The sequence below is a fragment of the Magnolia sinica genome, chromosome 8, assembly GCF_029962835.1.
Source record: "Magnolia sinica isolate HGM2019 chromosome 8, MsV1, whole genome shotgun sequence".
Lineage (NCBI taxonomy): Eukaryota > Viridiplantae > Streptophyta > Magnoliopsida > Magnoliales > Magnoliaceae > Magnolia > Magnolia sinica.
This window is the reverse complement of record NC_080580.1, coordinates 14,448,431-14,520,519: the sequence shown is the minus strand read 5'-3', so window position 1 is coordinate 14,520,519 and position 72,089 is coordinate 14,448,431. Positions and strand designations below refer to the sequence as shown.

At 40.0% G+C, this 72,089-nt stretch overlaps 2 long non-coding RNA genes and 1 pseudogene across 9 annotated transcripts; 2 read left to right on the top strand and 1 right to left on the bottom strand.

The window, feature by feature from the left end:
• Positions 1–41,402: 41,402 nt before the first annotated feature.
• LOC131254140 (rho GTPase-activating protein 2-like) lies at positions 41,403–41,937 on the bottom strand (annotated as a pseudogene).
• Positions 41,938–43,125: 1,188 nt separating this feature from the next.
• Positions 43,126–47,109, top strand: LOC131252943 (uncharacterized). 8 transcript variants are annotated; one of them, XR_009174766.1, is made up of 9 exons: positions 43,126–43,198; positions 43,291–43,346; positions 44,558–44,649; positions 44,723–44,794; positions 44,893–45,073; positions 45,999–46,457; positions 46,718–46,784; positions 46,891–46,962; positions 47,075–47,109. It is a non-coding gene; the product is annotated as an uncharacterized LOC131252943 (long non-coding RNA). The 8 variants fall into 8 exon arrangements; XR_009174767.1 differs by having other exon boundaries at positions 43,154–43,198; positions 44,520–44,649; XR_009174763.1 differs by lacking the exon at positions 44,558–44,649 and having other exon boundaries at positions 43,130–43,198; positions 44,678–44,803.
• Positions 47,110–47,220: 111 nt separating this feature from the next.
• On the top strand, positions 47,221–47,850 carry LOC131253875 (uncharacterized). Its single transcript, XR_009175321.1, has 2 exons — positions 47,221–47,442; positions 47,565–47,850. It is a non-coding gene; the product is annotated as an uncharacterized LOC131253875 (long non-coding RNA).
• Positions 47,851–72,089: the final 24,239 nt, after the last annotated feature.

The window sequence follows — 72,089 nt, the reverse complement described above, 5'->3', positions numbered from 1 at the left end:
GAAGAAATATGGCTTCCACTAAAGTAATTCAAATAATACATTATTTTTGAAGCACCAATGGGGCAAGGTAATAGCTTTAATTATATATGTCGATGATATGATCATCACAGGGGATGATAAGAAGGAAATCACTAAGCTTTAGAAATAATTGGCAGTCGAGTTCGAGATGAAAAATCTAGGAGGATTCAAATATTTCCTAGGAATAGAGGTTGCTAGATCAAGGCGAGGTATATTTCTTTCTCAGCGAAAATATATATTAGACTTACTATGTGAGGTTGGAATGTTGGATTGTAAGCCAGCAGACACTCCAATCATTCAGAACCACAAGCTCAGAGAATATCCAAGCCAAATGCCAATGGACAAAGGAAGGTACCAGAGATTAGTTGGTAAACTTATTTACCTCTCCCATACCCATCCAGATATTGCCTACGCAGTGAGTGTAGTAAGTCAATTCATGCATCAACCTAGTAAGGATCATATGGAGGCGGTGATCCGGATTTTATGATACTTAAAATCCTCTCCGAGAAAAGGGCTTATGTTTTCGAAAAATAACCATCTCAGAGTTAATGGTTATACAGACGCAGATTGGGCGGGGAATACCATAGACAAAAGATCCACCTCAAGATACTTCATGTTTGTTGGAGGGAATCTTGTTACATGAAGAAATAAGAAGCAAAAAGTGGTGACATTATCAAATACTGAAGCAGAGTTCCGTGGAATGGCTAAAGGACTTTTTGAACTTCTGTGGCTCAAAAGACTTCTAACTGAAATTGAGTTTGCCCCTACATCTGAGATGGACCTCTTTTGTGATAATGAGGCAGCTATCGCTATTGCTCACAATCCGATCCAACATGATCGTACCAAACACGTGGAGGTTGATAGACACTTTATCAAAGAGAATCTCGACGCTAAAATAATTCGGTTTCCATTTGTGAAGTTCGAAGACCGACTGATGGATATTCTTACAAAGGCTGTATCAAACAAGGATTTCTACAACTCATTAAACTTGCGCATTGAAGATTTAGATGCTTTCACTTGAGGGGGAGTGTTGGCGTGAGTTGTCAAATCAATCAATGAGTTGTCAATTAAGAGAAAATTAGAAAGATTATATTTGTGATTGTACAACTCATTGATTGATTGTACAATATTTATGTATAGCCAAGAATAGGGTTGCTAATCTCCCTATATATTTGTATAATATCTCTGTAAAGAAAGGATGAAAGAAATATGATAATAGAAATTCTGACATTTGTGACCTTATGAACAAGTTGGATGGGAAATAAAACATCACAGTGGGTCTTACAAAAATTTCAATTGTGGGCATTCAATCCCCAATGTTTATGTAATGTGGTCCACTTGAGCTTTGTATATGCATCATTTGTAGGTTAATGCCCTAAAATAAGCTGGCTATACCAATGGACGGCATGGATGAAACATATAAATCACCATCACAATGCCCACATTGATCTTGGGTAACTTAGTGCGGCTAGTGCCACTGGGATATCCCACAGAGTTTGGATCCGCTTCATCTTTGACAGGGAGCCCATTAGGTGCGGCTCTTGCTGTGGGCCCACCTAAATCTACACCGTTCATCTGTTTTGCCAGATCAACTTGGAGCGTGAGTCCAACAAATGAAGGAGATCCAAATCTCAGGTGGACAATATTATAGAAAAAAGTAGTGATTTAATGCTCCACCGTTAAAAGTTTTCTCAATCATACCATAATGTCTCCAAAATATTTATGATAAGGTTACACAAGCTCGAATGAAGGGAAAAATTAATATAAGCTTGATTCATAACTTTTATTTCTCATAAGAAGTTTTTAATAATCAATCACTACAACTTCCGATGGCACGGTACACATGAGATTTGGATTTGCATCTTTTTTTTTTTTTTTTGGCTCATGTTCTAAAATGATTCATCAAAACAGATGGACACCGTGTATATGGAATACATATATCAAGGTGGCCCCACTCATGTAAACATTGTCTTAAGTGAGGTCGGGATCATACCTAATTTACTTCCTTTTGACAGTGCACGTGACCCAGTCTACCCTCACCATGTAGGGGCTCAGGCCCAGCCCATTAGTGAAAAATAGGCCCACGCTTAGCCCATGAGCAATAAGATAGGCTCAAGCCTAGCTTGTAATGTACAGGGCCGAGTCCAGCTTGAGCTAGAGCTTGGCCACTTACTTTTGTGCAAGATTTGAGTTTTTCACTAAGTGCACCCCACCATGCATGATGTATAACAAAAATGTCCTAAAAACATATAGGGCTAGGTTGAGTTGAGGTTAGACCCACTTAATGGGCTTAGATAAGTAGTCAAAGTCCAACCTGATCGCTAAGGGCTCATTTGGATACCACCAAATAAGCTACTTTTTATACTTATAGCGGTAGATAAGTCACTTATTTTAGATAAGGAAGTTTGGTTTATGATTACTTACAAATAACTTTTTTACTTAAGAGTACTAAATCACTTCAGTTAAATATATATATTTTTTAGCTTGTCTACTTTTAATAAGTTGTTGAAAAGAGGCACAGGAGAGATCAAAGAGACGAGAGGCTGATAAGTAGGTTGTTTATTAAACATACTTATCTTTTTAATAAGTAGAAACTAAGATAAATTACTCGTGGCATAAGTAACTTATCTTAATCAACTTACGATCCAAACGCTCCCTAAATGTGATTAAATTTTAGGCCCAAGCTCAACTCACTGGCTAAGCTTGAAACCTGACGAGCAAGCCTGGTCCATTGACAGTCCCACATTTTTGTTAAATAGAATTATAGGTATTTAAAAACATTGCAATTAAAAGTTCATTTAGAATTGCATTTAGGGTCTATTTTTATGCATGTGAACTTGTGTATTGCACATGTTACCTTCTCAAGCATCACTTCACTCTTTTTTAAAGAAAATGAGTACAAGGTATATCACTAATATGACAATTACTAAATTGCTAAGTGTTTTATGTGTATGCATCGCTTGTGCCAAAAGTTCACGTGAAATGTTGGATATGGGCTTCTAAGACCCATTTTCGGGCATCCTCTACAGAATACTCAAAGTGGATATTTTTCTTTCAATTTTCTCTTTAAGCTTGAAATTAGAATTCAAACTCAAATAAAACAGATGATTGAAATGAAGGGGAGAGATCATATGTGACAGGTATAAGCCCTATTGGATCCAAACTCCTTTGGTATTCTCTTGATTGGAGAAATATTTTCAGTAAATGCATCAAGAAATCTCTGGAGAAAAAATTAAAAGAGAAACAATATCCATTATCTATTAGAATTATCTTAAGATGATATGAACCATTGATTGTGTTCGGAAACCACTTTAACCATTGGATCAAAGGGGTGATTAGATCATTTCCGCTCATGTAATAATTAAACAAATTGTTTGATGCAGGCGTCTATTTTTTGCTTTGTGCAAAGGTCCCTAAAATCATGGAGATAGCGTCAAATCTTGTGAACCCACCAATCCAGGCCTCTCACAATCATTCATGCTTAAGCACCAACATGTGTCACACATGTTATGATCAATCTTCAAGTGTATTACATATGTCACCCATGTTAATTAGCATGCAAATGCACTATAATACTATGTTACTAAGCTCTCTACCCCTGCCACTCCAAATGCTATGCTAGGTGCTTAGGGCCCATTTGGATACCACCAAATAAATTACTTTTTAACTTAGGTCAAGTAATAAAGTTATTTAAAAAAAAAAAAAAAAACTTAAGTTAGTTCAGTAAGCATCATTGTAAATGTAACTTATTAGTTAAAAGTTATTTTTAAGCTTTTCAACTTAATATCCTCTCTCTCTCTCTCTCTCTCTCTCTCTCTCTCTCTCTCTCTCCATGCTTAAGAAGGCTCTCTCTCACATGGTCCATATCAAAGGAAGCCCCACATGGTGGACTCTCTACATTAGAGGTGGTGTTCACATAGTGGACGAACCACATAAAAGTGGGCCTCACATGATGGATGACCCTATATTAATGTGGGCCCACATATGGATGGTTTACATCAAAGGGTGGCCCATAATGATAAAACACCAACATCCAAAGTAGGTTGATATGATGGACGACCCACTTTAAAGGTAGGGCCTACATGATAGACGATCCACATCAAAGGTGGGCTCCACATGATGGGGCAACATTGAAGTTAGGCCCCACATAATGGATGGCCTATGTTGACATGGCCCCAAATGATGGATGGTCCACATCAAAAGTCAACTCCTAATGATGAATGACCCACATCCAAGGTGAGCCCCGTATGATGGGCAACCCATATTGATGGTGGGGCACACATGATGGATAATCTGCATCAAAGTTGGGCTCCACATGATGGGTAATTAATAATGGTGGGCCTCACATAATGGATGATCCACATCAAAGTGGGCCCCACATGATGGACGATCCACATCAAAGGTTGGCACTAATGATTAGTCAACCATATCCAAGGCGGGCTCCGCATGATGGACGGCCCACATTAGAGGTGGGGCCCACATGATGGACAGTCCACATCAAAGGTGGGCTTCATATGATGGGCGGTGGATATTGAAGGTGGGCCCCACATGATGGACAGTAACATTGATAGTGGGACCTACATAATGAATGGTGCACATAAAAGGTCGGTCCTAATGATGAATGACCTACATCCAAGGTGGGCCCCGCAAGATGGATGGCCCACATCAAAGGTGGGGCCCACACAATGAACAATCAACATCAAAGGTTGGTCCCAAATGATAGATGGTGGATGTAAGGTGAACTAAATGAACCTGAGCAATAATTATTTATGATGTTGGAAGCTAAACATGTCTTTCTACTTTTTGGCTGATAAATATATTGTTTATCAAACATACTTATCTATTTAATAAGTAGAAACTTAAGTAACTTACTATCTAAACACCCCCTTAACAAACAGGGTATAATACAACGTTGGCATTTATGCATTGCATGACCTATATGACATGTGCATGACAACACGTAGTACACAATTTACATGCATCAAAATAGCTTCATATCATTTCTATAACAAAAATAATTTAGTTGTCTAACAGGTTTGTCAAATGCATCCATCATGACCACGCTTACAGAATCATGGGATATATCGGTGCTTATGTTACTCACCAAATAAGTGGATCATATGAATGGTCTTCATGATGCACTCGCCATTTGCACGTATGGATGTTGCTGGCATTTGGTTTGTTTCCTGTCAAGTGTGGTGTGCATGGGCGTGCCAGAATCGATATGGCAGCTTAATTCAAGCTAATTAACTATGACCCAATGCACCGAAATAAGCAAATACATCTAATATGAGCGTATATGACCAAAATCTAAGAAGATCGGTCGCCTACTCAGCCACTTGCAGAAATTTGTAATGATCAGGCGATAATCAGAGGGTGAGGTTCTTCTTCCGAAATTGGGTTGTGTTTTGCCTTTCACAAAAATAAAGGACTTTTTAGTATACCAATACAATCAGGCAAAAGAAAAAACTCACAATCGGTCACCAAGAGCGATTGCAAGAATGCGTCTCCTGAAAGAATTGCTTGATATTGGATAATGATCGAGTCTAGCATATGAGAATAAACCTGGATTACAACTATTAATTACTTCCACTGGATTATTGCTACTCATAGGATAGAGTAAGATAAAGTAAATTGATATATTTGATTTGGTTTTATTAGTGTGAAACGCATTGTTCTATTGATTTCTTTTGTTATTTGTAGATTTCTCCGGCAGATATTCCTCTTACATTTCTCTTTTTAATTTATCAGTTATAGTGGCTGAAGAGTCACCATCTAGATCCTTCTTATATGTGTGTTTCTCTTTTGACTATTCATTTCTCTCAACCGAACTCTATTTTACTTTCTCAATGACATTTTGCCTTTCGGTCGCACTCCAAGCTTTTATTTATCTCGACCACAATACCTTATTGGGTTTTGTTCTAGTAAATTGGTTTTAATTCCAAAATTGTCTACATCAAAGGGTTTGATTAATTCTAAAAACGGTGTTCCTAATATTACAGTTTGTGTTAAATATTTGATTAATAACAAAATTATTTTGAAATATATTCATTGGTTGCATACTTCTGCTTTAAATAATTTATTCTAAGTTTTGATCCACTAGTAGTTGTTAATTGTTTTAAAGTTTTTTCAAAGTATTTACTTGGTACTAATCCTTCTTGGATATATGCAGTTCATATCTGATTCGGAATCTATTAAAGCAATTGTATGAATATGGAATTCTTTGTTTATGACAATAGTTAAATTTATATGCCATTTTTGATAGTCTATGTTTGTGATAATATTTAATGATTCTAGTTGATTTTTAATTTTTTCTAGATGGTTTTCTTTATTTTGTTCTTTACTAGATTCTAAAAAATATATTTGTTCTTTTAAAATATCCATTAGTTTTAACATTAAGTGTTAATGCATGTAGTATATTTGGATCTCTTAAACATACTGAAAAGTTTGGATAACAATTAAAATAAATTAGTCCATTACATAGGCTGGATTCTATAATGCCTAGTACTAAATCATGAAATTTTAAATATGTACAATCTCTTAAACATATTAAAGTGATAACATTTAATCTTTTTATGGTTAATGGTTTAACTGCTATTTGTACTAATTTTATATGTAGGTAACTACATCTCTTTTTTATATATTGTAGAATTGCTTGTTCAGAAAATAATTTCATTGTTTCATATTCATTATCTAAGCTAATAGTTCGTTCTCTAGTCTTTAAAGAGTAATTAGATATGAATTCGAATTTTCTATTTAATATATTTCTTTATTTAGTACTTTAGGTATTTTTCAACAAGAAATGAGCAATCAGAAGTTCCGATAGAAGAATTAAGAATGACATTACCGAAGAACCTAAAATATAAGGAACTAGAACATAATCTAATATTACCTGACCATATTATACAGTAAATCAAGAAGACAAAAAAAACTTATATCCAACACAATCGCAAATGAACCTAGAAATATTTGTATTAGAAAAAGAATTTATATTAGATGAACAATTCATAGCTGATGAATTTAATCAAGACTATAATAAAAAGAATAGAGAAGAATTCTATAGAATAGTTCCTCAACAATATAAACAAGATTACATGAAAGAATTACATTTTAAATATTATAAACAATATAAAGAAAATATCTCATTCTTTAAATGATTTAGAGATTGGCGAAATAAATCCTACCTACACAATCAAAACCTAAACAAGTAAATGTAACTACAAAAGTAACTCAAGAATTTAAGATGACAGAAAACAAAATTACCATGTCTACACATCCACCTCCATACTCAATTTAATTGCAAGTGAAAAATACAGAAATTCAAGTTACACCTTTTAAAAGTATACAAAATAACGATCTAATCACTCCAACTAATTTTACTATTATGAAAAGAGTTAAAACCATAATAGACCAAAATAATTAATATTCAAACCAATACTTACAAACAATATGAAATCAAACGGATATGATAGAAAATATTACAAATAAAATTGAAAACCTAACTGAAAAATTATACAAAACAAAAATAGTTTCAAATCATAAATAATTTTCATTAGATATTGATAATAAAGAACCATTATTTAAACCACATGAATTTTCAAAAGCAATGCAATTCTCTCTTAAAGATTCAACTAAAGAAATGTTAGAAGAAATCACAAAAAATTTAGCAGCTATATCCATTGTAAAATTCTCAAATAACATATTAAACAAACTTAAGAATATAGCCCCTTTAGACACACACAATTTGAATTAGAATTTAACGAAATTAAATATACAAACCCTTTACGAACAAATATAAATTATTATTCTAGACCAACTCCAGTAGAGTTAAAATTTAAAGAAAGAAACCAAATAACTTAAAGTGCTTATTCTAGCGGATCTATATATGAATGGAATATGGATGGTATGTCTAAATATAACATTATAAATCTAGTATATGAAATGACAATGGTAGCTGTTATTTATAAACACAATATGTCTTGCCCCAAACTTAAAAATCGGGCTTGTAAAATTTTTGATCGCTGAATCCGGTGCCGACAGCCTCCATAGTACCCCATTCTCGGCTCCCGGCACCCATATACTAGGTTCTGATCTTAGTATGTTACAAGGAGAATTTTCAGCATAAATTTATTCCGTAACAAGCATAACCCACGAACAATAATCAGAACATCATCATAAAATCCACTATGATAAAAAACCTCAAGGTACAATGTGCATAAAGGAAGTACAATGATGATAACAACAAATTCCCAGAAGCTCGAATGCATGCTCCTGCTCCTGCTAAGCTACGACTACATCCTGACGTCACCTGCACGCATCAATCATGCATAAGCTTATAGAAAGCTTAGAGGGTGGTGAAAGTGTATACGTAATATAAGCGTGCTTAGAATGCAATATTAGAGTAATGTGGAATGTATTGGTAAGTCCATGAATGCAATCAGTCGTATCAAGGCTACGTGATGTAAGGCATGAATGCTATCGGCCACACCAAGGCCATGCGATGCAAGGCATGAATGCTATCGGCCAACTATACGATGTAAGGCCTACATAGCTAATATCATATGCAAGATGCAACTCAAGCATACCAGTCCACATATCAATCCAGCTCATCTCTGGAGCATCATATATCAATACAGTTCTCTCTGGATAATCACCGGGGTCTAATACACTATACACCACATTGCCGCCCTACACTGGACGCACAACCGTGCAAGCGAAAGAGATCTCACTATCTGCCTGGCCAATTGTCAGCCAATATCTATCTTGCACATCGATAGCGGACTCATTTATGAGCTGGTCATACTTAGCTTAATAATTGCCCCCTACCCTCGGGCAGGTAAGGCCACACCCCCTTTAAACCAACCACGACATAGTGAGAGACGTGGTCTCCTGGTATTTGACCCTTATGCGCTCATGTACCCACTCGGTCTCGACGTTGGAGCGTCTTCCAGTACCATCAGGTTTAGAGACTTTCACCCAGGGACATCCTTCGTGTCCCATGTAAAGAGAATATTTTTGGTGTCCAAACCTGCCACCCACGATATGCTTGTGGAGGCTATAGCCTTGATGTCGCTAGGGCATATAACAATCACATCACACAATGTAAGATGTATGAGTCACACAGTCCAATCATGCATCAATCTTGCGCATACCGTGCGCACATGTGGGATGACTCCACCTATCAGGGAGTCCCATAAACAACCTGCCCTATGACATATGCAATGGTCAAATACATCTCATAACAAACATGCAGATGATGCATATGGGCATGTATCATTATGTTATGCTATCACATACTCATAATCGATATCGATAACCAGCTTATATACAAGGCGGGATCCATATATGAACAACCGATCTAAATCATAATATAAAGATCGACCCTTGACTGTGGATATACCAAATCTGATAGCATGGATCCATCTATCTATGGCGATGATGAACTCTCCTTGTACCAAAGCTGGGCTTAGATGGCCTACCTATAAACCTAAGGATCCAGAAAAGGGTTCCTTCTCCATATTATTATATAGCCCGCTAGATGCCCTAGGGGGCCCAAATGAGTCCTAGACGGACTCCAAGATTAAAAATAAATAGTCCTACAAGCAACCAATAGGGGTCCAACATCTTAGGTTAACCCAATACAAATAGATGGATCATGCAAACATCAATGGACCCCAATGATTTGGGTTAACCCCCTTAGAGAATGATGAGAATGGGCCTAACAAGGCCTAAGCGAAGGTCACAATGTGGACATTTAATCATTATTACCCATCAATGATGACATTTAACCAACATTGCTCTCAAGGAGTGGCCTATTGTAACGCCCTGAAAATTGGGGGTCGCGCATAGACTCGACTCTCAAGTTCTCGGGTATCACTTATCATTAATTTTATGATTTTATAATTAATCAAGTTTAAATGCGTAACTTGGAATTACTTGGAGCATGAAACACAACCACAACTAGTCTGAAACTAATGATTTGTTTTTGTATGATTGTAAAATGTCTCTATTTCTTGTAAGGTTTCTTGTACTTTAAATAACTGAATTATTTTTAAAATTTTTATAATATTTTATCACTAAGTTTAAAGTTATCCCACAAAATTTTATATCATTTAGAATTGTAAATAAATTATTAAAATTCTAGGAGCAATAGCTGTCGGAAATTAATAATTTTTAGATAGTTGGTAAAATATCCTAATTTTACCTTTACGATAATTTTTATTTTATTTTATTTCTTATTTTAATATAAAATTAGACTCATCAAGCTTCAATCTAGCTTTTGAATCACCTAAATCGGAGTTGTAACCAAGTAGATATAAAATTTTGAAGTCGACCTAAAATTTCAAGAATTTTCGGCGGGAGCAACGCCGATCCGGCGGGGGCCACGCGGTCCCCTGGACAAAGGGCGGGGGCCACGTGGGTAATGGTGGGGGCAACGTGGGTCGGATGGTGGGGGCAACATGCTAGGCAGCAGGGGCAACACGATCAAATGGCAGGGACAACGTGCTAGGCGGCGGGGGCAACGCGGTTGAACGGCGGGCAACGCGGATCAAGAGGGCCGCTTCTTTTCAGCATTCCCAGGCATGGATAAGGCCCACTTAGGGAGTGCCATATATTCTTTTGGGGTAGGAGAAGTCGATATACGCAATGAGCCTAGTGGTTTCATGAGATTCACCCCAGTTAGCGGTCAAAATCTGATTTTTCTACAGTTTCACTAATTTCGGTAAATTTTCATTCACCTCTATGTCTTCATCCTCGAATGGGTCGAAACTATCAAATTTGGTCCAGTATTAGGTCATTTGGACTAGGACGATGGCTCCGACCATCTAATCACTCAATCCCCGACTCGTTCCTATCAATGTACTGGGAAAATTTAAAGAACAGAGTGAAGGTAGGTGAAGATTTTAATGAGATAGATGGGAGAGAGGAAATTTAGACTTAGGCCCGTTTGGCTAGTGGCATTAAGCGGTACTAAATGGGATTGCAATGCTAATCCCAACTCAAGATTGGGAATGACACGTCTGAAATGAGCGTGGGATGGGATTTAAAATTAATTTCATAGGCTTTGCAAAGTGAGTCTTGTGTTGGAAGATGTAATATGGGATTTTCAAATCCCATGATGATGAATTTCTAAGTATAATCTGAAAGGATATCCCGGGGTTTACCTTTAATTGAACACATTCCAATAGGGTATCGTAAAACATGGGATAAACTCATTCCAGGGATAATACCTTACACATGCATTTATTATTACTCTTACAATTTATTTCACCCTAATCCCACTTATTTCAGTTGGCCCAACGGGACTTAAGAATTTGGTGGACTAGACTAGCTAAATTTTCTAGTTAATCGAATCGAGTCTTACCGTCAAGTTCCCAATTTCTTGTCTGGGAATTGGTCGAGGCACTGTAAGACTCTCGGATCCCCTTCTCTAGCGTTATTATTCCCTCTTACTACCGGACCCTGACACCTTTGAAGTCTCACCTTCTGTCTATGACTGGCGGTTCAGGGACTGGGGTGGTTCTTAGCATTTCACATTTTCTATTATGTATCCTCTCATGTCAGCGGACGCGTTAGTGAGTTCATGACTCATGGCCCAATTAATTCCAAACTATTGCTCTGATACCATCTTGTAACGCCTTGAAAATTGGGGGTCACGCATAGACTCGACTCCCAAGTTACCGGGTATCACTTATCATCAAATTTATGGTTTTATGATTAATCAGGTTTAAATGCGCAACTAGGAATTACTTGGAGCATGAAACACAACCACAACTAGTCTACTGAAATGAAGAGATCAATATATACAGGTCCAAAAGAATATAAATGGGTCACACAAGGCGTTGCCCAACAAAATCACAAAAAAAGAATATCATGTCCAAAATAATAGAGCTGAGTCTACTGCTCAGTGATCCAAATCCTGCCTATTGGGCCGACGGGGAACTGTCCATCAGCTGAAAATAGGACAGCTCGTCCTCCTCCTCAAGGCTCGCGTCACTAGGCTCTTCATACTCTGCATCACCTGCGTCCACGAGAAAGTCTGGTTGGTGTTTTAAAACACCGTTCTAGAGTGGGAGTGAGTGATCAACTCAGTAGGTGCTATTAGTCTTAAGTTATAACAGACATCAATTATATTATAAATTTAATGAAATGCAAGCATTCATAAACACCTAACTAATCTTGTTAATGCAGGTACACGAAAAATTATATGATGCATGCCCTCGCTACGACACTGCCTCAAGCGACTCCGTCTAACGATCGCGCATGACCAACACTCCCTCAATGTGACCTCGACTGCCAAGCCGCCAACCTAACTAGTGCGATGTGATATGATAGTGTTAACTGGGTTCTTAGCTAATCCCATTCATCCAGCAGGTTGGGGAAACTAATACACCCCACGTGACAGTGCCCTTAACTAGTTGTGATGCCAAGACCCCCTCAATGTGCGAGGCTAGGGCACCATGATCCTTGATTCCGTCGGGTTCTCCATCCCCGACTTCTAGCACATGGGGAGTGCTAAGGAAAGGAATCGCTCGCGGTCACTACGGGGAGGCTCGTCACCCCAGCGTAGGCCGACAGCTCGGACACAGTGTCCCATTCCACCATGCCCGGCTAACGAGTCGGTGGATCGGCCTCAAATGGTTAGCAATGGGCTACAATGGTTGAAGGGTGTTCCAGGTTCCATACATATGTGAGCAAACAGGGTTAACAGACAAGGTTGATCAGTAAGTAGACCAGACCGCATGAGTTTATGCAAGCACATGGCAGGCGACATTGAACACGAGCGTTCTATGTAGTCTAACTACTGTCACCCACACGCACCCGCCCAAATCCATGGGTTTAGCCTCAGGATAGTCCTACCAACAGGACCACCTTCACTCACCTCATATTCCTGACCAACCCAAGGGTCCTGATGGTAATCCATAATATGCCAACGTTCAGGGTTATCATCTAGCATATGCGATATCACACATTCATATTTCTCAACATAGAACTCAAATTTTCTACCAAGCAAAGCTAACATTGTTGTGACATCGAGTGCATGTGTGTTGTGTGGATTAGTGAGGAAGCTAAGCATTTCACACACACACACACATATCATAGGAAACAAATGTACATGGGTTAATAAATCATACATGCTATAAGGTAACATCATGCACAAATCAACAAGACATGCACATGCAACATCAAATTTATACCACTCATGTGGTTGGCAACAACATTCCATAACTATTCTATATCGATTGGAAGAATCAAGGTAAGGTCTTTCCTAGGTTCTCTCTAGATCCTCCAAATACATTATCCAAGCAATCAAAATCATTAAACTCATACTAAAATTGGTGCTAGGCTACCTAAGAATAATAGTCCGCACCTTGTGACGTTTCGCCCAACTCATGGCGCTCCTTGGGTTAGAAAATTGGGAAAAATGATTCCTATATCAATTTAGAAGCAATTAGGTAAGATTTATACAATTTATTTTAGAAAAACCTAGGTTGGGGAGTAGGTTTTGTTTCTTACCTTCCAATCGTGAATGAAGCAAATTCGACGGAGGGAAATGATCGACGCTAGGTCTTGATTGGAGGAGACCGATGAAGGGGAGTACTAAAGCCTCCCCCACCCTACTCTCTCTTCTTCTCTTCCTCTCTCTCTCTCTCTTCCTCTTTCTCTCTTTCTCTCTTTCTTTTCCCTAGGGCAAAATCATATGGTGTAACACCCCGTACTTTCCAGTACTCGAGTGTTACCATGTAATTTAATTAATATAAATACAACCTAAATATATATACACTATGAAGTGTATATACTTTGTAAAGATTTAAAATTTCATGCTAAAATGATACGTGTATACTTAATGTATATAAGACATTATGAAAACAATATTATATTAAATAAACGTAATGAACAATGAATTCACAACATAAAGTCAAATTAAAATGTAGCATTGAATTTTTTTTTATATGGAATTGTATATTATTTAACAATATCATCAAATACAAATATAATTTTAATTAAATATAATGTTGTACAATCTTGAATTCATTTATATGTATAATATGATATTGTATATTATAGATTATGTATATTGATGAATGTGTGAACAACAGTATGTAATTAGTAATATGCTAATGTTAAAATTATATATATATATATATATGAATGAGATTTTAAATATTGTAATATGCTAATGTTAAAATTATATATATATATATATATGAATGAGATTTTAAATATTGTAATTATAAGTAATATACAAAAATAATAAAAATTATATTAATATTAGTCTCTGGTTAGTCACTCATTACATAAGAAATACGAACAGCCTATAGGACCCTTTTAACCGTTGACGTTCGATCTCGGGAAGATCCAGCCATCGGATCGTCACTAGTGACACTTATAAAACCTTGTTCAATTAATATGGCCCACTTAAGCATTGGATCTATCTCATCTCCGGTTTAGATGGCCTAATTAAGTCATAAATCATAATGGACGGTGTGGATTTATCACAAACACCATGACGGACCCCGCTTAGTGGCACGCATGTGCATAGCGGTCGTGCACTCGAGATGCGCCCGGTCTGTCAACACGGTCAGCACAAGATGATCCGTGTTCTTCCAAAAAAAGGAGAGAAATTTTCTCTCTCTCGTTACGCTGGCTGACGAACCACGTTCGTTTGGGACATGTTGGGGCCCACCATCTCAGATCGGATGAGAGATCTGATCTGCCCATCTTGTACAAAATGTCACGCCCCAAACTCGAAAACTGACAAAATTTCCGATCGTCGAATCCGGTGCCGACAGCCTCCGTAGTACCCCATTCTCGGCTCCCAGTGCGCATGCGGCAGATTCCGATACTGGGATCCTACAAAGAGGATTTCCAATGTACTTTTGTCTCGTAATAAGCATAACCACAAGTTTACCCAAATCACAAGAACAACATGATCACCACATATCCACTAATATAGTCATTCGAGTACAATGATAAAAGGGAAATACAATATAAAGGTATCAAAGCAAAACTCCAAAAGCTCCACCGCACGCTCCTCCCTCAGATCGGTTGCATCTTAACATCACTTGCATGCATCTATCGTGCATAAGCTTACAAAAGCTTAGAGGGTGGTGTAACTGTGTGATCAAGATAAGTGCCAAGTATACCATAAAGTCCATAAATCATACATCGTCGGAATAAGCGGAAATACTGACAAGATCATGAATCATACGATATCAGAGTAAGCGGAAATATACTGGTAAGTCCATGAGTGTTATCAGCCGTACCAAGGCTATGTGATGCAAAATATAATAAGATAATAACAGATGCTGAGGATGCAATGCAATATGCAAATCCTGACGAGCCATGAATACCATCAACCTTATCTAGGCCATATAAGTGCAAAAACATAGTAACCCAAAATGCTAAGTACTACGAATGCAATGTAATATGTGGTGTGAAATAAAATGACCATGTTGGAATGTGAAGTCGGGATGATAGTATGTAGTATCGCAGGCTACGGGGTCCACCACAAGGGACTTCTATCCAAACCAGTCTCATACCTAAATTTGAATAGTCCGACTTAATGTGGTAAACTCCTGATCTCAGGTTAGTCATGCGCCCAATCGAAATCTTGGCCATGCGAAGGTACATGTAACAAATAATTACGCACCACCAGCTCGAGTGGATAGTGAATGAATGAATGAATGGATATGCAATTCCTGCTCAATAAGTCCACATATCAATATGGTTACTCTCCGGGAAAATCACCGGGGTCTATTACACTCGACACCAACTGCCTCCTCCCTAGCTGCACATCCCAGCGAGCGGAATAGACCTCATTATCTGCCTGACCAGTAGTCTGCCAATACCTACTCGGCCTATCCATTTTGATGTGGTCCACCAGATTTGGACGGTGGGCCCTATCTTGACTTGATGCATATGCTCATCCATGCAGTCCACCGTTCAGATAGGGACGATGGGACCCACATGATGTGAATGTTTTATCTGTGGCGTCCGTCTGACAGACTGCTATGATGTAAGTGTTTCATCCTCACTGTCCATCTGTGAGATCCACCTGCCACATCATCCAACAACGGTGGGCCCTACCTTATTATATGTGTTAAATACACACTGTCCATGGGACCCACTTAAATGTATGTATTTTATATCCACCGTCCGTCCATTTTCTGGACGTGGGCCCACCATGCTGTAATTGTTTCAACCGCGCCGTCTGTCCATTTTCTGGATGTGGACCCCACCGTGATGCGGCCCATTACGATGTATATTAGGCCCGAGTAATGGGGCCATTATGATATATGAGGCCCATTAGTGCGGCTCATTAATGCAGCCCACTTGATGTGTATGAGGCCCATTAGTGCGACCCATTAATATAGCCCATTTAATGTGTATGAGGCCCGTGTGCAGGGCCCGCCTGTGATGTATATTAGGCCCATGTGTAGGGCCCACCTGTTGTGTATTAGGGCCCATGGGTTGTGGCCCATTGTGATGTAATTCCTGCCCATTTGGTAAAGCTTATAGTGATGTGTTAAGGCCCATTGTGATGTATTTTCGGCCCACGCGATGCGGTCCATAGTGATTATATGTAACCCTTGTGTTCGGCCCAATACGATATATTTACGGTTGTTGTGATGAATTTATGGCCCATGTAAGAGGCCCATTGCGATGTATGTTAGGCCCTTGTGTGAGGCCATGGGCCCACTATATGTTCGGCCCTATGTGGGTTATCTCTTGGGAGCAAGGTTGGTTAAATGTCCACATTGATGAGCAATGATGGTTAAATGTCTACATTGTGACCTTCCCTAAGGCTTTGTTAGGCCCATTCTTATCGAGGTCGATTGTATAGACCGATTCCGATTGTCGAGGCCGAGTATCAAGGTCGATTCTGATTTGTCGAGGCCGATTCCGATTGTCGAGGCCGAGTATCAAGGCCGATTCCGATTTGTCGAGGCTGATTCCGATTTGTCGATGCCGATTGTATAAGCCAATTTTGATTTTTCGAGGCCGAGTATCGAGGCCGATTCCGATTGTCGAGGCCGATTATGTAGGCTGATTCCGATTGTTGAGGCCGAGTATCGAGGCCGATTCCGATTCCGATTGTCGAGGCCGATTCTAATTGTCAAGGTCGAGTATCGAGGCTGATTTCTAGTGTCGATTTCGATTGTTGAGGCCGATTTCGATTGCCGAGGCCGATTGTTGAGACCTATATGATGTATATGCAGCCCATATTTAAGGCCCATCGTGATGTGTATTAGGCCCTTGTGTGAGACCATGGGTCCACTATATGTTAGGCTTTATGTGGGTCACTCCTTGAGGGCAATGTTGGTTAAATTCCACATTGTCGGTGCTGGTTATTGATACCGATTATGAGTATGTGACAGCATAGCATCATGATACATGCCCATACGCATCATCTGCATGTTTGTTATGAGATGTGGTTGACCATTGCATATGTCATTAGGCATATTGTTATGAGACTCCCTGATAGGCGGAGATTGTCTCATATGAGTACATAGTATTCGCAGGATTGATGCATGACTGGATTGTATGACTTGTACATCTTGCATTGTGTGTTGTGATTAATGTACGCCCTAGTGACATCAGGGTCGTAGCCTCCACAGGTATTTCATGGGTGGCCAGATGAGACACCAGAAATTTGTTCTACATGGGGTGCTATAGATATCCTTGTGTGAAAGTCCCTAAACCCTCTTGGTTATAGAGGTTGCTTCAACGTCTAGACACAGTGTGTCATGCCCGAAACTTGGAAACCGGGCTCACAAAATTCTTGATCGCCGAATCCAGCGCTGACAGCCTCCGTAGTACCCCATTCTCGGCTCCTAGTACCCATTCGCTAGGTTCCGATCCTGGGATGATACGAGGAGGATTTTCAACATCAATTTGATTCGTAATGAGCATAACCAAAGGCATAACCCACAAACAACAACCAAAAACTCCATCATATTTCCACTATGATAAAAAACTTTACAAGTACAATGAGCATAAAGGGAAATACAATGATAATGGACAAAAAGCTCCAAGATAATCTGCTATGTGCTCCTGCCTCAGCGCTGCTGCGGTGCAACGTCACTTGTACGCAACGGTCGTGCATAAGCTTATGGAAAGCTTAGAGGGTGGTGTACGTGTGTGCGTAAGGCAGTAATACAATTATGCAGTATCAGAGTAATATGGATAGTTATGCAGTATTAGAGTAATGCAGAACATGCTGATGAATCCATGAGTACCATTAGTCGTACCAAGGCTAAGCGATGCGAGATGCAAACTCAAGCATACGAATCCTCATCTAAGTCCACATATCAATACAGCTCAACTCTGAAATATCACCGGGGTCTAGTACACTCCAAACCAGATTGCCGCCCCATTGCGCGCAACAAGGTGAGTGGAAGAGACCTCACTCTCCGTTTCCCAATATCGGGCTCGACTTGGTGATAGCGGACTCATTCCTCGAGCTGGTCAAACTCAGCCTAGCTTTGCCCCCTCCTCTAGGGTGGGTAAGGCTACACCCCCTTCCAACTGACCACGACACAGTGGAAAGCGTGACTTTCTGGTAATCGGCACTCGACGCTTATGCACCCACTCAATCTAAACGTTGGAGCAACCTCCTGGTACTATAAAGGTTTAGGGACTTTCACCCAGGGATATCTATAGCACCCCATGTAGAACAAGATTTTCGGTATCCAATCCTGTCAACCACGATATGCCTGTGGAGGCGATGGCCCTGATGTCGCTAGGGCATACAGTATACATGTCACACAATACGAGATGCATGAATCACGCAATCTAGTCATACAGCAATCATGCGCGTATCACGCACTCATGTGGGCATCTCCCTTCACCAGGGAGTCCCATAACAATCTGTCCAATGGCATGTGCTATGATCAGTCACTCATTTCATCACAAGCATACAGATGATGTGTATGGGCATGTATCATGATGTTATGTGGTCATATACTCACAATCGAAATCGAGAATCACATACAGTGAATGGGGCCCACTTATTTGGGTTAACCCACGAAGAGAATGAGCCTAACAAGGCCTAAGGGAAGGTCATAATGAGGACATCCAACCAACATTGCTCCTAAGGAGTGGCCTACATAAGGAATTTATACATAATGTAACGGCCACACATACATCACATTGGGCCTCGCTCATAGGCCTCACATACATTGTATCGATAATCGGCGTCGGCCATGGTTATGAAGTCATTCGTCTACAGCGAATGGGGCCCACGTATTTGGGTTAACCCATGAAGAGAATGAGACTAATAAGGCCTAAGGGAATGTCACAATGAGGACATCTAACCATCATTGCCCATTAATGTGGACGTCAAACCAACATTGCTCCTAAGGAGTGGCCTACATAGGGCTAAACATATAGTGGGCCCATGCCCTCACGTACAATCATAATGGGCCTCATTTACATTACATAGGCCTCGTCATATGGACCAACATACATCACATCGGGCCTCAAATACACAACAAGTGGGCCTCACACCTGGGCCTTAAATACATCATATGGCCTCATCGCACAGGCCTCAAAATTAGGCCTCGTATATCAAGTGGGCCTCATGTATATCAAATTGGGCTGCACCCATGGGCCTCATGTATATCAAATCGAGCCACACCAACGGCCTCATGTATATCAAGTTGGGCCCACCCTTATGTGTTTTTGAGATCCGACCCATTCATAAGTTAACATAGAAATGGATGAAATGGGTACACGTACGGCCTGCCCTCTCATAAAATATATATATATATATATATATATAACAAAATCAGCTGCTGGACAAGCAGCTTTTCTGCATTTAACAGAGATAGGTGGGTCCCACGTAGGGCCCACCACAACTGGTATATATATAATATAATATATAATATATATAAAACATCTAACGTCCAGGCTGTCCAGGGCCTGGACAGATACATACATCAGGGAGTTGGCCCACACGTGGGGTGAGTCCCATGTAGCACGCATTGTGGTGGGCCCATCTAAATGGAAGGACGATGTAGATGGGTCCCATGAACCCCATGCCAGCTGACACTTCACTGTTGCCACCGCCACTAGGGATGGATGCGAAGACCTCAGCATTGAAATGAGGTATCTTTCACACAGTCTACCACGTGAGCTATGGGGGCCCACCGTTGCAACGAGGTATCTCTCACTCAGTCTACCGTGTGAGCTATGGATTTGGGTGTGTCAGGGAGGGCCCCCACACGGACGTGGGTCCCACCGTCCAGGGGTGGTGGACGGTCTGGATAAAGCACACACACCATGGTGTGGCCCATGAAAGGGAAGGAGGACGTGGGTGGGTCCCATGGACCCCACTGCCAGTCCACACCCCATTATTACCACACCCCTCTGTCAGTCCACACTTTACTGTTACCGCACCCCACGTCAGTACACCCCCACTATTAGTGCACGCCCACTGTCAGTCCACTCTTCACTGATGTCCAGCATCCCTTGACGCTGGACGGTTGTGGATACAACACAGATATCATGGTGGGTCCCACATAGATGTGGCCCACCTGATTTAGATGGATCTGATATTTGTGTTTTCCCCCTACATCCAGCTTGTCCAGACGGGATGCCAAGTGGGTCCACTCGATGGACGGTATGGATAAGATACATACCTCATGGTGGGGATCATCCGGGTGGGCCGCAGGGCCATATCATCATCAACAACAATAAAAGGGAGGGAGAGAAAGAGAGGAAGAAGCGTGTAGGGGAGGGACCCCGCCACTATTGGGCCCTCCCTTGAACAATACGTACATCAAGTGGGTCCTACAACAAGTGGAACCTTAAATCACAAAAAAAAGGATGTGGGTCCATGATCACCCACCGCCTTCTTCTTGCTCCCTTGGCTTCCTTTGCTCCTTAGCTTCGATCCTAACGGAGGAGATGGAGTTTGGATGGTTGAGATGGGAGATGAGGGGGGTAGGAAGTGGGCCACACTTGTAGCTTGGGAGAGATGGGAGAGGCTTGGACGTGGGATTGTTTTTGGGTTGCTTGGAATGAGTTGAAAAATGGGAGAGAGAGGGTTGCTGGAGTGATGGATGGGAGAGAGAGGAATGGGTGTGTAAGGGCCTTTTTGACTTTTGTGGTAGATTGTGTAAGAAAGGTATGAGTGGTGTAAGAAACTTTGGCTATGGGGTTGCTTGGGGATGGGTGAGAGGTGATGGTGTACTTGACATATACTTAACATGATGAGATTGATTGATTGATGTGACAAGTCGTAGAGATTCTCTCAAAATTTACACACGTAACGTTTTCCTTGCACTGAACGCAGACCTACATCTCCTGACCAGGGTATCGGATCGGCGCGCGAGTCACGGCATCGGAACTGCGGCGACGGCGCGGTCGCTAGGGTACAAGTCTCGGGTTGAGTCAACTCAGGTTGACAGCATGTGACTCATGGTCGCGCACAAATACCTTTTAAGGGTCGAAGGTTGCCGAAATTCGACCGGAAAGATCGCGAAAGTCTATGGAACAGTACGGTCTAAGATATGGGGCTTACAAAGTGGATGCATGAGCGCATGAGGGCCGTATACCGTTAGGCCGCGTCTCTCATTGGGTCGTGGTCGGTTGGAAGGGGGTACTACCTTACCTGCCCGAGAGGAGGGGGCAATGGTAAGCTAAGTCTGACTAGATCGAGGAATGGGTCCGCTATCGATAAGCCAGACCCAATATTGGTAGACAGATAGTAAGGTCTCTTCCACTCACCTTGTTGCGCACGATGGGGCGGTAATCTGATTTGGAGTATAATAGACCCTGGTGATTTCTCAAAGAGGAACCATATTGATATGTGGACTTATTGAGTAGGAGTTGCATACTCATGCACTCATTTCATTTAGTATCCACTTGGGCTGGTGGTGTGTAACTAATTGTTGTGTACCTTCGCATGGCCAGGATTTTGGTTGGGCGCACGACTAACCTGAGATCAGGAGCTTACCACACTGAGTCTGACTATTCAAATTTAGGTATGGGACTGGTTTGAATAGAAATCTCTTGTGATAAACCCTATAGCCTATGATACTACGTACTATCATCCTAACTTCACACTCCAGCTTGGTCATTTCATTCACATTGCATATTGCATTACATCTTCAGCACATAGTATTTGGCTTACTATCTTCGCATTGTATAGTTGATTTACATTGCTTCCTCAGTATATGATGTTGCTTTATTATATTTTTACATCACATAGTCTAGATAAGGCTAATGGTATTTATGGGCCTATCAGTATGTTTTCGCATTATTCTGATATTGTATGATTTATGAGTCTGTTAGTATTTTCGCTTACTCCGCTTACTCTTATTATTCTGATATTGCTTACTTGGCACTTACCTTGGGCACACACTTTCACCACCCACTAAGCTTTTTATAAGCTTATACATGATAGATGTGTGCAGGTGGCGTTAGGTTGCAGCAGCGTTGAGCTTGGAGCATGCAGTGGATCTATAAAGCTTTGATTTTCAATATATATATTTCCCTTCAGCATTGTATTCAAATGATTATATTAGTGGATATGTGATGACGATGTTGTCTTTGTGATTTGAGTATACTTGTGTTATGCTTCTTACGAGATAAATGTACATTGAAAAATCTTCCTTATAGGATCCCAGGATAGAAATCTGGCATATTGGCGCTAGGAGCCGAGAATGGGGTACTACGGAGGCTATCAGCACCAAATTCAGCGATCAGGAATTTTGTGAGCCCAGTTTCCGAGTTTGGGGCGTGACACGAACGGTGATTGGAAGACAAAGGATGAGAAGTTGATTCCATACCACGTTTATCTCGAGAATCTCATCGACGAATTTCGTAAAGTCACTTTTCCATACATGCCACGTGCCAAGAATCAATTTGCTGATGCCTTGGCCACATTAGCATCTATGTTAAACATTCCCAAGGGAGCAGCACAATGGGAACTTACAGTCGAACTACAAGAAGATCCAGTGTTCTGCCTGCAGATCGAACAAGCCAAAACGCCACCTGACAAGCACCCTTGGTATATCGATATCAAGAAATACCTAGAAGATCGAGTATACCCAGAAAGCGCTACGCCAACGGATCGTCGTATGATCCAACGATTAGTTACACAGTTTACTATTAATGGTGGCATCTTATACAAACGATCCTTTAATCAGGTTTTATTATGATGTGTGGACGAGGTGGAAGCTGCGAAAATCATGTCCGAGGTCCACGATGGAATCTATGGCCCACACATGAACGAACACATGGTGGCTAAGAAAATCCTACGATTAGGATACTACTGGCTAACTATGGAGACCAACTGTTGCCAACACGTCAAGACGTGCTTTAAATGCCAAGAACATGCAAATCGGATCAATGCGCCTGCTTTCAAGTTATATAACCTAACCACACCCTGGCCATTTTCAATGTGGAGCATCGACATCATCGGTAAAATCAACCCCAAAGCTTCCAATGGCCATGAATATATCCTAGTAGTAGTTGATTATTTCACCAAGTGGGTGGAAGCGGTATCTTTTACAACCATCAACGCTTCTCACGTGGTACGGTTCCTAAAAAATAACATCATCAGTCGATATGGAATCCCACATGCCATCATCACAGATAACGGGACGCCTTTTGTGAACCGAAAGGTGGACAACTTCCTCGAGCAATTTAAAGTCAAAAGGCACCAATCTAGCCCCTATCGGCCGCAAATGAATGGAGGGGTAGAAGCAGCCAACAAAACACTCGTTCATATCCTCGAAAAAATGGTGAAAACATATCATGACTGGTTCGAAATGCTCCCATACGCGCATTAGGCTTATCGAACATCCATACGCACCGCAACGGGTGCCACTCCATACGAACTCACATATGGAATGGAGGCAGTTCTACTGGTTGAAGTCGAAATTCCCTCATTACGCATTCTGTTAGAAAGTGAAGTGGAAGAGGGAGAATGGTTATAAGATCGCTACGATCAACTGCGTCTAACAGTCGAAAAGCGCATGCGAGCTTTATATCATTCCCAAGCCTATAAAAGAAGGATTGCACGAGCTTACAACAAGTGGGTTCGTACAAGAACATTCAGAATAGGAGACGTAGTAATGGAGAAGATCCTACCTCCTTATCTACCTGACCCAAGAGGAAAATTCAAACCCACCTGGGAAGGCCCGTTCGTTGTACGTGAAGTGCTCCCTGGAGGTAGCACTCTGCCTCACCAACATGGAGGGGCAGGATCTAGTCGAGCCCATCAACGTCGATCACGTCAAAATACACTATGGATAACGAGTAAGCTAAGGAAATGTTTCATAAGATCGAATCTTACAACTCCCTACCCGATTATCCTTAGCAACAAAGTAGGACACAAAAAAAGACGTATGTACATATGACGATTCAAAATTTCCAAAATCCAAGAAAAAAGGTGCAAAAAAAAAGAGAAAAAAGAAGAAAAGAAAACACAAAAAAAAGAGAGAGGAATGAAGAACCAAATAGAAAATCTAGGGTACATATCCATCAGCCTTACTCCCCCTGTTTTTAAGAAAATTTTCAATCTTGGAAAGCATTCCGAAGCCTCTCGTTACCATAGAAATCATTATCGGCCAACATTGAGAAAGTTTTTAGACAAAAAAAAAAGAAGGGAAGAGGTGTGTCTAAGCAAAATACGCAAGGTGAAAACCTGCAAGGGCGCCTCTGGTAAAAATAATGGATACACAGCGGACTTGGTGAAAACCTGTAAGGGCACCAGGGGCAAAAAAGGCATAGCTGCCAAGGGGCAGGCAAGAGCAAATACCTGGGATGTGGTGAAAACCTGAAAGGGCGCCACAAGCAAAAATAACGAGTTAAGCCAAACGTAACGAAAACTCGTAAGAGCGTTACGGGTTAAAACGGCAAGAAATAAAAAAGAAAAAAAAAACAAGAACAACAAAACACTTCAGTCACGGCGACAAATTCGTATCCGAAGTCAAAGACGTGACGGCCACGATGTTTCAAGAATTATCAAGCATGGCCTAGGCCAAGAGACATTGATTCTCACTGCGTACTCTCGAAGATAATTTCAAAAATCTTCAAAAATCAATTTGGAAGTCATATAGGATGAACAATAGAAAAGTTAAGTGTCTAATCCCTGGCGACCAAAATATAAACCATGCTCATAAGACAAGTTTGGCCACAAAACAAAAAGGGAAGAGAATTTCCATTTTATTCATTTTCTTTATTTACATGCATCCAAAAAAAAAACTAAAAAAAAAAAAAGAAAGAAAAAAAAGAAGAAGAAAGAAGAAAAAAAACTCTTGCAGGTTGCAACATGAAGTTATGATCGCCTTTTCAAAACACCCGACCCGACAACAACCTCTGCTGGCTACTCAGGTTAGTTTCACTCCCTTAGCACCAAACTCTTTGATCGTTCTATTAAGCTCTCTATCTTTCTTTACAAGAATCGAGGCTCTCTCAACAACACACTAACATAAGCAACACACTTGGAGTTGGACACTGAGCAGAGAACGTGCTTCAATAAGAGCCAACTTCGATAAGGATCGTCGAAATCCCCAATGGAAGTGATCGGTCAGACCTATTTTTTTTTTTTAAAAAAAAGAGAGGCCAAAATAAAAACCGCCTGATATCGCCTCCCCGTAAGATCAAGCAGATCTTTTCAAAATAAATGGCCTGAAAAAAAATCTTTCAAAAAAAAAAAAAAACACGACGCGTATGGTATCCGAGGCACTGGAAGTCCTCCATACTTTCTGGTGGGTACCAACGCAATAACAATAATTGATTTTAGTTTTATCCAAACCTTCGATTTTCTCTAAAATCAAAATGGAACATGGGACGGTGGGAGTAAACTTTCAGTGTCACCCCGATCGTCTTGGAATGCGAATTGAATATATCTAAGTTAGTGTAACCATACTTTAAGTCGTGGGAAAAACTATCACAACCATAGTGTCAGACTCAAAAAATCGAATGGCGAAGAAATAACTCAAGATGACTCTAGTCCGGGACACTTGTCAGCCTAGTATATTGTAATGTGGGAGATCCGTAAAGCCGCAAAAAGTGCAGGCAAACTGCCCACTAGAATTACTAATCTTATAGGTAGTCCTAGGGGATTACACGGCATCGAGAATTACTCTTCAAAATCAAACATATTAGGCAGATCCCCGTAAGGCCGCGAAAAGCGCAGGGGCACTAACCAGTAAAAAATTCATATTTACAAACATCTATCGATGCAAACCGTCAATCACGACATGAAAAGGTTGTGATTTGATGCCCCGTAAAGCTGCAAAATGCGCAAGGACAAATCACAACATTTTCCTCAACCCTCATGAGACACCTGAATTACTCTTTAACCAAACGAGTCTTTCGATAATGACACTTTAGTGGAAATAGACTATACCACATCTACATATGGAAGGCAGGGTATCCACTTGCTTTGACATTCGGTTGCCCACAACCTCTGCCAAAGAGGGGCATCTGTAGACACCCCACCTAAAACAAGGATACAACATTCTTTGAGTTTCAACTTGACTTCAATCAATTGTCTCTTGTGGACTGAGAAATCATTGAAAACTCAAACGGATCACGGTGGAAGCATACTCGGCAAGCGTCAGAAATAACCAACGGAATAGACTGGCTGACACCAAATCCAGTAGCGATTCGGTCACGACCGAGCGTCCAAACTCCAAAACCCCTGAAACTCTCTGTATGATGCAACTGACAGGTGAAAATGGATAAAATAAATACTCTCTACCCACGAATCACTCTTTGTATCATTCAGTCTTTGCGGGTAGCATTGTGTCGAGGTTAAAAGGTCATATCTTCGAAATCAAGGAAAAATACGGTTGCCCCGATATATAAAATGGTCCTGGTATTATTTGAGGCAAATCCTGACCAATTAGGATGATTTATGATTCATTAGAAAGGTGGTCAAATGATCTTCCTTATAAACTTAAGTTTCTTCCAATCTGAGTCATGATGAGGAAGATCCAGCCCGTTGATTAAAATCATGCATTATCGATTAACCAAAATCGGAAAAAACATTGGCTGCACTTTAAACTAATCAAATGGGATCTGATCGAGATGATTTCAGTTACAATGAAAAGCTTATTAGATGACGTTTCCAATAATCCTAATATCATCAAAGGCAGACCATTGGTCAAATTGCAAACAACCGATTTCATATATTGGACGAACGTATTTTTGGCACATCAAACGAGATCCGATTGAAATGATCCTAGTCTTGTTAGAAAGCTTACCTGATTACCTTTCCAACAAGATAAACATTACCCAAAACGAACAAGTAACGAAGAAGATGTGGGCATTTGAACATTTGCAATTAAAAACAAAAGGTAATAATAACTTTATATATATATATATATATATATATATATATATATATATATATATATATATATATATATATATATATATATATATGTAATATATATATTTATAAATATAAATAAAATAAAAAGTAATCATTATACTTTAACTTTTATATATAAATATATTTATAATATATATATATATATATATATATATATATATATATATATATATATATATAATATCTTAATACATGCAATGTAACGTGCAAGACCCACCAAGTCAGGGCGGGCGCCCACAGCAGGACCCTGTGCAATGTCGTCCGCAACATGGGCTGCTGCCTATATAAAGCACCCAGGATAGACGAGGGAAGGATTGAAAAAAAGGAAAAATCAAAGGAAAGAGAGAAGCTAGGGAAGAGAGTTTAAACAGATAGAGAGAAACAGAGGGGGAAGAGAGTTTAAACAGATAGAGAGAAACAAAGAGGGAGAGAGAGAGAATAGAGAGTAGAAAGAGAGATAGAGAAATACAGAGAGTATCTAAGGGTCGAAGTTTGCATGGAGGTGCTACCCAAAGTACCTTAAATATTTCCAACGTCCCAACATACTGCCCAACACAGGAGGCAAAAATGGTCATCAAAGGAGTCAAAAAAGCTCAGAATCTGTCCATTTCTATTTAATTTGCATTCTACTCCACATATTTCTATTGCATTACTCACTTTCACATTTTATTCTGCATCATTCTCCATCTTCCATTTTTCACTTTATTTGCCTGCCCAGGACCTTAAATCCTGTGAAGTAAGGCTAGTTAGCGTTTATTTCCATTAACTGTTTTTGCTTTATTTGCCTACCCAGGGCCACTTGGCTCTGTGATGTAAGGCTAGATAACTTCTTTTTTCTTATCTCTGCCTGCCCAGCCCACCTGGGTTATGTGAAGCATGGCCAAGTATAAAATGTCGAAATTCCGTTAAATCTCTAAAAATTACAAATCTTGTGAAGTAGAGACCGCACATTGTGCGGGTGAAAAAGGGTACTTAAACCCTTCCTTTTCCGTCACCGAGGCCCTTACTCAGAATCTACGGCTGCAGACCAACCGCGGGAGTCACTTGAGTTAGAAAATCATGAGATTGCCTAACTCCTAAGTGATTCTATGGTTCCTAGCCGGCCATAGATTTTATGCTTCCTTTGGCTAGTGGCGACTCTAAATCAAATGCATTTTTACACCTGAGTCAATAGCACACATCGCCCACAATAGTAAAAATTAATACAAAAGCCAACAAAGCGATGCACTGCTATGCTCGTGCGCACGTGTGAGGAGAGGCGTTCACAGCGGGGCATATAGTATGAGACAAGTAGATGGAAACCATCCATTTGTTTCACACATTATAGCTCACCTAATGAGTGGATGGCCTCATTTTTTGGGCCAGGGTCCAGAAAAATCTACATGACGAAGTCCACATGATGCATAACCCAGATGTTTACCACATGGTGCCAACTTGACATGTGTGCTGGAAGGTAGAGGGGCTGCATTATAGGCACATCAAATTTCTGTTTTTGCTTTTTTCCCTTTCCCTTTCTTACAATTAGCAGTTGGGAAGGCATCAAAAACAGAACTTGCATGAAGTTGGCTTCCTTTTTCTTGCTTTTTCCACCCAAATCAAAGGAGAGTATGTACTGGGAGACACTAAACATACCTCACGTGTTTTGATGATAGTTCTTGAAGCCCAATGAGTTGTTGCATGCCACATGCAACTATGTAGTCAGACATTGAAAATAAAGAAATGAAATGATCTGCAAGGAACCAACTAAATGGAGATGCAGGATGTACCTCGTAAAGCCCAGCACAATTAGTTATCTAGCCTAAAAAACTGATCTTAGTGAGACTTAGTATAACTCAGGCCTAGCCCAATTAGTTATCTAGCTTGAAAACCCAGCTTAGTGTGACTTATAAGCCTCTAGGCTAAGCCCAAACCTGGCCAAGGTGGACTCAGGCTTGCCCCAGGGCAATCAAGTCCAGTTGCACCTCTAGCTATAGTTTTGGGTTCTAGGAAGTAGCAACAGTACTACCTAAGTCTTAGATGGTGATGCTGCCTTCACGAGTTCCGGCTAGTTTTTTACATGCATGCAATCATGAGAAAATACCCACATCCAAGTAGGGAAAATGTGAACCCATCATTTCTTCTTTTTTTTTTTTTTGTTTTTTTTTCTTTTTAAACAAAGCTACCATCCAAGTGTCAAGAATTTCCTTAATTTATGTTATCAAGTACCTCACAGTCCCATTCATTTTATATGCTTTAGTTTTGGCTGGATTAGATTTTCGTTAGTCTGGTTCTATCGCATGTGTCACGCACCTCACAAATTTATTTACTAAATCTAAAGTGAAACCCAAGCCTTCTTTTCGTTCCTCATTTTATCATATATGCAAATGGTACAGTCTAGATTTCTCTTTTTTCATGGTTTAATTTGTCAAATTTCATATTAAATGATTATTTTTCTTCATTGATATGAACGGAGTAGGAAGTGGGCAATATATAAGCTTTATTTGTTTGTTGCATGAACTTAATGTTAGTAAATTATATGAACCTACTTATGAGTAACTAAAATGTACTTGTAAGTGTTCAAGGCCAAGCCACTTTGAACAATCCTATTACTGAAGGGAGGCATTATGGAAGCAACAATACAAGCAGACATCAAGAAAAGCAAGTTTCAACCTAACAACTAATCAACATCTTTTCATTAATCAGCACCAATTGAAGTAAACATAAGATGGTCAAAGGCTAATGCCGCATTGTCCCAAGAGCTACTCTTCACCCAATTTACTCAGTTGAATAAAGCTGCAGTTCCACCATTGCATGCATTTGTTGAATCAGCGCCTTTGATGTTCGTATTCCCCAATTCCTGTTTGTTATTCACATGAATAAGGGGACAATGCAATCCCATTCTGAGAAACATAAAAAACAAGAAGATGCTAACACTCCAGGATGAAAAAGTGCTCAAGTTTATGGGCCTTTTCAAGAACAGAAGGAACCATGAAATGTTGCACTCGTTTTACTCTAAAGAACATGCATAGCCAAAGGAATTGGAAAAAAAAAACCTCGAAGATTTGCATCAGCCAAGTCTGTATGGATTTGCTCGTCTATCACAGTCTCACTGCCCACTTCCAGGCGACCAATTTATCTTGGGTCAATCCCATATTTCTCAAGAAGGGAAGTAACAACTGTCATGCTGAACAAAACCTTTTGTCAAGAATCAAATCTTAACATAATACACAGGCATCCAACTAGTCATGGGTCATGATAGGCTTTTACAAGTTATGTATCATTCAGAAGACCATAAACCTCAGTTAACTGGGAATAGCTCTCAGTAAAAACGGTCTACATGTGGACTATAGATACATTGTATTGTTATTAAGTGCATTTTTCCATGAAAATGTTAAAAGGTCAACGATTTGCAAGAGGTGTCTCTTGTTACCTAGGAAGCATTTAATAGCTTTTATGAAAGATTTCTATATCCATGATTTCTGAGTAAAACCTTGGAAATCGAAAACCATTTCTGAACCTACTTTTTTTGGTAAATTGAGGAATGGTAGGTTTCCATGGAAGATATTTTCATTTCCAAGATTTTCAATGTTCCCAAACAAGATCTAACAGAACTCTCTTGTAAAATCATAAAAATGGTTTATTGCTTGCAACCTTTTCTGACTTTGGAGAAAAGTTCATATCCAGCCACTTGATAATGGATCATCTGGATTACAGTACAGAAGGAAATTGAGGATTAGAGAGTGGTCCACAACCTCATAGAAATGACATCTTCCAACTTCGTACAAAAGGCCATGCAATCTTGCCCAAGTCCAATAGTGTATTTCCCTTTACTTGCACCATCATGATCCTCCAGAGCTTCTTATGGTTGCATGTGAAAAAAGACAATAAGAAAGAATTTAATAGTAAATACTTTCACCATCACGATCCTCATGCGCTTCTTATGGTTGCACATGAAAAGGACTATAAAAAAAAATCAATGAAAAGTACAGCAATTTAAAATATTCAAAGCACATGCCTACAACACCATTTGCATCATGCATGCATGAGAGAGAGAGAGAGAGAGAGAGAGAGAGAGAGAGAGAGAGAGAGAGAATAGGAAGAAGGTTGATCTGATCAAATTCTCCTATACTCTCCTATACTCTCTCCTCTTTTCCTTTTGAAAATTGAACAACATTAGGGTGATGGTTTACCACCATTTTCAAAATGGAAGCTGATCCAGTCTCCTTCTCTCCTCTCATGGTTTCTCTGTCTGGTAGATTATTACAAGGTAACGGTTGTAGCCAAGGATAGTTGCTAATTCGTGGTACACAAAGGCAACATCCAGACCATTCATAAGGTGGGTCCCGCCATTAGCATTCCATGGCCCAAAAGACCAGTCTAGTCCACTCATCATTGGACTCCATGTCTACATCACTACCATCAATCATTCTTGTCTAAGCGCCCATTTTTACCTCAAACAACTGTAGTCTGCTTATGAGTGGACAGGTCTTACCTTCCCAAACAGGGATTCCCACATACCATCCACATGTTGAATAGCCCAGATCTCTCTCTCTCTCTCTCTCTCTCTCTCTCTCTCTCTCTCTCTCACACACACACACACACACACACACACACACACACACACACACACACACTTCAATTGACATGTGGGCCACAAACCCCCTCTTCAATCTAATCCTCATGCAAAATAAGCTTAGCATTTCTCTTCAAAAATTTCACTCTTTCTTCAACAGGACAAAAACAACAGAATCAACTAAATTTTGACAATTCACGATACAAATTAGAGAGACAGAGAGAAATTCAATGCAATGGCACGTTTGGTGGCAGAAAATATCATGAAATTTCTCACGATTAATCAGTCTAATTTAGTGAAAAATGTCATGATATTTCATGAAATCTGGTGAATCAAAGAAACCCTGAAGCAAGAAAATAGTGCCAGTGAAGTACATTGGCGGAATTTTAGAAAGAAGAAAAGAATAAAAAAGAGGAATGAATGACTCTGAAGGCAACGAAAATAGATGTAGAAATCCAATTCCAATCTATTCGTAGGGGATACCAAATAAGTGAAAAATCCATCCCATGCAAGAAACGATTCTTGAAAGAGAAAGCGAAGAACCCTAGGAAGCAGTTACCTGTTGAACGCAGGTAGGGGGGAAGTAGATATCCATGGCGAGAATCCCAACGTCTTTCTGAGAATCCATTTCCCTCCTTGGAATAGAGAGAGAGAGAGAGAGAGAGAGAGAGAGAGAGAGAGAGAGAGAGAGAGAGAGAGAGAGAGATCATATCTTCTTCATGGCTAGTGAAGGATTGATGAGGTGCGTCTATGGAGGGTCCATCGCAGGATAGGACATGGAGATCGATGGAGGAAATCTAAGGGGCCGTTTGAATGTGGGCACTCGTCGGAGGATTTCTCGATGGAAGATGAAAGAGGGAAAAGAGGAAAAGAGGGAAAAGATGGGTGCTCGATGGATTTGGAAATCTTCTTTCAAATAAGATAACTCTTTGAAATCCGTATGTTGTGAGTTTTCCATTAAATAATAACACAAACTCTATTAATGGTCGTACATACATGGGACCAATTTCTAAATGGTTAAGATTGTATTATATAATAAAAATTTATAAATATTTACCATTTACAACTAGACAAATTATTTGGATGGTCTGGATAACTCTATATCTTAGCCACTATTGTTATGAACAAGTCCCCACTATTTTACATTAAATACAAAACTCACAGTGAAAAACAGAAAAATAAAAATGGTAAATTAAGCTTTGGATTTGGTATGGCGCTGTGGGCCCCACCATGATCGATTTGTTTCATCCATGCCGTCCATCCGTTTCTTAACATAATTTTATCATTTATCCTAAAAAATGAGCCTGAACTAAAGCTTGGGTGGACCACACAATGCGAAAATAATAGTGAATTGGACGTCCACCATTAACAAATTGGTTTCCCTGACGGCCTATTTGGCTTTAGCTACGGCTAAAATCCATAGCTATAGTCGACGGCTAAAATCCGTAACAAAAACCTTCCAAGATCCGTTGGTTTTGCCTTGTTTTTTGGTAGTGGATAATCAATGGGTGAGTCCAACTCAGGTGGTTTCTAAGAAGTCCAGAATCAACATCGTAGCCAATGCCAACAATGAACTCATGCCAACTAGATTTATTACTATTTGGAGAATGTGCATTGACTATAAGAAATTGAATACTGTCACAAGGACGGACCACTTTCCTTTGCCCTTCCTTAATCAAATTTTGGAAAGGCTAGCTAGTCATTCCTATTACTGTTTCCTTGACGGATATTCGGGCTACAATCAGATCGAGATAACCCTTGAAGATCAAGAAAAGACCACGTTCACATGTCCTTTTGGCACTTTCCTTACCGAAGGATGCCATTTGGACTGTGTAAAGCTCCTGCCACCTTTCAGCTATGTATGATGAGTAATTTTTCTGATATGGTGGGACAATATTTAGAGGTCTTTATGAATAATTTCTTGGTTTTTGGTCTATCCTCCAGCGAATGCTTGGAAATTTCGAAAAATGTGCTGAAACGATGTGAGGAAAAGAACTTGGTATTGAATTGGAAGAAGTGTCACTTCATGGTTCATAAGGGAATTGTCCTTGGACACATCATCTCGTCCAAAGGAATCGAGGTAGATAAGACTAAAATTGATCTTATCTCTGACATACCTCCACCCAAGAACATATGAGACGTGCGATCCTTCCTAGGATATGTTGGGTTTTACAGAAGACTCATAAGAGACTTTACTCACCTCTCTTGTCCTCTATGTAATCTACTTCAAAAGCACTACGCTAAAATTGCAGATTTGCGATGTATTTTTGCGACGGATTTCGTCCGTCGCAAATATTGCTCGGTTTAACGACGGATTTAATCTGTCGCTAATGGAAAAAGTTTGTTGCTACGCCCATCATTCTGGTCTTTTAAGTCCAAACGTCGCGGAATTTTGCGACGGACCAAAATCCGTCGCTAAAATCTGATTTGTGACGTATTTACGACGGATATTGGTCCGTCGTAAGTTTGTGACGAACTAAATCCATCACAAATTTTGGTTTTGCGACGGAATATGTTCAGTTGCAAATTCCCGCCCAAAATACCAAATGGCAACGCTTTTCAGTTGCTTTTGCGACAGATTATGATCCGTTGTAAAAGGACTTTTACCTTGACATTTATTTTATTTTTACAATATGGTGGAAAATCATGTTTTTTTCTAGTTTAAGAATTGTTTTTTTAATACAAATTCAGTGGTTTAATTGTACATATTTGTATCTAATATTATTTTTTAACAACTGATTAAATGCAAAATAAATAAATAAAAATTATTTTTATATCAAATGAGTGAAAATTATTAATTTTTTAAAATTTAAAACTAATATTTAAATGATTTGTAATATGACAAGAAAAAAAAATATATTGAGAAGTTAAAAAAAATTAACAATGTTTAAGAAAAAAAATGAGATTTTGAAAAAATAAAAATCTATTTTGTGGGGAAAAAAAAAGAATATTGAATAAAGTTGATAATTTGGAATTTGATTTCGAGAAAAAAATAATATCCTGAAAAAGAAAATTAAGAAGATTTCAAAAAATGTGAAAATTTTGACGATGTTGAAAAATGAAAATATTTTGAAAAAGAAAATGAGAGTTTGTATTTTGGAAAAAAAAATAAATTTGAGAAATTTGAAAATAAATGCTTAAAAAAAATGGAGTTAGAAAGAACTGAAAATTTTAAAATTAAACAATATTAAAGAATCGATACTTTAACAAAAAAACAAACATTTTGAAACAAAAAATAAAGAAGTTGAAAAATTTTGTGATTTTAAAAAATAATTGAAATGTTAAAAATTTGAAATTAAAAGAAAAAGTTATTTATAAAAACATTGAGATTTTGAAAGAAAAAAATATCATTTTAAAAAGGAAAATTAAAAAGTTGAAAACAAAATGATATGCTCCTGAAGAAAAAAAATCGGCAATTTGGAATTTTTGAGAAAAAAATAAATTTTGAGAAATTTTTTGAGATTTTGAAAATAAAAATTCAGAATTTGTATTTTATTTTTTTAATATTTTATAATAAAATTGATATTTTGTTAAAAGTTTTCAAAGAAAAATTAAGCGTAAAAAATATATATTTTCAAAAAATGTTATTTTTAAATGGAAATTAAAATTTATCTGTGAAAAAAAATATGTAACCTAATCGAGGCGAGTAACTAGTCAAATTGAAGGTATTGATTAGTAAAATAGATTGAATGGACCAAACATATAAAATGGGCCAAATATTCTGGTCAAAATTGTGACCCAACTTATTGACCTCGTGAGAACCTAAGAATTAATGTTAGTAAGTTTTGTGGGGCCCATCATGATGTGTGTCGAACATCAACACCGTGCATTTGATGTGTCCCTTTTAGGTTACGAGATACCTTAAAAATCATCCGTATACGAAACTCAGGTGGGCCATAGCATCTAAAACTATGTGAAGACATCCTAAAAAATATAAAAGCACTTGGTGGGGCCCACATGAGTTTTGGATGCGGCTGAAACTTGGTCTGACCCCTCATCCAAGTGGGACACACATAATTAGTGGGTTGGATATGTGAATCACATTTAGGTGAGCCCAACATATGATTATAAATGTTTTAAGGAAACCCCTCGCTATTCCATTTAGGTGAGTTGCTAATTACCCTTAGCATACTCAGTAAACTCTGTGGGGTCCACCACTATTTATTTATATTATCCACTCCGTTCATCCATGTTAACAGATAATTTGAGGTCTAAAGAACCAAAAAGAAGCATATCTAAAGCTTAAGTGGACCACACCATAGGAAATAGTGTGATTGAACCTCTACCATTGAAAAATTCTTAGAGACCATAAAAGTACTTTTAAATTAAGCTAATGTTTGTATTTTCTCTTCATTCATATCTTTTTGATATTATGAATAGGTTGGATGACAAATAAACTTTACTGTGGGCCCAAGGTAGGTATAACGATGGAAATCATTATTCCACACTGTTTTGTGTGGCATGGTCCACTTGAGTTTTGGATTTACCGAAAATTTGGGATCAACCCATACCGTTCATCCATTTTTTGAGATCATTTTAGAGAATTATCCAAAAAATGAATCATATCCAAAGATTAAATGGACCACACCATAAAAAAGGAGAAAGGATTGGCTACTCCCCCTAACACGAGCCAATGACTGGCGGTCGGTGCTCTGTGGGTCCCACTATGTTGTATGTGTTTCATCCATGCCGTTCATCTATTTTTAAAGATCATCTTACAGCATGAGACAAAAAATGAGGTATATCCCAATCTAAAATGGACCACATTATAGGAAACAATGTTGAATGAGCGCCAACCATTAAAAACATTTTGGGGGCCATAAAAGTTTTGAATCAAGATGATTTTTGTTTTCCCCCTTCATCTAGGCCTATATGACGTAATAAACAAATTGAATGCCAAATAAACAGTACAGTAGGCCTTAGGAGGATTTTAATGATGGATATCCAATCACTATTGTTTTCATGTGGTGTGGTCCGCCTATGATTTATATACCTCTCATTTCTGGAATAAATCCCTAAAATGATCTTTAAAAATGGACGAAAATAATGGATAAAATACATACATCATGATGGGCCCACAGAGCACCGACCACCAGCGACGGGGCTGGTGTCAGGGGGATAGCGAGACTAGCTACAGAAGTGACGTCAGCAAGTTCCATGGGCCCCACCATGATGTATGTTTTGTATCCACACCTTCCATCCATTTGGAGATTTCATTTTAGGGCAATAACTAAAGAATGAGTTAAATCCAAAGCTCCAGTGGACCCAACACAGAAAAACTGTGGGACAGTGACTTCCACCTTTAAAAACTTCTAAAGGCCACAAAAGTTTTAGATGAAGCTAATATTTGTGTTTTTCCTTATTTCATGTCTTCTTTTTTTTTTACAAAAAACATTTGAACAGGTTGGATTTTAAATAAACATTATGATGGGCCTTAAGATAGTTTCAATGGTGGGAATCACCCTCCCCGCTATTTTTTGTAGTGGGGTCCACTAAAGATTTTTATCTGCCTAATTCTTTGGCTCATGACTTAAAATGATATCTCAAAATGGATGGACGGTGTGGATATAACACATATTTATATGGAGCTCATTTTTTGGCGGACGTAGCCAAAGGTTTGGCTTTTAATGGTGGACGTTCAATCTCAACTGTTTTCCCATGGTGTGGTCCACTTGAGATTTATATCGATCTCATTTTTTGATATTGACCCTAAAATGTTATGGAGAAGTGGATGGATGTCGTGGATTAAAACATATAAATCATGGTGGGGCCCGCAAAGCACTATCATATGGAAAGTGCAAGTGACGTTAAATATTTTCTGAGACAATATGTGAGTTTCGTATTTGATGTAAAACAGTGGTGACTCATTCATATTAATAGTGGTAATGCTATAGAATTATCCAGACCATATAAATAATGGGTCTAGTTGTTAATGGTTAATATTTATATTTTTTCCTATATAAAACTATCTTAATCATTCAGTAAACGGTCCCTTACATGTATGGGTATTAATGTAATTGATCTGTTAAATTATGGAAAACTCACAGCTTGTGGATTTGAAACTAATATCTCATTTCAGAAGAGGGATTTCCAAATCCCTCTTTCGAACGACGCCCGAGCTCTGCTTGGTTTCTCATTTTCTTCTTCCGCTAGTGGGTGAGCTCCGAATCTTTGAAGGATTTCAGGCATATCTCTCCTGCCGTGGGTGAGCTTCTCTCAAAATCCCTGTTTTTATTCCAAAATCCATTCCATTTGTCATAGCTTTCTCTTTTCTTCTCATTGGGCCATGGTTCCGGTTAGAGGTGGGAATTTTTGACTCGATCCGGTGGATCCGACCCGATCCGAACCGACGGCCTGGTTCGGGTAAGATCATTTAGATCCGACTAGTTTTCGGATCAGGATCGGATAGTGGTTAATCCGGACCGTTCCGATCCGAAAACCCGATCCGAATAGATCCGGACCGTTCCGATCCGGCCAGATCCGGAGTAAAAAATCAATATTTTTACTTTTTCTTATGATGTGGTCCACTTGAGCTTTGAATATTCATCAATTTTGGGTTCAACAGCTAAAATAATTTGAAAAAACAAATGGATGGCGTGGATACACCACATGCATTCACGGTGGACCCCAACAAAGTTCACTCACATATGAGAGTTACTTGCACGGCACGTCAACAGGCGGGCAACAGCTGTTTACTTGCTTTGCAAGTCAACATGGTAGGTTGTGAGAGTATATATTAAAGTGGCTTAACCAAGTTACTTGGGCCCCACCATGATGTATGTTTTGTATCCAACCTTCCATCCATTTGGAGAGATCATTTTAAGGCAATATCCAAAGAATGAATGAAATCCAAGGCTCCAGTGGACCCCAATATAGAAAGTTCCATGGACAGAGACGCCCACCATTAAAAACTTTTAAAGGCTACAAAAGTTTTAGATCAACCTGGTATTTGTGTTTTCCCTTATTTCTTTATTTTTCAACTTTTGAAGAGGTTGGATTTCAAATAAACATTATGGTGGGCCTTAGGATAGTTTCAACGGTGGGAATCATTCTCCCCACTTTTTTCTGTGATGTGGTCTATCACAGATTTTTATCTACATCATTATTTGGCTCATGCCCTAAAATGATATCTCAAAATTGATGGACGGTGTGGATATAACACATACAGTGTAGTGGGGCCCATAGAACTTGGTGACGTTACTTCAGTAGCCTGCCCGATGCGACAACACATGCAGCAGGCGTTGATACAAATTTTTTATAGTCATGTGGGGCCCACCTTGATGTATATATGTTATCTAAGCTGTTCATTCTTTTTGACATATCAATTTAGTCGTTGAACAAAAAATTATGATACATTAAAGATTGAAGTGGACCACACCATATGAAATGATCCGAATAGTGTCCAACCCGATCCGCCTGGGTTTGCCTCACCGAGTCAGACTCGGATCGGGTCAAATAATTCAAGCATTGGATCTGTCCGAGTCAAGTGACCTGAACTCGGTCTCGGATCGGATCGATTTCGGGTCAACCCATTAGAATTTCGGATCTGACCGGGTTAGGCCGAATCCGGTCTGACCAGGACCGATGCCCAGCTCTAGTTCCGGTTGGCATTGATTGTAACAATGTTGAGATTCGGCAATGTCGAATGGATGCAACTTGGGGAGGATGAAATGAATTTGTCTTTCGTAGGAATATATGTGATGTAGCTGTGATTAAGGCCAACAGGCATTTGGAAGAACTAGCTTTCTTTCCTAGATAGTGGATCTCATGGATTCGCATTCATTCACTAAATTTGATTAGAATATTTTTCTATTATCTTTTGGATGTGCATTCAATTCACTGTTTCTACTTTTTGCAACGCATTGCTCGGTATTCCTTTTCCTTTTAGAAGGTGCATCATAAGGATCTTGTCAATGTTAACTAGTAGTGATAATATTATAGTTCTACATTTGGCATTTTTGTAAGCCTGTTGGAGTAGAAAGGGTCCAGTTGTATTTCAAACAGTTCTTCTCCTTCGTTTAGATAATGTTTCATACATTCTCCTCACACCACAGAGGCTGAGGGTATGAGGAATCAATACACTGGCACCTTCACATCACATGTTTAATTTGTGATCGATATTTATTAAATCTCTGGCTCTTCCATGTTTTGTTTGATGGTATTTGTTCGTCGGCTTACAAAGTCTCATATAGAGTTAACAATTTGTTTACTCTTGGGCAGAAGCAACAGGTTGCAATCCCCTCTCTGTATTTGGGGAAGATCCTCCTTTTTAATCGGTCTTCTTGTTCCTTTAATCTGGCCTATATTTTCAATCTTTGGACCTTTTTTTTCAATAAAATTTACTATTACTGATCCACACAGAGAGAGAGAGAGAGAGAGAGAGAGAGAGAGAGAGAGAGAGAGAGAGAGAGAGAGAGTTGGCAATTAGCTCATCTTTTTTCCTTTTTATTTTTATTTTTCTAAATTTATTTACTGAAACCTTTTGTGACCCATTAGAGGGAAGATAGTTTAAGGTTGACCAATGAATCAGATGAAACAGTAGTGATAATTGTGAATGCTGAAAAAAAAAAAGAAAAAAAAAAGAAGAAAAGAAAACCCCTCGTATTGTATGGTTCTAGCATATAACGACCTAGCCTAAAAAGCCCATTTGGATTTCTTCTTCTTGTTCTTGTTCTTCTTCTTTTATTTATTTATTTATTTGATGGGTCCTTCGAATTTTCTGTCTTGAGAAATGGGTTCTTGGCATTTTGGTTTTTAGGTCTGTTTTTTGCTTGATTTTTTAGGAAGATCCAGTCCATTCCTTTCATTTTACTGCATATATGGCATGTGTTTGATGATCCGAACCGTTGGTTTATTGTGGACAAACGTGAATGGATCATAGGCTGAAAATTACACTGACCACTCAATTCTAACCATGTGAAAAAGTAGTGTACAAAATCACTAAACTGTAGTTAATGGCTAGGATTAATGGATCAGGATGATGTTTGGTTAATGGTCCATTGGTGGACCTTAAGATGAATGAATGGCTCGGATTATCAATACATGTGCCAAATGTATGTAGGTGGATTGGGTCTTTTCCCTTCATTGAATATGCTAGCTATTACTACTGTGACACAAGCATTGCTGTGATGATAGAAAACCAGAAAACGAGAATGCTCTGTCAGATGTTAATCCTGTGCTATTGGACATAGTTGTGATCCAAACCATTAAAATAATGATAGAAACTATGGATGGTCCATCATATCAATGTCTAAAATATGTCTATCCTTACAAAAACTTTGACAGTCTAGATGGTGTGGCGTGCATGTGTTCTACAAAGTGTAAAGGAGCTACATACAACGAACAAATGCCCATCATACAGAGGCCAGATATGTCCAACAGATCTGATTTTACCTATTACTTCTCATCTAAGTTAGGGTACAGAATAAGATGAGTTACTTCAACAGATCTGATTTTACCTAATTCTCCTCATTTGCTATTTAAGTCTTCATTAGCTCGCATATCTGTTGAAGTAGAAGAGAAGGGTGAAGACTCTCCTGTCCCAGTCTCTTCACGTTCCCGTAGGGTCTTCAAGATTAAGGTCTTAAGAAGATTCATTCCTTGAACAGCGTGCATCAAAGCTGTCAATGGATCGGCCATCTGAGTCATGTTGGGAGCAAAGACCATGGCAATGTTTCTTGCATTCATCTTGTTAGCTTCTTCCTCTTTGACGACATCTGCCATAAGATCAACGGCCCAGTTGAGGAGCACAGCTTGAGTTGGGAGGAGCAGTTTCACAAGTTCCACACTCTTCCTCTGTTTTGCATTGCAGAACTTGTTTGGGGGAAAGGCCATTAAGTACTCCTGTAGGGAGCTCTCTGAACCAGGCCTTAATTAGACCTGCTAGGCAGTGAACATCAATGTCATCAGGTACAATGCCCTTGTTCAGCTGGTCCCTCACATTTTCTTCCTTACTATTCTCGGGATTAATCACGTAACAATGCTTTGTATACAGATTGGCAAGTTATTGCAGTGTGACTTTGTTTCTGGTTGAGATAGTTTATGTTATTTTTTGTGCATGTTGATATCATTGAGTTGGTAATAATACCATAGTGTATCCTGCAAGACCTTCATGAATTGTCTTACAAATGTTGTTCATGTGTTATTCTAATGTTAATGTTCATGCAGAGTCACAGATAGCATATCTCCATTTATTTACTGTAATAGTTTGTAAATCCCTCATAACAATGCCATAAAAAGTAAAAAAGAAAAATAAAAAAAATCCTTACAGCCACACCCAAATTGTAACTTAGTTGAGCACTCTTTTCAGTTTGACTCGTGGCTTGATTTTTACTTGCTTATGTTGCAAAAGTTGAATCCATTAAAGTGGGGAATGTGCTCTAGTCACACTTCCTATAGGGGTGTTGTTGTGTGTAAAGTAGGTATATGATTCCATTCCATGAAATTTGGTGGCATATTTTATTTACTGTTGGATTTGACCGTGATCAAGCAATCTCTTTCAGATTATTTTAATGTTCGTCGGGTGAAATAGCTTTCCATCATTTGACAAAGAATGCAAAAGGTTCCTAAGTCATTCATGGAAGTACATGTAAAACTATTAGCATTATGAGGATTAAATTGATTGCTGGGAAGGTGTGTGCTTTCTATGTGGAATCTCAGAATAGATGATCTTCAGTTTTTCATTTTTCCAATTCATAGTGTCGATTTCTTTGCTTTCTCTACAATTGCCAATGTATAATTTTACATCACAAGTGTTGAATGAACATCTGGCTATGGGGAAGGTGGATGAGTTGCATCCTGACTTGACAGTAGACGCTCTTGGAATCTTGCGTCCTGCAAACAATATTTAGTTTTGTTGGGCCTCTGTAAATGCCAACTTCTCATATTGCAGGTTTTCTCAAAAATTTCTGCAGCAACAAACATTGTAGGGAATTGTGATAACAACCAGTATACATGGTCCTTGATTCTTTGCTACAGCTATATCGCTTGGAATGTCAATTACCATCTATTTAGAATTGAACACTTGTTTTCATTTATCATAGACATGGCTAGTATTATTCACTTAGTGTTTCTTATGAGGCTTTTCTGAGCAGTTTTGTATGAAGAGGGAGGCTAGGCTATTTGGGTTGCTTGATGAGTGCTTCATGAATTGATGCTTATCTGCTCTTACTTTATTTTATTTCAACTCTGTTTAGCCTGGAAATCTTCTTATTGATTCCCAAGGCAAAACTTCAGATTTTGGCCTTAGTACATTGCCCCAGCAAGTAAGTTGACAGTCTGTTGCATCCATGAAGGTGCTCCAGCCATTTGTTATTCTGCATGTCTAATTGCCATTTGTTTCTCTCTCCATGTGCAGGTTGTTGGACTTCTTCAAGAGGGACGTGTGGAACTCCAAATTATGTTGCCCCTGAGGTACTCACTCTTTAAATACTGCTCCAATGCAAAATCAGTTCATCTTCTGGACAAGTGAAAGTTCTTTTACTTTTTGCAGCCTTCTATGGCTATTCACAACAGTAGGATTTTGAATCCTACTCTCTCAAACATGCCAATATGGTACATTTATGCGAAGTCTGATGATGCAGGACTATTTGAGCCATCAGATGGGGTCCACGGTTGACCCCACTGATGCTTGGATGCAAATCTGGCCATGATTTATGGTCCAATTGGAATGTGGGCATACCGATCGAACCAGATGTTCTATCCAACATGGCGCACAATTAAGTGGACGGCTAGGTACACCATATGGTTGGATTGTGGGGCTGTCAAGTCCAACTGGGTAGTCTTTTGGGACTTGTACCAATAGAGTGCTATTAGATAGGCTTATATACTAATCAGTTTGGTACTTATGACTATTGCATAAACCATATGGCTCCCTTGTGTATCTAATCTAATACGGTCAGTCCATGAGGCATGTTTTGCTTCATTATCGGGCCATCCATCAGATGTTTGAACCTTTTATGTGATGCCATGCCAGTACAATCATTAGGTGGGTCACATTTATGATGGATCCGGTTCATTTTTCAAAATTTTTAACCGTCCATATTATCCTGGACATAGATCCACCTGTTGCATCTTCTCTGGCTTTTTTTTTTTTTTTTTTAAATTTTTTAAAAATGTTTGCCATACTATTTATTAGAGAATGATTCCCTGTATTGAGCTTTGGTTTTTCTTTCCGAAAGTTTGCATGTTTTCTTATCTATTAAGATGAACTGATTGACAAATTGAAAATTCGATTTAGTTGTTATATGGGGCCTAAAGTGATGTATCCACACAGTCCAACCTGTCTATCAGATTCTTCACCTCAGAAAACACTTGGGACCGAAAACTCGGCCCAATCCAAACTAAGTTGGTCCACAGCAAAGCGAATGATCTAGGTCAGATGAACTCAACCCAATCCTTTAGAAACTATGTTAGATACTCTCTATAGCTAATGTCTTTGTTTTGATGCACTTTTTGATTTGCATGTTGGATCTTAGGTTTTTGAAAGTTATTTGCAAGGTGGACTGTTAATGTAATCCAACACGTTAGACTTGGCACATCCTTTATGAGTTTTTATTTAGTGGCTACGACCTTTTGAAATGTCAGGTGTCCACTTTGCAGTTTTGGGCTGATAGTGTTTGTAGTTTCATGGGATTTCTGAGGATGGACGTGTGCTTTGACGAAAGACACCGTCGTTGCATAGGCTGAGCAGTATGCTAAAAAATAGACACTGAAAGTAAGAAACGTTAATTCAAATGGTGCAGGACTGGTTTTTCTTTTGAAGGACCGCTTACAGATATTTTCTTCAGATTTGGAAGAATTATGTTGAAGGACAGGAAGTTGCAGATGGTTCATCTATTGTTGAAAGCAAACAGAAGGAAGTACTTCAGGTGCTTTGTCACATTTGTTTATCTGTCATATTTCTTATTTCTTTTCTTAAATCATATAATTTATGTATCTTCCTGGCCTTTGCTTTCAGTTGGTGGTAACTGAAGTACTTGGACGTGGCAAGTTCTACATCCAAACAGTTGGCGACCAGAAAGTGGCAGCTAGCTTCGTTCAACCTTCCAGAAGCCCCTGTTATTGGTGCTTTTAATCCTAAGAAGGGAGATATAGTCCTTGCTCAGTTTAATGCAGATAATTCTTGGAACAGAGCCATGGTAAGATTGACACTCAAGCATCCTTATTTCAACTTGGAATACATTTATAATTGTCAAAAAAAAAAGCAGAAGAAAAAGGAAAAAAGCCTGCCAAAACCATAGTTCATCTTATACGCAGTTGAAAATTGGTGGTAGTCACATTCGGTAATTTATATTTCTTGGAGCGTTTGCTATTTGTCCCAACAACTTGGCTAAACTCTTCTATTTTAGCCAAACCCTTTTCTGAGTAAAATTACAATCTACCTTAACTCTGTGAAGATAATTGTTATTTTATTCTTGTTTTAAATCTTTAGACTCGGGACCTCCTTTATGAGTTCTATTTAGTGGCTACGACCTTTTGAAATGCCAGGTGTCAGCTTTGCAGTTTTAGGCTGATAGTGTTTGTAGTTTCATGGGATTTCCAAGGACGTGTGCTTTGACAAAAGACACAGTCGTTGGGGGTCATGGATTAAGTGAGGCAGGGTAACAGTTTAACAGTTTAGTGAGTGAGGCCCTGAATGTGTGGCCCACCTCGATGTATGTGTTGTAGATGCACATCGTACATTTGTTTTTTCAGCTCATTTGAGGGCATTATATCAAAATTGAGGTAGATACAAAATCTCAGGTGAATCACGGTAGGGATTTCTGGGGGCCACAGAAGTTTTGGATCAAAATGCTATTCTATGTTTTCCCTTCATTCAGGTTTTTGTGACCTTATCAACAGATTAGATGATAAATAAACATTATAGAGGGCCTTAAGAAATTTTTAATGATAAACTTATTGTCCAACTGTATGGTCCAATTTTTAATGGTTCATCTTCATAGTTTTTCTTTTCCTTCACACAAGACAAGGATGCTAATGTTCATTTCATTTTCCATGTTAATAAAGATAATGGCAATTATATTTTGAAATCTATGTATCTTCTACTAACAGAACAATTTACAGGTATATTGCTGTTGGAGATGAACCATTACTCTAAAGCTATGGAGAACGCCCTTTATCGTTGGCGCAGCATCAAATATCCATTTGGCGCAGCAACAACTACAAGCACATTTTAGATTATCATAACATGCGATGGTCCTAGAACATACTGCCCAGGTATCTCTAGCTAGCAAATGTGCTTCCTCGAGCCTACTATTTCGGCCAAGCAAATCAATCAAACACCCATAATGCTCGATCTTTGGATCCATCCCAAAATCTCTCTTCATACTAAATTTTGCTGCATATTTTGATCCATTCTCTCTCTGAAGTTGCTGTTAGCTGTTAGCTGTGGTAGCTGTTTCCTCACTTGCTAAATTTTGCTATTAGCTGTGGTAGCTATTTCCTTGACCCATAGCAGGAAATAAAGCAGTCGTGTGATGAAAGTAGGGCAGACCTTTACAATCGAACCCATGATCAATGCAGGTATCCTTTTGAGATTTTAGCAAATGTTTAGCATTTCAATACCTTTGTTAAATTCTTTCTGATAAAAGCTTCCTTTGTAGGAATAGGATCATTTGATTGGAGTGTTTTATGGAATGTAAGTTGACCAATTGGATGGTCCAGATTGATCAACTGACCACATGTCCAAATTCAACTCATTGTGCTTGAAGCTCTAACACTATCTTATTTATTTATTGCTTAATTACAGCTGATTTACTTTTTTTGCTTTATGGCTGCTACAGGATGATCCTGTTTGTGTTACTGCTCAAGGTGATGGCAAGATTCTTATTACAGATATATGGGTTGATGGTAAGTTTTTACATTCAGTATATCAAATTTGTTGCAATTATTTGGTTCTCATTCTACAAAAGAAAAAGTTGCATGATAGTTTCAAATGAAGATATTAGGCTAACAGGTATGTAGATCTCAACTAGATAAGCAGTGCAGGTGGATCCTCTCCCGCCAAATAAATCCATTGCATTTCCAGGTATGTGGATGTCGACCAGATAGGCAGTGCTAATAATTTCATTATTTATCTATTTATTTGAAACAAATATATGAATATAATCAGATTGTTCGGACTCCTGATATTTGTGTAGGCCTTGGCACGCTTTTAGGAAGTCACCAACAGATACACAGATTTCTTTTCTTGGCAATGTCTTGATTCGCCCAACATCTTTCCATATACATTGTTTTATAAAGCAGAATTGTATTAGAAATTGCAGTCTTAATTGAGTATGGAGTCCTGATGTTACTTGTAATCATAATTTGGTTCAGACCAGAAATTAAATAAGAATTCGAGTTGTTAATGGAAATGTGCATCTAGATATTACTTGCCTATAACATTGGACTTGCTCTTGTACAGACATTGTGCCGAATGTTTATCATCAATGCTGGCCCTGGTTTTAGGCTGCTGTGGAGCCAAGTGAAGTCTTTTATCGATACAAAAACCACCTCAAAGATTCATGTACTCTCAATGAGGCTTTTCTTCTATTTGTATTTAATTAATTAATGTTCCATCTTCTAGAAATACTGTGACAATGTGTCTAGCAGTAGTTTTTGACATGCTTCTTTAATTTGGAAGGGCAGGGTTCTCAGAGTCTGATGAATATGTTCCCATGGTAACCAAAACTGTAGATTCAAGTTGGAAGAAGTGTCCCATCAAAAGCTCCCGTCTCCTAGAAGTATGCAAGTATTATTAGATTTCATTAGGGAGTTGCAGGCTTTTGCGAGTCAATGGTTATATGTTGTTATATGAGGTATCATATTTAGTGGATTCCATTTATGTGCATGTATTTGTTATATGAGGTATCATATAATGCTTTGGCAGAGGGGAGTTTTTATTTTCAATATGATTGAACTTTTGTTTGATGAATAGGATTTTTATTAAACAATCATGTGAATAGAAATCTTATTAAACAATCGTACAATTATTTTTTAAATGACTATCAAGTGTAAGATTAAAATAAATAAATAAATAAATAAATCTGATGATATTTTTTTTGATTTACGGATATTTTAGCGACGGACCAAATTCGTCACTAATTTCTATATGTTGAAGATTAACGACAGATTTGAGTTCGTCGCTCTCCTCATATTAGCGACGGACCTTATCCGTCGCTAATAGTTTTAATGACGACGGTATTTTTGAATTTTTGCGACGGATCTTATCCATTGCTACTATGCGACGGATCATATCCATCGTAGATTAAACGACGGATTTTATCCGTCGAAAAAAAACGACCCAATAAACAGCAATGGAGAAAATCTTTTTTTTATTTTATGACGGATTTGGTCCGTCGTAAATTCACGATTTTAGCATAGTGAAGGATGCACCATACGAGTGGACTGAGTAATGCCAGGAAGCTTTTATTAATCTTAAAGGCATGTTAACTACTACACTTATCATGAAGTCACCTGACTGGAGCCTTCCTTTTGAACTTATGTATGACGCGTCTGACTATGCTCTTGGGGTGGTTTTAGGCCAGAGAAAAGAAAAGAAGCCCTACATTATTCATTACGCAAGTAGAACTCTAAATCCTACCCAAGTGAATTACTTGACTACGGAAAAGAAACTCTTAGCCGTTGTGTTTACTTTGGACAAATTTAGGTCCTACTTAATCGGATCCAAGATCGTCATTTACACAAATCATGCGACGCTCAAGTATCTTCTTTCTAAGAATGATACTAAGCTCCGCCTGATGAGATGGATCCTCCTACTCCAACAATTTGATTTGAAAATAAAAGATAAAAAGGGAGTAGAGAACATAGTAGCTAACCATCTTTCCCGCCTTGATCTTTCTGATTCCCTTGAGACGACATATAAATGACATGTTTCCCGATGAACAATTGTTTAAAGTCTCTCATTCACCTTGGTTTGCTGATATTACTAATTATCTTGCCACAGGTTTCAAGCCGACATATTGGATTGCGCAAGATAAAAAAAAATTCTTTGCTAAGGTTTGTAAGTTCTTCTAGGATGATCCATATTTGTTTAAATATTGTCCAGACCAAATCTTAAGGAGATGTGTGCCAGACAATGAACACCAAAGTGTTATCTCCTTTTATCACTCTCAAGCCTGTGGTGGTCACTTTTCTGCTAAAAAGACCACGACCAAAATCTTGCAGTGTCGTATTTACTGGCCCACTATGTTCAGGGACACTCATGAGTTTTACAAAGCTTGTGAGCATTGTCAAAAGTTGGGAGTATTGTCCCGTCGAAATATGATGTCTCTGAATCCCATTCTTATCATAAAAGCACTTGATTGCTGGGGCATCAATTTCATGAGACCATTCCCTCAATTTTTTAAAAATCTATATATTTTGCTCACCGTAGACTGTTACTAAATGGGTTGAAACGATTCCATGCTGGAACAATGACCATCAAACACTCATTAAATTCTTAAAAGAGAACATCCTTTCCCGATTTAGAATACCTCGAGCTATCATTAATTAGGGATGGGGGCTTACATTTTTGTAATAAGCCATTCGCGAACTTAACGAAGAAATATGGCATCTCTCATAAAGTGAGCACTCTATACCACCCACAAACAAGTGGTTAAGCTGAAATTTTCAATAGAAAAATTAAACATATCTTGGAAAAGACGGTTAACCCTGACCATAAGGATTGGTCAATCCGTTTGACTGATGCCTTGTGGGTTTACCGTACCGTATTTAAGACCCCTATTGGAATGTCTCCCTTTAGACTTATCTATGAGAAGGCTTGCCACTTGCTTGTGGAGTTGGAATATAAAGCCTACTGGGTGATTAAAAATCTAACCTTTAATTTAGAAAACGCTGGCTCTCTATGCAAACCTCAGTTGAATGAACTCGAAGAAATCCGGAATGATGCATACGAGAACTCGAGAATTTATAAGGACAAGATGAAGGTATTTCATGACCAACATATTCTTCAAAAATCATTCACACTAGGTCAAAAGATTATCTTATACAATTCTCAGTTACATCTCTTTTCGGGTAAACTTTGATCTCGTTGGATCGGCCCATTCAGTGTTACTAATGTTTATCCTTATGGGGCTATTGAGATTCGCAATCCAAACAATGACAAAGATTCTAAAGTAAATGGACATCAATTAAAGCCATTTGTTGAGAAATTTGATTCAAAGGACATGTCCATACCTCTGATTGATCTTGTATACCAGGATTGACCTTCTAGTCTGACGGAGGTATAATTAGGTTTATTGCCTTCTGCCGTTCTAAGGTAGTTTGCTTTCTAACGTTCTAGGATAGTTTGCTTCCGCCGTTTTAGGATAGTGTCACGCCCCAAACTCAGAAACCGGGCTCACAAAATTTCCGATCGCCGAATCCGGCGCCGACATCCTCCGTAGAACCCCATTCTCGGCTCCTAGCGCCCATTCGCCAGGTTCCAATCCTGGGATGCTAAAAGGAGGATTTTCAACATTAGTTTGATTCGTAATAAGCATAACCAAAGGCATAACCCACAACAACAACCAAAAACTCCATCACATTTCCACTATAATAAAAAACATTACAAGTACAATGAGCATAAGGGAAATACAATGATGATAGACCAAAATCTCCAAAAAGATCAGCTACGCGCCCAAGCCTAAGCGCTGCTGCGATCCAACGTCACTTGCACGCAACAGTCGTGCATAAGCTTATAGAAAGCTTAGAAGGTGGTGAAAGTGTATGCTCAAGGTGGTAATGCAGTTATGCAGTATCAGAGTAATACGGAACATACTGATGAATGCCAGGAATATCATTGGCCGTACCAAGGCCATGTGGTGCAAGAATGATGTCGGCCATACCAAGGCCATGCAATGCGAAATGTAACTCAAGCATACAATTCCTCATCTAAGTCCACATATCAATACAGCTCAAAATCTGAAATATCACCGGGGTCTAGTACACTCCAAGCCAGATTGCCGCCCCATCGCACGCAATAAGGTGAGTGGAAAAGACCTCACTATCCGCCTGCCAATATCGGGCTCGGCTCGTCAATAGCGGACGCATTCCTCGAGCTGGTCAGACTCAGCCTAGCATTGCCCCCTACTCTCGGGAGGGTAAGGCCGCACCCCCTTCCAACCGACCACGACACCGTGGAAAGCGCAACCGTCTGGTAATCGACACTCAGCGCTCATGCATCCACTCGATCTAGACGTTGGAGTAACCTCCTGGTACCATAAGGGTTTAGGGACTTTCACCCAGGGATATCTATCGCACCCATGTAGAACAGTATTTTCGGTATCCAATCATGCCAACCACGATACGTCTGTGGAGGCTACGACCCTGATGTCGCTAGGGCGTATAGTAACCATATCACACAATGCGAATGCATGAATCACACTATCCAGTCATACAGCAATCATGCGCGTATCGTGCGCTCATGTAGGGCAACACCCCCTGTACGGAAGCCCCTAAACAATCTGCCCGAAGGCATATGCTATGATCAGCCATTTCTCATATCAAGCATACGTATGATACATATGATCATGAATCATGGAATTAAACATGTTATATGGGGTGGATGATGTTCATAACGAAGATGGGCCTAGACGGCCTACACATTACACGCATGGGCCCAACAATGGGCCTTAGGGAAAGGCATAATGCGGACATTTAACCAATATTATACTTGCAATGTGGACGTCAAACCAACATTGCTCCCAAGGCACGACTGTCATAAATCATGTTGGGATTGCACATTGCAATGGACCTTTGGTATATCCCATTGGGCCTTCAATACATCAAATGTGCCGTATCATATGGGCCTATATTTATTAAGTGGGCCACATCATTGGGCCGCACCAATGGGCCTTATGTACATTGCAATGGGCTATAACCCGTGGGCCTTAGAATGCATCAAATGGGCCTAATCTTATGGGCCGTATGCGTATCAAATGGGCCTCGCCAATTGGGCCCCATATGTACATCAAATGGGCCTAAACCCATAGGCCCCAAAACATTTTTAATGGGCCATAACCCATGGGCCCCTAATACCCCAAATGGGCCTCGACCCATGGGCCTTACATACGTATCAAAGTGGGCCTCATTCATGGGCCAAAATAATTGAGATGGGCCTCCCATCATCATTATATTAAATACGATATAATATATATATATATATATATATATATATATATATATATATATAATACATATAATATTATATATAATATAATATTATATATATATATATATAAATATATATAACTATACACACACGCACACAGCACACACGCACACAGCACACACGCCATCACAGTGGGCTCCACCGTCCAGGCGGACGGTGGACATGAAACACATACATCTGTGTGGGCTCCATGTGGGGCCCACCGTAAGGTTGATTTTCCATCCAAGCCGTTGATAAGGCCACGTGGGCCTAGATGAAGGGTGAAAACAAATTTCACCCTGATCCAAAACTTCTGTGGACCCAAAAATGATTTCAAAGGTAGGGGTTCAATCCCACTGTTTCCCACGGTGTGGGCCACCTGAGTCTCGGATCAGTCTGATTTTTGGAGTGGGCCCATTTCAGTGGGTGGCCCACCCTATGAACGGATTAGATGGGAGATAAACATTAAGGTGGGGCCCACGGCTACAGCCGTGCTTGGCTGTACGTGCGTCCGTCCGGGCGCTGGCGTGCGCAGGCAGCGCTGCTGCCTTCTGACACAGCAGCAGCAGCTGCTGTGTTGTTTTAAATTTTTTTTTTTCTGGAATTTCTATGGATTTTACAGGTGGGGTCCATATCCAGTGAATCCACTCCGTCCAGTAGCCCTCTATGGCTCAAGACAAGCAAACCAAGCCCAATATTGGGCATATTTCAACGTATAAAAGATTTAGGGAAGGTTTCAATGGTGCAAACCACCATTTGCTACGGTATGGCCCACCAGGACCTCGAGTTGGCACCATATCTTGGTTTAACGCTTGAAATGGGGTCAAGAAAGGAATGGACGGCGTGGATTGAATACATGCATCAAGATGGAGCCTACATAAGTGGACCACCTCATTGGCTTGAAACCAAGCTATTTTTTTTGCATTTTCCAATAGAAACGTCCAGCGTCCGTGGACGCTGGACTTTGTACATACATTAGAGGTGGGCCTTGCTTAGGTGGGCCACCTCATTGAGGATGGTGTGGATACTAAGCACAAAGTGGGCCCCACTTGTAGATGGCTTGAGTAGGATGTATGCTTCAGGGTGGGATCCATCCAAGTGGGCCATACACGCATGATATAATCACACATAAAAAAATGAAATAGAGAGAGAGAGAGAGGTGGGACCCGCGTGATGGAGGGACCCTGGCACTATGGGCCCTCCCTTGCACTAAATCATACATCAAGTGGGTCCCATTACATGTGGGTCCATGAAATCGAAATCCAACGGTGGAGATCCCTTCTCCACTAAAAGAGACGGTCTAGATGACCCTAAGTATGCAAAGAAATAAAAATCATGATGGGGTCCATGGAGAATGGCCCCATCATGGAATGATCATGATGATCCAAGTGGGCCATCGGCCACATCTTAGGGTCCAAAGTGAGATCCAAACCATTGATCGGTTGGCCTCACTTGGCCCATCTTAAAAATATCAAAATCTACCCTATCAAGGTACCCACCACTTGATCTTCTTGCTCCCTTGGCTTCCTTAGCTCCTTGTGCTCCTCTTTGATCGAGGAAGATGAAAAATGGAAGGTTGAGATGAGAGATGAAGGGGTAGGAAATGGGCCACACTTGAAACTTGGGAGAAATGGGAGGGGCTCATACGTATGAATTTTTGCTATGGGAGAGTTTGAATGTCACGCCCCAAACCCGGAAATCGGATTCATAGAAATCCCGATTGCCGAATCTGGTGCCGACAGCCTCCGTAGTACCCCATTCTCGGATCCTAGCGTTCACACGCCAGATTCTGATCCTGGGATCCTACAAGGAGGATTTTTTTTTTGCCAATGTACATTTATCTCGTAATAAGCATAACCACAAGTATACCCAAATCATAAAGGCAACATCATCATCACATATCCACTAATATAATCATTTGAATACAATGCTGAAAGGGAAATACATATATCGAAATCAAAGCTCCAGAATACAACTGCACGCTCCAAGCTCAACGCTGCTGCAACCTAAAAACACCTGCACGCATCTATCGTGCATAAGCTTATAGAAAGCTTAGAGGGTGGTGTAAGTGTGTGCACAAGGTAAGTGCCAAGTATTCGATACAATGCCATTATCATACAAACTGGAAGTACTGGTAATCCATAAACCGTACAATATCGGAATAAGCAAAGATACTAGCAAGATCATGAATTATCTGAGTAAACAGAAATACTCACAAGATCATAGATCATACGATAACAGAGTAAGCGGAAATATGAACAAGTCCATGAGCTAATCGATATATACGCAATATATAACAGCTACGCAAACGAGGAGTCATATACGATAACAGAGTAAGCGGAAATATGAACAAGTCCATGAGCCAATCGATATATACGCAATATATAACAGCTACGCAAACGAGGAGTCATAAAGAGCCAAATATCAAATGTAGAGGATGCAATACAATATACATTTCTGATGAGTAACACAAATAGCATCAGTCGTACCTATACCATATAACCATATAAATGCAATTGGGTATATAATTCCTTATGGGTTCACAAATACGTCAGCCATATCTAAACCATATAAATGTAGAAACACAGTAACCCAAGATGTCGTATGCCGTGGATGTAATGCCATATGCGGTGCGGATGGAATGACCATACTGGAGTGTGAAGTCGGGATGGTAGTACGTAGTATCGCAGGCTATGGGGTCCATCACAAGAGATTTCTATCCAAACCAGTCCCATACCTAAATTTGGATAGTCAGACTCAGTGTGGTAGACTCCTGATCTCAGGTTAGTCGCGCGCCCTAACCGAAATCCTGGCCATTGCGAAGGCACACGTATCAACTAGTTGCTTACCACCAACCCGAGTAGATAGTGAATGAATGAATGCATGAATGAGTATGCAACTCCTGCTCACTAAATCCACATATCAGTACGGTTCATCTCTGGGATCATCACCGGGGTTTAGTACACTCCAAATGGCACTGCCGCTCTCCCAGCCGCACAGTCCAAGTGAGCATAAGAAACCTCACTATCCGCCTTGCCAATAGTCTGCCAATACCTATCCGGCACGTCGATAGCGGACCCATTCACGAGCTGGTCAAACTCAGCCTAGTATTGCCCCCTACCCTCGGGCGAGTAAGGCCACACCCCCTCCCAACCGACCACGACACAGTGGGAGACGCGGCCTCCTGGTATTCGGCACTCGGGCGCTCATGTATCCACTCGGTCTCGACGTTGGGGCGTCTCCTGGCCACGGAGGTTTAGGGATTTTCACCCAGGGACATCTATGGCGCCCGTATGCTAGAACCAAATATTTTCGGTGTCCTATTTGGCCATCCACGATATGCCTGTGGAGGCTACGACCCTGATGTCGCTAGGGCGTATAGTAATCATAATGCGAGATGCATGAGTCATACAATCCAGTCATGCATCAGTCCTGCACATACCGTGTGCTCATGTGAGATAACCTCCACCTATCAGGGAGTCTCATAACAACATGCTCAATGACATATGCAATGATCAACCACCTCTCATAACAAACATGCAGATGATGCGTATGGGCATGTATCATGATGCTATACTGTCACATACTCATAGTCAGTATCAACGATCGGCCTCGACAATGTGGACATTAAACTAACATTGGCCCCAAGGAATGGCCCACATAGAGCCAAACATATAATGGGTCCACGGTCTCACACAAAGGCCCGATATATAACACAGTGGGCCTTACTCAAGGGACACATATACACAACAGGCTGGCCCTGCTCATGGGCCTCACGTACATCACATCGAGCTCCATACAAGGGCCTGAAATGTATTACAATGGGCCACGCCTACAGAACTCGAATACATTACAATGGGCCTTGCCCATATACCACGAATACATCACAATGGGCCTTGCCCATGAGCCTCAAATACATCACAATGGACCTCAACTACGGGTCGCATATGCATCATGTAGGCATCAACGATAGGCCTTGACAATCGAAATGGCCTTAGTAATTAGGTTCGACACTCGAAACCGGCCTCGATACTCGGCCTCGGCAATCAGAATCGGCCTGTACAATTGGCCTCAACAAATTGGAATCGATCGGTAAACGGAATCGGCAAATCGGTCACGTCAATCGGCAATCGGTCACAACAATCGGGGTCGATCGATAGTCAGAATCGGTCATGTCAATCGGCAATCAGTCACAACAATCGGGGTCGATCGATAGTCAGAATCGGTCATGTCAATCAGATCGATCAATAATCAGAATCGGTAAATCGGTCACGATAATCGGATCGATCAATAATTAGAATCGACAAATCGGTCACGATAATCGGATCGATCGATAATCAGAATAGGCAAGTCGGTCACGACAATCGGGATCGATCGATAAGCAGAATCAGCAAATCGGTCATGATAATCGGATCGATCAATAATCAGAATCGACAAATCGGTCGCGATAATCGGATCGATCGATAATCAAATCGGCAAATCGGTCACGATAATCGGGATTGATCGATAAGCAGAATCAGCAAATCGGTCATGACAATCGGATCGATCAATAATCAGAATCGGCAAATCGGTCACGATAATCGGATCGATCGATAATCAAAATCGGCAAATCGGTCACGATAATCGGATCGATCGATAATCAAAATCGGCAAATCGGCCACGACAATCGGATCGATCATAATCAAATCGGCAAATCGGTCACGACAATCGAAATCAATCGATAATCAGAATCGGTAAATCGGTTACATCGATCGGAATCAGCAATCGATCATGACAACGTGGACATTAAACTATCATTGCCCAACAATGTGGCCATTTAACCAACATTGCTCCCAAGGAGTGGCCCACTTAGAGCCAAACGTATGTGGGCCCATGACCTCACACAAGGGCCTAATATACAATATCATGGGTCTCATACACAACAGGTGGGCCCTGATCATGGGCCTCAAAAACATAACATGTGGGCCCTATACGTGGGTCTCATATGTATCAAATGGGCCACGTATCTAGGCCTCGAATACATCACAATGGACCTCACTCGTGGGCCTTATATACATAGATGGCCCCGCACATGGCCCTCAAATATATATCGATGACCTTCATTACATCATGTGGGCCGCATCCCATGGGCCTAATTATATCATATTGGGTGGGCCCTACACAACCAGTAGGTGGGCCTGTACCTTCCAAATGGGCCCACCAAATGAACAGCATGGATGCACAACACATATATCATGATGTCCCATGAGGCTGAGTACGACGCAGATGAAATAGATGTACAGCGTGGCTTAAATACATGCATCAAGGTGGGCCATACGTCCATCGAAATGGACAGACGGTGGGGATATATCCATACATCATGGTGGTCCTCACCGCACTGTCCAGAATGGATTGTGTGGAGACATGATACATACATCAAGGTGGGTCCATGTGGTGGCCCACAAAATTTTTAAATCAATTTGGTATTTGTAATTTCCCTCCATCAGTAGACATATACAGTACGCATACCATCTGGGCTCCACATCCAAGCCATGGACGGTGTGGATGTTGTTCGTAAAACGTACATTATGTGGGATCCAGAATTTGTTGATGTCAATTAGCATGGTGGGTCCCACGGGATGGACGGCTTGGATTCCATACCTACATCAAGGGTGGCTTCCAACGGCCAAGCATCTGGATGTGTGGCTACAAAAAAATACATCACAGAGGTCCTCACCATCCAGATCACTGGACGGTGCGGATTCAACACATACCTAATGCATGGGTCCCACAGGACCGTCCAGGCACATATGGACGGCCTAGATATGAAACACATATATCTTGGTGGTCCTTACCAACTTGCTGATGTCAATACATCAGCCAATCGGCTTTCTCATAGGTGGGGTCCACTGCACGGTGGACCAACATGCACATCATAGTGTAAACCCACCGTCCAAATAGCATCCAGCGCCGTCCAAACATTATGGACGGTGTGGATCAAAACATACATCATCAGGTGCCCACAACACCATCCAACCACAGTCCAGCACTGTCCAAATGTTGTGGACGGGGTGGATGAACTACGTGCGTCACGTGGGCCCTACTTGCCATCTCAAAATGGCTGGACAGTGAAGGTATAAAGATACATTAAGGTGGGCCACGTCAGAGTGGATGGACGTTGCATATACATCACATCCAACCAAGGTGGGACCTCACCGTCCAGGAATGCTGGACGGTGTGGATGAGACCCAAACGTCATACAAGGAGGGCCCCACGAGCTGCAACACGGCGGCTGTATGACCGGTGTGCGGCAGATCATCCAGTCCGTTACCATGCAAGGTGAGCCCCCACGTCCCTGAGATGGACAGTTGGATGTAAGGTCCATACATCAAGGTAGGCCCCACGGAACTTGGTGACGTCAGCTGCTGATGGGACCCGTGGAGCTTGCTGCGTCAAAGCAGCAGCTGCAGCTGCTGGGACACCGCCAAGTGGATGGATGGGAGGTAACATATACGTCCAGGTGTGGCCCACCGTCCAGATCTGATGGACGGGGAGGATCTGCACATACATCACAGTTTGGCCCACCGGCCAGCCATCTGGACGGTGGGGATTTCAAAACAGGTGGCGGTGTGTAGTAAAGCAGATGGACAACGTTGATACAACGTAGGCACCACGGGTTTTCCACGTGCGCGTGGGTCCCACGGCTGCAGTGCAGCCTTGATAAATGAATATATCACAGTGTGGTACCACGTGGGTGGCCTACCAGCGTCCAACCCATGTCCAGCGCCGTCCAGCTTGTTGGACGGTCTGGATATAGGCAGACAGTCAGTGGGTCCCATATCCTGATGGACGGTGGTGGTGCACCATATCATGGTACGTCCCTCAAGAACGGACAGTCCAAGTAAATCACATACAACATGGTGGTTTCACGTAGTGGCCCACCCGAGCCTAGATCAAACTGGTACTTATGTTTTTCTCCCATCAATCCAGGCACTAGATGTCCAGCGGACGGGCAGCCAGGATGGAATAGTACAACATGGTGGGCCACGTCCAGGGGCTAGGTGGACGGACTGGATACATTTGTATTTGGTGGGCCACACATCAAGAGAGAGAGAGAGGGGGGAGAGAGAGAGAGAGAAAAGTCGGATGGTGGAGGGACCCCACCACTATGGGCCCCTCAATACAATACACACATCAAGATGGGTCCCACCACAAGTAGGCCCTTAAATCATCAAATCATACAAATCAAACCTTAAGAAACACCCACCTCGAGATCTCTTCTTCCTTCTTCCGCCAATGCATGATAGAGCCCCAAAGAAACAATTTCAATGGTGGAGATGATCATTGGATGGTGGAGATGGGAGATAGGGAGGTGGGCCACACTAGCTCTCTCATGGGAGCCATGGACGTGGGTTGCTCCATGGAGGGATTGCTTGGAATGGAGAGAAGTGAAAGAGAGAAATGATGTAAGGGAGTGATGGGAGAGAGGGATGGTGAGGTAATGGGAATTAATGAGTTTGACTTATGGGGAAAAGGGAAGGTAAGGTGGTATGGTAGGGTGATGTCACCCCTAGGGTGACATCATAGTAATTAATATTTCTAGGGAAGTACAACAATAGGGATAGGTGGGTCCCACAATCAAGCGATTAACGGCCTAGATAATGCACGGGCCGGATCTTATAATCTGAGCATCGTATTGACGCACAAGACGCATCGTCGGAACCGCGGCGACGGCACGGTCAAAATGACATAGGTCTCATTTTGAGTCGGCTCGGGTTTACAGGATGTGACTCAAGAGCATGCGCCAATGCTATCTACTCGTCCCGGGTCGCCGAAACTCGACTAGAGGGAACCGTAGAAGTTTATAGAATGGTACAGGCTAGGTTACGGGTCTTACATTGAATGAGAGAGAGACTTGTAAGGGAGAGAGAGAGAGGGAGTGATGGGTGATGGAGTGATGGATGGGAGAGAGGGATGGGAGTGTAAGAACTTTTTTGACTTTTTTGGCTAAAGGTATAAGAAAAGCATGGGTTGTGTAAGAGCTTTTTGACTTTGGGGGTTGCTTGGAAAAGGGTGAAAGTTGATGTGTACTTGACATGATGTTATTGATGGGATTGATTGATTGATGTGACACCTTGTAGAGATTCCCTCGGAATTCGCACGCGCGGCGTTTTCTCGCACCGAACGCTGGCCCACATCTCCCGACCAGAGCATCGCATCAGCGCGTGAGTCGCGGCATCGGAACCGCGGCGATGACGCGGTCGCTAAGGTATAAGCCCTGGGTTGAGTCGACTCAGGTTGACGGCACGAGAATCCAGGTCGCGCGCAAATACCGGTTAAGGGTCGAAGGTTGCCGGAATTCGACCGGGAAGACCGCGGTAGCCTATGGAATGGTACGGTCTAGGATACGGGGCTTACAGATAGTTTATTTTTTGTTGATTAACTCTTATGCTTACTACCTTCACGCTGAGATCCTTTGGAAAAAGCTTCAAAATTCCTTCATCAGGTACTATCTTTCCATCACTTCTCCTTCAATTACGTTGTCTCTTTTGCAAATCATGCTTATTTCTTTTACATTGAGGACAATGTAGATTTTATGTTGAGGGTGGGAGATTAGGTAAACTAATCAGTGTTTTCTCAGTTTTGAGTAAAATTTGTAAAAATTTTGAAATTTTTTCAATGTTTATCTATTTAGAAAGCGATAAGTTGTGTAGTTAAGACTGTTTTGAGTATGATGATAGGATAGAAATCAAATTTTTAATTGTTGGAGTTGGAGCAACTAAGTAACCAATCACTTATGGTTCTTACATTCAATTGATTAAGAGGAAGTTTCAATATTATATTATTCAAATTGTTTTCGGTGAATAGTACTAGATCTTCTGACTGTTAGTATGATGATCATTGAAAGATATTGAGAACCGAGTCTGGAGAATTTTATCCTCCTTAAAAGAAGAAAAAGAATTACTTAAAAAATATGATATTGACAAAGAGGTCATAAAGAATGAAAAATGATAACATTTTTTAGGGAAATGAAAAATGTCTTTGAAAAGGATGTAATGTCTAAAGAAGAAGAATAAATACAAATGATCGTCGATATAAAATAAAAAACTGAAAAAAGAAGAAAAATGGGATAAGTTCGGAATCAGTATTCAAGTTTTCTATCAATCTGGAAGTGATAAGCATGAATAACATTATGAAAAGATAGTATTTTCACTGAGCACGTTGAAAAACTTAATATGCGAACTATACTTTGACTTAATGGATAAAGAACTTATTTAATTGGTTGCTTATGTGATTCAACTTTAGGTTTTCAAAATCTTAATTTCTCATCTTGAGTTTACTCATTCATACTTAATTACACAAAAGAACATTTTCTGAAAGAAGGTTTGAACATTGCGCATTAAAGTTCATTTCACGCATACTTTGCTTGGGACTAGCAAAATGCTGGTTGGGGATTGTGTTGAGGGTCAAATATTATATTTTATCCCCCATTTATATCTTGGATTGAAAATGGTGCTAAAAACATGGATTTAATGCTCAAGAATTACCAAGGCAAGGGATGAATCTTAGAAGGCCAATATTGAAGAATTCACATGCTAAATATCTAAGAAAACGAAGTGAGGAATGAAGAGAATCAAATATCTGAAGTAAAGAAAACGAATCCTGAAATTGTCCTGAAAACAAACATATTCCTGAAAGTGTCCTTAAGAAGCATATTCTGAAACTCTGGGTCATTTTGTGAAATTGTAAAGCGTGAAGTCTATTTTGAAAAACTACGTAAATTTAAGACGGTTTCTAGATTCTTCCAAGTTTGTGCGAAAGGAGGTGCTGCAAAACTATAAATAAGAGTCCCTAGCATCATCAAGGATTTGAGGAGTAGAGCAAAAGCGCGGAGAAGCCATCGCCAAGAGTTTTTCTTTCTTTTCCTTAGCGGTTTATATGTTTTTCTTAAGAGATTTTAGTTCAATCATGTCTATAGTTGACTAAACCTCTTAGCTAGAGCTAAGAGGTGAAGCTTGTAGCGTGATGAGATGTTTCTATTACTTTGATTCATGCTTATGATGAACTTACTTTGATTTTAATTTGATATTTAAGGAATACTTTCAGTTTTTAATGGTTTATTGTGACTCAAATTACAGTAGATTTACAATAGCTTTAAGTATTTTTTTTTGTATATTTAGAAATTATGAGATTGATAAATCCTGTTATTTGCCATTGTCTCATGGGCATGGTTTGGTGATGGAATCCTTGTCAATTATTATAATTCTCCTCTTTTGAGAATTAGGTCAAAGGAAGTTCAGATTGATTTTAATTGTTATATCTTCCAACTGGATAAGATAGGACTTTGATTTTAGTTGTGTCATTGTTTCAAGTAATAGATTTCCCTGATCTTCACAAGTGGATCCTTAGAAACCCTAGTTCCCACCTTTGAATTCTTAGTTTTAATCGCTTTAATCAGAATTACTCTTTCAATCACTTTAGAATTTGTTTTACATCTTTTTCTAGTTCTACTTCTAGTTACTTTTAGAATACTCACGAGATTAGTCCCTATGGATTTGACTTCAATCTTACCGAGATTATTACTACATCGCGACCCTACACTTGGGGTTGTGAATAACTCGAATAATAAAATCCACCATTCACTTGGTTTACAATGCCCCGTTGGATGATCCATCCTTTGAAAACACAAATCAAATTATTTGGCCTCATATTCAATGCCTAGATCACATCTAAACAGTATTTAGGACCCTTAAGACTGTTGGAAGAGATTACCATCCATAAATCAAGTGATCTGTCCATTAATTTTAAAGATGTACCATCACACCTTAGTGAAATTATTGCCAAACATTAAGGGACCTAAGTATGGTAATCTGATTGCGACGAAATATCAAGTAATTCTTTACTTGAACAATTGAACCGTAAATCGTTAAGTTTCTGGGCCCAAACCAACAAATTCACCGTTCATTGGGTCCATGATTCAATGCAAGATGATTTAACACTTGATTACGTGACTAAGCCACTAGATTTGGAAAGCAGTTGTAAAAATCTATCCATATTAGCTTGGGAACTTTAAAAGCGTATGTATCATATCAGGAAATGATTTGATTGTTGATGGTCGGTAATCATAAGTGAAGCCCATAAAAATCAAGTTATATGGTCCACGTGAGCATTGGATCTGCCTCGGCGCAAGCCAAGTGTCCTATTTAGGCTTGTATAAGTGAATGGACGTACTGGATTGTACATAGCATCATCGTGGACCCCACTTTTAACTTGAGTATACATGAGCATTGCATGCACTCGTGGTGCACCATACGCGTTTAAACCGGCTGGTCTTATGCGTGATTTCTGGCCCACCTCATGCTCCATTCTCCATATCTGAACCATCCATCATGTAGCCCAGGAAAATTTGATGAAACCCCAAATACTTATGCATGTTATTACCTGTTGCTAAGTTCGCAGAATTAAATGAAAACGACTGATGTGCCAGTGGACAACGTGCATTCAATCTAGACTTAGCCCACCATTTAGGGGTCATCAAAGAGATCCAAACCGTTCATCCTACAGAGGACCCAATTCTGACCCAACTCCAGGAATTTCACATATTACGTGTGGGTTCATGCACACAAACTGTGTTGCGAACGAAACGTGCATACAACTCAGTTCCAAAAACGGAAATCTCACCACTTATAGCTGCCAATCTGGCAATCCGCTTGAAGGATTCCCTCTCGATCCTAGCCCTTTGTGCGAAAATATCTAAGCCCTCCATTCTTTCCTTTTGTTTAGGGTTTTATCATCTCATAAGAGGCGCCGCACCCAAGTAGCTCGTTCACCACTGAGATATTAGTGTCATTCCTACATTTGGTGGGTCCCACAATGACCCTAGGACCTATCCGGACCATCCATGTGCCTTAGCACGAAGGATGGCCCACCCGATCGAAATTCGCCATGAACAGCCCATCTTCTTCTCCATGAATCGTGAAAACCCATCACCTAGTGATGGGGCCCATTTTCTAATCAGGGTCGTCCATTCAATGGGCCATGGTACCTGAAGTTCATTTATAATCTCGGATTGCAACCGTGCAAGCTAAATCCGGTTTTATCGTCATAAAAACCTGACGGATTAAACAACTAAAATTCGTAATTAATCCCATCGATTAGTTGTAGTCGAACCGTCTAGAAGGGGACTAATAGAGCCTTCCTAAAAATGGAAAGCCTAACAGGGAAAGAGAAATGCGTCGTCTGCCATACCGCAATGGGTTGAGGAAATCGGATTGCGTACTGAGTTACTCAGTACGCTTTTATCGTACTGAGTAAACTAAGTTGGTCCAACTGTGAACGTGTGTGGATTATCCATGCCGTCCATCCGTTTTTCCATATCATTTTAGTAGTTGAGACGAAAATTGAAACATACCCAAAGCTCAAGTGGACCACACCACAGGAAAGAGTGGGAATACTGAATTCCACCGTTGAAACCTTGGTAAGGCTCACGGTGATGTTTATTTGTCATCCAACCTGTTCATAAGATTAAAAAAACACATGGATTAAGGGAAAACAGAAATAAGAAATTAATCCAAAACTTCTTTGCCCCCAAGAAAGTTTCGACAGTAGAATTTCAATTCACAATGTTTCACAATGTTTCCCGTGTTGAGGTCCACTTGAGATTTGGATATACTTCGTTTTTGGGCTACAGACCTAAAGTTATCTTTTAAAATGGATGGACGGAGTGGATAAAATATATAATTTATGGTGGACCCCACATAGTTTACTCAGTACGCTTAGCGTGCTGAGTTACTCAGTACGCAATCTGCGTCCTGGGTTGAGTCGACTCGGCCTGAGTCTGGGCCGAGTTCAGGCGTGTGTTTATTGAGAGAGAGAGAAAGGAAGAAATAAAGAAGGATGAGAGAGAGAGAGAGAGAGAGAGAGAGAGAGAGAGAGAGAGAGAGAGAGAGAGAGAGAGAGAGGATGGGTGTCAGTTGCCGCACCAACCCAACTCACCGAGTTTCACGTCGGGCCACGCTGTTGGGTGCTGCAAAAGGAGAAAAGGAAGAGAGAAAGAGCAGAAGAAAAGAAAGAAAGAGGATGAGGAAGAAACAGAAGAAAGGTAGAGAGGGAGAAGAACCAAGTCGAGCTGAGTTAACTCAACTACCCAATGAACTCAGTATGAGTCGGGTCGAGTTCTTAGCAAGTCTGGTTACTAGAGGTGGAAGAAGAAGAAAGCAGGAAGAGAGAGATGGAGAGAAGATGTGTTGTTGCACCGGCTCGAACCGAGTTGAGTCCGTACCAAGTCGAGTTGGGTCATGCGTGGCTGCACCTGCTCAAATCGAGTGGAGTCTGGACTGAGTCAAGTCAGTTTGGAGGCTGTTGCTGCCAGCAAGAAGAAGGAAGATGGAGAAGAAGAAATAAAGAATAGAGAGAAGGAAGGAGAAAGAAGAGGAGAGAGGGCGCTGCCGAGTCAACTCGGTTGTCATTCCACCAAGTTTGGTCTGAGTTAGATGCAGATCTGTTCGATTCCAAACTCTGTCAGGTCAAGAAGACTAGAAGGTGGAGGGAAGAGAAAAGAAGGAGAGGTATTATATTCTTATTTAGTGTAGAATCATATTTGTCGTTATTATTATTATTATCATTATAATTTTTATTATTACAAATTCTTATTAAATTATTGTTATTAATTATTCTTATTATGATCATCAATTTTAATATTTTATTTAGATTATTATTTTAATTTTTAAATTCTTAGATGATCATTACTATTGATTTGTATTTTGTTGTTGCGCAAACTAGATTTCAAATCCTTAAATCCTAAACAAGACATCAAGACCCTAAGATCTATAAGTTGAGATACCTAGATTTAACCCTAACCGTATAAATTGGATAATGTTGTGATCTAACCAAGTTAATGGTGTTAATTATATTAGATGTCGATCTTAAAGTGTGAACATCTGCCGTTTCTAGCAACATTGAGAGATAATCCGACTCCAAGGTGAAGATTACCCTTCAAGCTTTTCTACATCTAGATAGTTGGCTTATTTGTTCATTTTCGTTCATGTATTCTATCGATTGCTTAATATGGTTGGTTGCTCATATTGAATTTGAGCTTTATAAATAATTGATAAATTGAGTTTAAAGTCAAATATTCGAATATGTGATGAATTTCAATTACTTCTATCCTGTTTTAAGATCAGCACTTTAGCTATGCATGTGTTATTGCCATTATACGTAGCAAAATTTATCATTTATGATTACTTGATAATGTTTTAGGAAATCCTCGAACTAGTGACCCCCTATGTAATGAATTAAATAAATTTACGTCGTAGACTTACCACCTTGTGGATCATTTGTGCCTACGTGGCCTTTGGGAAATAATCTCTTTTTATCACACCATTAGGTGGAATATTCAGCCCTTGCAGCTTTTATGGAATAATTGCCCCATGTGGCATTAATAGATTATTTTATATAACTTTGTGGTGGTAAGTTCCATTTGTTGGACAATAGTTGGCCACTAATTGGAGAGTTCTTGTAACGCCTTGAAATTCGGGGGTCGAGCATAACTCAGCTCCCGAGTTTCAAAACATCACTTATGCAACATATTGAATGATGGATGTATGTTGTCTGTATGAGTGCACAAAACATGGAATAGATTAAGTCAAACTACAAACATAATTCAGGGATAAGTGAAAGACGCAAGCGAAAGACTTAAAGAAACATGTGTACATGTGCAAGTCCCTGAAATACGTATACTCTGCCAGGTCATAATTACAAGTGTTGATTTCAAAATATAAGTATCAAAATGACATCATCTATTACAATTACAAGAAAATCCAGAATCCCCGCATATCAGGACATGGCTCACGTGAACCCACCTGAGAACTGCATAAAAGAAAATGCGTCCTCATCATCCTCATACTCCTGCTTTGCCTTAGGGGTCGCGTCATCATCTGCAGCTAAGACAGAGTCTAGTTGGTGTTGAAACACCGTCCCAGAATGTGGGAGTGAGTGATCAACTCAGTGAAACTATACAGTAAAAGTTAACATGCTATCAAATCAATCAAGCAGTAATGATAAGGCAATACAATTAAACACGTCCTAACTATTCTTGTTAATGCAAGGATGTATGTAGGAATGATGCATGCTCTCGCCTGCACTCCCTCAGCGTCTTCATCTTACGGTACGCATGACAACCTCCCGCAGTGCCAACAACTCCTACGCACATGCGATGCGGTGCATGAACATGATTACCGAGTTGTTATTAGTCATTTTCATACAGCAGGATTGAGAAGCTAAGGTACCTTTCTCATATCAATTTTCAAACAGTGGTCCATTCTAGGGTCGTCAGTCCTAGATAATCTCATACGATCATATGGTTTTAGGTCGCTGCAAAGGGCTCGTCACCAATCAATGCATGCCTATCATACCTTAGTTACTACCCTAAGGCTCGTCGCCTCAATGCAGTAGCAATGTATGCTCGAGGTCACTACAAAGGGCTCATCACTAATAAATGTAGGCCGACAGCACGAATATAGTGTCCCATACCACCATAATCGGCTCACTAGTTTGGTGTGCTCACTGGTCACTACGGGGAGGCTCATCACCCCAGCGTAGGCCGACAGCTCGACCACGGTGTCCCATACCACCATGTCCGGCTCATGAGTCTTAGCGGATCAAGGTACAATGGTTAACGGAATTACAATGGTGAGTTTGGTACCTTAGATTCAAACAACAGCGTCCATAAATGGTGTACATCCATCGGGACAATCGGGTTACTTGACGAACTCGACTAGCACGAGCGCACGTTGAGTTGAACGATATAGAGTGCCCAAACACTCCGTGTGGCCAAACCACTGTCGAAAACCCTAATACGACTCGGTTTCGTCAAACACGTCTTACGTAGCGAAAACGACCTCGGCCACGAACTTAAGGATTGTTACCGATTTCCTGGACTATTCCATAGTCCCAAACATGTTCAATTGTAACAGAGATTCATAATAACAATTTAGAACAGTAATGGAACAACAATTCTAATTATACAATATGGAAGCATGTGATGAATATCAACTTAGCATGAATTACACATAAGTAGTGCTTGAAGTTAAACAACAAAGAATGTGAATTGCATGTAGAAAATCATACACATCCATAGGGTAGTTGAGAATCTCTTCTCAACGCCCATAATAGGTTAATATATTACACACTTAACCATTCAGACATTTCTACAAACACTTAGACTATATAGTCCAACATACATGATGTATGTTGGTGATAACACACATTTGGACAATTCCTTTCGCCAAGGAGTTGATACACATACAACTAGCACAAGTACACGACAATTAATCATGGCAAACACATGTTCATATTTTATACGTATACGATACTTCCTACATATACATAGAATACCCAAATCTCAATATAACTCATACATATCAGGAACGCAAAATAAACATCACAGTTGGCATGTGAAATTTCATCCATAACAATAATAAACCATTACCCAACATTGAAAGCCTTGAAAACCATAACCTATACGAATATAGTCCGCACCTTAAACCAGAAAAACACAATAGATCTGATTCAGACAATAAGTCTTCGTCAACGGCGACTAGAAAACCTAAGGCAAGAACAGAAATGAGCTACATCAACACTTAGACAAGTCTAAGCTCTAAAATAGACTAGGGTTTGATTAACTTACCCAAGAGTGAACTTAGAATCGCTGGAATAACGATTCAAAAGTGATGGTTTAGGTATGCAGAACAACAGAAAAGAATCTTAAGATGATTCACCAACTTCTCTCTCACTTTCTCTCTCTTTTCCTCTCTCTTTCTTAGGTAGGGTTAGGAAATTCGTATGGAATAGAGAGTGAGGGTTTTAAGGTCTTTATATAAGCCTAAAATAGATGAAAATAGCCCCAGGGCCAAGGTATACTTAGGTTATAACCAAATCAGGCTTATATTGGTCCAACGGATCACTTCTGGTGGTCCTTTCTCCACGTGCGGTCGCACTTAAGCTCACCGACCATGGATCTAGGTCAGGCTGAGTTTTCGTACCGATCGAATTTACAGATCAGCTGTGGCGGACCACTCTCAATTCAACGGTCACCGAAACTCGATTAGGTCCACCGGCACTAGGACATGCCAGGGCCATCTTCCCTGATTCGAGGGTGAAATTGGGTCAGAATCCAACGGTCAGAAAGCTTAGAATCGGCGCGCAAGCGACACGACTCAGATTTCATAAATTATATATTTAATTTCTCAGCTTTCTCACACTCTTTACTCCGGACTCAAGCAAATCGACTCATGACATCATTTGGACTTGATTTTTAAGGTGATGGTCAAGCCCAACAAGATGACCAAAATTTTCTAAAATCGACGCTATCGGACTTTCGAAGCGCGGTCCAGGTCCGATACAAAGTTTCCAAGTACTCCAGAGAGCAACTAGATTTAGCGTTGAATCCTAGATTTCAGGGTAACATAGCGTTAACAATTCTACAGGTTTTGAGTCCTGCAAATCAAATTTAAAGTGATTGATACTAATTTCACAAGCAATTGAGTTTAACGCTAATTAACCCACACAACTTCTAAGGAAAATAGAGGTAGTACTCGGGTCTTGGCACGAAATTTTCTGGGTCATTACAGTTCTATCCTTAAAACATTAATTTGTCAGTCTCATGAGCTAGAGATGGTGGAATGAGACACTATGCCTGAGCTGTCGGCCTATGCTGGGTAACAAACCCTACATAGTGACCTTTGAGCTTCCTTAAAATGATTGTTTGAAATTAGAATAATAATGGTTGGGCTAATCATGCATTTTCATAGCATAAGGATTTTACCGGGTGATCAATGTAAGACACGGGGATTTTTTAGATCACTATGGGTTGTACTATAAAGTATTTTACCAGATGATCCTAAAATATTATTCATGCATTCATACCGCTATGGACTGTCCTTGTTATATGGACTTTTCCGGATGCCTAGTCCTCCTTGGGCTTACCTTTGAGTAACTTTCCGGAAGACTAGTCCACCTTGGGCGTCCTCGTTACATAGTCTTTTTCGGGTAGTTAGTTCTCCTTGGGTGTACCTTTGAGTACTTTTCCGGATGGCTAGTTCTCCTTAGGCGACTTTTTACTAGCTGGATGTGCATCCTCAGGTCTGTGAGCATGTGCATGCATCCATGCATATAAACAAGATTATCTTTGTAAAATTTATTTAAAGAATGTGTATCTGATGAACCTTATCTGATTTCCATGATAATCATTGTGTAATATTTGTTATACACTTTCTCAGATAATTATGCTTAATTATCTTGATGATACGATAAATCTTGAGGGTTATACCTCACCGGGATAGCCATTGATGCTATCAAACCGTATCCAGTATGCAGGAGACGCAAATGGTGCGTATACAGGTCCTTATAGAGAGTATGAGAACCTAGATGATCTTGCAGCTCTCCATTCCAGATTCCTTCATGTTTAGTTTATACTTTCATATATTTTAAGACTTAAGACACTATGTTGTATAAGTTTTCAGGTAATCACAAGAATATTTCGTTACGTATATTCGGACTCCCTCTTATACTTGAATTGTTTTTACTCCGCTAAAATTGTTAACTCTAATAAAAGAAAAAAATGTATGTGAAATTGGCTATCTTTAAAGGTTAACGCTCGGGTTCTTGGAAAGCGAGTAGTGTACTCGGGTTGCGGGAACCGGGGTGTTACAAGGAGTAAGAGAAAGTTTGTGGCCTTCCGCCATAGCGCCAACAACAACGAATACTGTGGGATGAATAGCATTCGCCCATTTTGAGCTTGGAAGACTATGCTCAACCAATAAACTAGAAAACCCGCAAGTTCTCCATAGAGGCTATATTCCAGGTGATCCTTCATTTTCTGACGAAGATTCATTAGTTCTTTGGAGTAACAATTTTAAAATTTGCAAAAAGTATGATAAAAATGATAAGGGTATAAGAAGTATAAATATAATAAGATATGATTGATTTGTAGTTTGAAATTACCGAAATGCTCTAATGAAGTAGGCAAGCCACTGCAGAGGAGAAATTTTATGAATACCTGAAAATTTTGACATTTCTTTGAAGAGCTCTGTAGTCGGCTCTGAGATAGAAGCCTCCCGATCGGGCGAAGAGATATATGCAAGTTCTTCATTTGTAGGGACATATTCATCGTAAAATTTCCCCATTAACGGAAGGCCAGCAATTCGATGAAGATCCCAGAGCGTGATGCTTTTTTTGCCAGCCGGAAGGTGAAATGAATTGGTTACAGGACACCAGTAATTCAGAAAGTCTTTGATGATTGAAGTTTCTTTACAAAAATATTAGGATGTGACTTTTATAGCATTATAAAGGTGTAACGTCTCGAAAAAATTTGTACAAAGACCCAAGTACCACCTCAGGCAAAAATCCCTAAGGACTGTATTCTGTAGAATTTAGGCGAAATTTAGTTAAGTACTAAACTAAATAATCGGTAGATTTAGCTCGAACTACTATTTATACAAATGGCAAACCCAAAACTATCAAAATCGCTAACTCAACACTACTTAAAAACCTAGGAGAAATCCCAAAAGCTTGTTGCTCTCGGGAGCACATTGAAACTCTGTATTGGACCTGGATTGCACGTCGAAAGTCCGATGACCACTAAACTATAGGGTTATGACCGTCCTACTGGTCTTTACAACCATCGTGGGAATCGAGCCCAAATAGTATACAGAAATGCACAACTTGAGCCCTAAGCGAAGTGTGTGAGAAACGTAAATATCTTTAGAAAATGTATTGAAACTTAAGTGAATTGGGCCATTGGCTTGCGAGCGAAATTAAAGACTTTAGACCGTCAGTTTCTGACTAAACTTCATCCATGGGAAAAGAAAATTTTCCTGCCCATATCTGTATACTTCTGGCCCCGATTGAGTAAGAACGACCGTTGATTTAACACAGATCCTTCACGGTCGATCCGCTATTCCGATTGCACTGAAATCATATCCTAGCTTAGATCCATGGTCAGGGAACTTGACCTATGACGTAGGTGAGTAGTGGACCTTCCT